Genomic DNA, 72,089 nt, shown 5'->3' on the forward strand with positions numbered 1-72,089 from the left:
AGTGGTGGGCTGTCTTGGATATCATTTGTGTTTTAAAAAAAAGACACCGAGTTTGAGTCTCCTTGGAAAAACAGATGCAAATTAGCCCCTGGAGCCCAGCAGCTGTTATGAAAGCAGAGGACTGGTGGACTCCTTCCCATTGGCTGGGGGGATTTACCCAGATGTCTGGCTTCCACATAAAAGATAGGAACCACTGCAGTCAGTTTCCACTTCCAGTTAAAGGACGACAGCAAAAACAGCAAAAAAAGGAAGATGGCAAGACTATTATTACTTTTTCTCCCAGGTCTTGTGGCCATATGTGCCGTGCGTGGAATATTTATGGACAGACTTGCTTCCAAGAAGCTCTGTGCAGATGATGAGTGCGTGTGTAAGGACATTTTTATGCCTTTTGTTATTTTTCTATTTATATAATTGAAAAAAATCTGCTAATAGTCAAAAATCTGATTGGGCTTTAAGTGAATCTTCTCTAATGTCTATGTTGTTAGCATTGCTTCTCCTGGTCTGTACCTCTATCTTACTACGAAGAATTCTCTTGGTTAAGATCCTGTTGGGTGCAGCTCTCATACCATGGCTATGGCACTCTTCTTCAACTGAACAGGAGCTGTAAACTGAGAGTTATTACTCACTCTGATTTCCTAGTTTTCTGATATGCTTGGCCTTTTTACTGTTAGAAAAGCTAGGAGACTAAAATGTAGTCATTTCGATGTGTTTTTTTTTTTCCTTCCAGATACTATTTCTCTGGCCAGAGCTCAAGAAGATTACAATGCCCCAGACTGTAGGTTCATTAATGTGAAAAAAGGACAGCAGATTTACGTTTACTCGAAGCTGGTAAAAGAAAATGGAGCTGGAGAATTTTGGGCTGGCAGTGTAAGATGAGATCCTTACAAATATGCACACATCTTGACATATGTTGCTCTTAATTTTTTCCCTATGACCTACCTTCAATACATTTTAGTCTTTAAAACTAGCTCTTAAGAACAATGTAGAGGTTGTAAATGCAAGTTGCACAAATTCATATGTATTTGCTTTTCTTGCACGTTGAAAAAACAAAATTTCCTAACAAGACCAAACACAGGTTTATGTGATGTGTTGGCAAGAACTAGGCAATCACGTGGGGACTCGAACATCCCAAAGAGTTTGAAACTTACTCAAATGTTTGAACAGGTTTGCCAAGTAAAGGCATGCGTGTTGGCAGCCAGTCTCCACTTCAATATTTTAAAGGAAACTAACACCCTCTTCAGTTCCAGAGAATCTGCTTTCTTCAGTGAGAACCTGCTGGGGTAGGCCCTCCGGAGGGACGAGGCAGGGCTGATTTCCTGTCTGCATTTGCAGATCCACAGATAGATTCTCAAGTAATGAAGAATTAAATCTTAAATTCACTCCAGTATCTGTGCCCTTGAATTTTTAACGACTGAGAAATGCCAGTTCTTTAAAATACAAGTATCTATTTAGTTTCTTTCTTTTTTTTTTTAATCTACCGACTTTGTCTGTGGGTTCCAAAAAGATTTTGGGTGGCTCACAAGATTGCATAAAATAAATGCTCAGTGAGACTGGGAAGAACAGGCCGCAGAAGAGCAGATACACACTTTCTGTGGGTTGATTTAATTGCTGTGAGTGAACTTCAAATTCGGGTCTGAGGCCCCTGGAGCCCAGAGTAGAAAAGTGAGGCATTGCCATTATGTAATTCTCATTAACAGCACATGTGATGCCAGAGGGTTTCTAGAAGTGGACTCCCATCAGCAATGCCCTGACTGTTACTCTTCTGGGTGCTCAGGTTTATGGAGATGACCACGAGGATGAGATGGGAACCGTGGGCTATTTCCCCAGCAGCTTGGTGGAGGAGCAACACGTGTACCAAGAAGCCACCAAGGAAGTCCCCACCACGGTAAGTGTCTCAGAGCAGGCCAGAGGAGGCCTCAGACTCTGGGGTCATGCAGGTGTCAACAGTGCATCATGTCACTTACAAGATGTATGGAGCAAACCCCTCACCTTGCAGTGGGTGCTTCCCTGAGACTGGGAGCTTTGGGAGAGCATTTACCCCTACTCTAGGGTTGAAAGGTTACTGAACTTTCTCCACTGGCCCCCTTTTGTTTTTAGATCCAAATTATGCTGTTAAAGAGTCCACATCACAAAGAAAAAAACTAAAAAGTGTTAATGGACTCTTAATTGATGTTGCATTTATTTACTAAAACACTTGGGCTGGGAAAAAAATTGGTACCTGTATTTAATTGACTCAAAACATCCTAGAAAAAAAAAAATCTTTAGATACTTTATTTCTGTGGTAGATTCTACTTACGTTTGAAAAAGAAATTATGCTGTTTCCAATGCCCTGGGGTCTTATGAACCCCAGAAGAGAAATAAAAGATCCCCTTTGAGCTACTTTGCAGGGTGGTTGTTTTGAAGAGCTTCTCCTAGAACTAATTGCTGCGTGACATAATGCAAAACATTGCCCAGCCCACACAAACGGGACTCGCCTGTCATCACTTCTGAGCATTGAGCTTGAAGGTGTCCAATAACCACAAATTAAAAGTGTATTTGAGAACCTTCATTTTTAAGTAGTTTTTGACTTAAAGTGATAATTAGATCATATTCTTTGGGGTTCAATCTTATTTAAATTCCAAGTTTCCCTTTGATTACCTATGATTTTTAAATAAAGAAACTACCTTTGTTTTCAGGCCCTGTCGCTCAGTTTAATCTTGTTTGTTTTTTTTCCAGGACATTGACTTCTTCTGTGAGTAAGAAATTAGACAAACCTGCAAATAGAAAGGAAAAACTAAAAAAAAAAAAAAAAAAAAAAAAAAAAAAAAGTCCCTAATTCCTGACTTTTGTTTCAAGGCTGTGTTACCTTACAGGCTGGCTGGGCCTTCAGCGTCAGAGGTGGCAGATGGCAGAGGGGGTTCCACTCAGTTTTCTGCTGGCCTGGTCTTCCCACCACCTGGGCAGGGTGACGTTCAACTCAAGTGGGAGAACTGAAAGCAGAAATTATGTTTCAGCCTAGAGAATCTTCTCTTCCACAGGGCTGCATACAGATGATAGTACATTTGTATGACTTCTAAATCGTTCTTGCCAGCTCTTTAGCTCCTTATACAAACTTGATAGGTCACAGGTCTTCCCTTTGGACATGCTGTTTTGTAATTATTTGTCTCACTGGTCATCATTTGGAGTGTTATAATGTACCCAAAGGGGCTAAATCCTCAAGGAGTACTCTAGGATTGTTGTTACTTTTAATATTTGATGCCTTTGGGTTGTGAAACTAGTGGCAGTAGAGGGGCTGTTTGGACTCATAGATATTTAGAGTATGCCTTTTGTTTTTAAAAAATAAATCACAAATTATTTCAATTGAAATTTATCTTCTAATGACCAATTTACCTCTCCCCAAATTTTAAATATGTGTGTATGTAATAAGGATGGAGCAGCTTATGAAATATTTCTAATGGAATAGTTTCCCCTTCATATGTGCTGTTACTGCAAACATTCGAGCTTCAAGTTCAAAGACTAGGTGTGGGGGGTGGCACAGAAAGTCTATGGGTTGTTTCTCTACTTCTCTTTCAACTTTGAATATCCTCTTCCTGTGCAAATTCCCCCAGTCAAGGATAATGTGTGAAGCAATCTGGTAAGGGGATTGGTGGTCCCAATGGATGTATAAATTTTTCTACATTTAATTGGATATTTGCTTTGATTGTGTATTCCTCGTATAATTCTTTTTATGTAGTCATGAGTCTTTGTTTACATGTAATTAAAATGCCTATGCTCAAAACAATTCCCAATTTCTGACTTAAAAAAATTGTTTTAAGACAGTTTTCACCTCGGGGTGTCAAAAGTCATGGAGAAGCTTGGAAGTGGGGTTAGTCTTCAGTTTTCTGTGGTCTGTTCATCCCACCAGCATGAGGAGGTGGGCATTTAGGACAAGTTGGAGACTGGGACCACCCGGGGTCATTTTCCCAGTGCTGTCTACTGTGGTTTGGGGTGAATATATTTTTGCCAAATTCCTATGGGATTCCACCATGTGAAATGGTACTCCAAAAGAAGCGTCCTCAAACCCAAACCTACCAGTCCACTGTCTCTGTCTTACTGTACTCCATACAATGTTTGAGGAAGCATATAGGGTGGTCAGCACAATTTTAAGGTAAGAGGCATTTGGTCTACCTCTGTTTCATCTGCCTCTCACTTGCTGGCTTCTCTAGTCCAGGTACCCCATTATCCCTCGAGACACCCAGCACCCCCATGGCACTCCCATGGCCAAAGCCCCCATGCATCTGGCCTCATGCTTCCAGCCTTCCTCCCCAGGCACAGGGCTCTGGGCCACAGTCCCTCCTGGAAGCACCTCCTGGAAGTGACCTCAAAAGTCACTGATTGGTTTCCATCTCCTGGGGGCCTAGCTGCATCCACAGAATGAAAGCACCTGCAGGGACTTTTAAACACCGTCTAACCATTCGAAGATAAAGTGCCACCCCTGACCCAGAGGCAGCTTGGGCCTCTCCTGGGAGCTGGTTAGAATGTAAGGGGCACGCTGCAGACTCTCTGAATCACAATCTGCATTTTAACAAGACCCCAGACTCGAGATCCATGTATGCATTGTAGGGCAAGAGAAACCTCCTTCTACCCTCCTTGGATCTCTGGCGGGGCCTCAGAATTAAACTGACACAGACAGATTATCAGGAGAAAAGCATGTGTGTTGAATTTAATATTTTTACATGGAGATGGGAATCTTCAAAGAGAAAATGAAGACACAAAGAAGCCATCAGAGCCACATGGCTATATACCTTTTCAGACAATGAATAATAAGTTGTGTACATGACAAGACAAAGTGGCTCAGACTCAGGACAGTAAATTGTGGCCCAGTGACTAGGAATGTAGAAGAAGACCTGTGAAAGATAAAGGTGATTTCAGCAGGTTTGTTTGTACAGGCCCATCCCAGGGCCAACTCCCAGTGCCCAGTGATAAGAGCATTCTCTTCCCAGCACATGAAGGGCACCTCCCTCATGGGAAATTTTATGGCCTGTTTTAGGGCAGAAAGGGGGAGGTCAGAGAGCCCTTCTGGCATCTGTGCTTTCTCAACCGCATTCAGCTCAAAATGATCAATATGCCACAGTGACATCTTTTGGGGTAGCGTGCTCTGAATCCCTTGGACATGAGAGGTTATGAGAAACACTGATTTTAGTTCTCTCCTCTCATCTGACACATAAATAAATGAAAAAAGCTTGAGTACCTGAGAGTTGATGCAGCTCTCCCAAGGTTAAACAGGCAGGGTTTCAACATTCCTTTTTTTTTTTTTTTTTTAAGGATTTTATTTATTTATTCATGAGAGACACACAGAGAGGCAGAGACACATGCTTAGGGAGAATCAGGCTCCCTGTGAGGAGCCCGATGCGGAACTCGATCCCAGGACCCCAGGATGATGACCTGAGCCAAAGGCAGATGCTCAACCACTCAGCCACCCAGGTGTCCCAGGATTTCAACATTCCTAACCCGGTATCTCCACCCCATGTTGCAGGCACTGGCCCAGTAGTCTGCTTGTCTCTATGTTAGAGGAAAGGCAACCTTGGGGTGGAGAAGTGAGAATCTGGGGGACAATGAGGCCTTCTAGGACCCATTCCCACTTGGAGAATCTTCCTTCCCTCCCTCAAGGAGCAAGGGTATCTTATCCCTCGAAGAGGTTCTCAATCACTGACATTGCTGCTTGGCAACCTCAGGAGCTCAAGAAATCTGAGACTAGGCCCTGGGAGGGCATGGGGAGACAGGGAAAGAGGTAGAGCACTCCAGATGGGTAGGTGGCAGTTTCCTGAAGCAAGGGACATAACACGAGGTTTGTTGTGGCGGCTGCAAGGCTGTTCGGGCCCACTTTGAGGGTCAACTGTTGGTCACGTCCTCTCTAGGACCTCCCCCAACAGACATTAAAGAAAACAAAAAACCCCAAACAACTGGGCCTAGGGATTCCTGAGGGAATTCCAACTTGTAGGTTTCCTCTGTACTCCCAAGCTGAAGGGGTGTGTGTGTGTGTGTGTGTGTGTGTGTCCTGTGGTGTTTACATTTTTCTATATAGTTGTCCTGTTTCCTCTTGGGAGAGAAATAAGGATTTCACTGTCCTTTATGTATATACAATGGAACATTCCTCAGCCACATAAAAGAATGCAATCTTGACATTTGCAACCACACGCATGGAGCATTATGCTGAGTAAGATAAGTCAGGGGAAGGCGAACACCAATATGATTTCACTTATGTGGAATTTACGAAACAAAGAAACAAAGATAAAGGAGACAACCCAAAACACAGGCTCCTTTTTTAAAAGGACTTTTAAAGCCTTTTTCAAAAGATTCTTAACTATAGAGAATCAAACTGGTGGTTGCCAGAGGGGAGGTGGTGGGAGGTGGGGGAAGTAGGTGCTGGGGATTGAGAGGACGCTTACCGTGACGCACCCTGAGTGATGTACACAGCTGTTGAAGCACTATGCTGTACACCTGAAACTAATTTAAAAAAATAGTATTTCCTCATCCCTGACCTCACAGAACATGGGAGACAATATGCACAGTGGCCACAGGTAGTCGAGGCAGGTAGATTTCAGGAGCCAATTTAGTGCGAATCGTGAGAGTTGGCCTCAAGCAGATCTGCTCGATGGGGTTAGCAGAGCAAGATGAGAGAAGCGGTGAGGCCCATCAGAGGTGAGAAGAGTCGGGGCATAGTAGACACCAGCAGGCAGTAAAAAGAAATGTAATCTTGTTTGAGGGAACTGTGTAATTGGTGGCTCAGAGGCGTCCAGGCGACAGAGCCCAGGGCACTCCGGAGCAAGGTAAGGTGGGCTGTTGCTCCTAGGCAGGCCGTGCATGCTTGAGTAAGGTTCTGACCTTGCTGGAGCTTGGTTTTCTTGCCTATCAATGAGGTAAACAGCATCTTTCTTGCTGGGTCTCTGCGAGGCATAAATATAATGTGGGGTGAAAAAAAAAGGGGGCAGCCTGGGTGGCTCAGAAGTTTAGCACAGCCTTCACCCCAGGGTATGATTCTGGAGACCTGGGATCGAGCCCCACGTCCGGCTCCTTGCATGGCGCCTGCTTCTCCCTCTGCCTGTGTCTCTGCCTCTCTCTCTCTCTCTCTCTCTCTCTGTGTGTGTCTCTCATGAATAAATAAATAAAATTTATAAATATATATACATATACAAATATATACATATATAATGTGGGGTGTAAAATAGAACACAGGGGGCTCTGGGAGTGGGACCCCTAAATGGCAGCCAGTAATATCTGACCCGGGGGGTTGGAGGGAGGATGGACTTCCCTCAAGGAGTTGTGCTGTAATCTGCCAGATGCTTCACTGGTAAAAAATTATAATTTCCCATTCAGGCCATCTGGAATTTCTAAATCAAAGATATTTCCAGATTGCATACTTTTTTTGTTGTTTAGTTTATTAAAAAAAAATAAACCTGAAATTACCTGAAATAATCCATTAGCAATTTGGTGACATGGTACAGAGTATATGAGTGTAATTTTGATGAGTGGTCCACAGGCCCTCATTCACCCCGATGTGTGAGGGTCACTCATATCCCACTAGGGACCACCACACCTTATAAGAATCAGTATATTGGGTTCTCTCTATATTTTTTACCTTTGAGACCTACAGCCAGATGGGTATCAGTATGTAGATTAATCATATTTAGGCTCAACAAGGTTGCATTGTCTCATTTGCATAAAGCCAGCCTGGCAAGGATGTCAATAACAACATCTTTTGGGGAAACTATTATTATTTTGGAGGGGAGGAGGGGCGGAGGGAGAGGGAGAGAGAGAATCCTGAGCAGACTCCGTGTGCTGAGGGCACAGCCCCAGGCAGGGCTCCATCTCACAACCCCAAAATTACAACCTAAGCCAAAATCAAGAGTCAGTCACCCAACCAACTAAGCCACTCAGGTGCCACAGAGTATGAGATTTCTTATTGGCTACATCTTTGTTATGATAAACGATCCTACAATAAATACAAGTGATTTTTATAAATATAAGTCGTTTTGGCTATATGTGGTGGTTTCCCTATATTATGTTGAAGCCAAAGGACTGACTGTAATGTGAATTGTTGTAGACTTGAGACCCCTTGGGGCTCTTGCGCGCCATGTGGCATGATGGCTCAGGCTTCTGTCATTTGTGTGGCCATGTTCATGTCACTGAACCTCTTGCCTCCCATTTAAGTCATCTACACATAGGAATAATAATGCCTTTGAGGATAATAATAACTAACTTTGGGGGGTAACTATGGATTAAATTAAATGAGATACAGTATGCAAAATCACTCAGCCCGTACACAGTGGGTGTGTAGTCAATGGTAGTAAAATTCACTTCAAAATGAGAGGATTTTAAAGCGTTTTTGAAAATTTGAAGAACTGTACTTCTTTTGTTTAGTGAATCAAAAGTATATCTTTAGCATCTTTTCTTTCTAGAATACTTTCTTAATTTTCCTTGGCTTTTTGGAAGTTGTATACAAGGCATCCTGCAAATACTGAGCATGAAGATACGAACACACATGCACACATACACACATGCAAAACTTGGCGGATGCTCTATCTAATGTGTGCGATGGCACATCTCCCCTGCCTTCGTTATCAGCGGAGCGTCTCTGGTGCTCTGTCAAAGAGACATTTAAAAAACACCTGGCAAAACAGAGCCCTAGTGCTCTCCAATTTCCAGCTGTTCCCCCCTACACCCTCTTTTATCCTTGGAGAATGTTGCAAATGGCAGCTGGCCATGGGATTCTCTGCCCTATCTGGTGCCCAGCCAATAGTGACTTGACTTGACTCCTGAGTGTTTGTGATTGTGATATGTGCTGGAGATGACTAATAAATAAGTGGCCAGGAGCCCTTTTGAGTAAAACCCTTGCAGTACTGCAGAAACTATGAACATTGACCTAATTATCCAGTCTATAGATTTGGAGGACACCTCATTTTCAGAGTACAAGCTTTTGAATTCCCTTTCTTGGCCACTTCCCCAGAACAAATATCAGCAAATGGCAAGAAAGGACAATTTAAGGCAGGGTTTTGATCATCCCAGGAAAGCACTAGGAACTCCTCCCTGCAAGTCAGGCAGCATATCGCTGCTAACAGCAAGTCTTTTTGTTAAAAGTCATACCTTTTGTTCAAGGAGGAAAGTGGTTGGGAATGCTACTTTTCCTTTCTGCAAACCTGTAAGAGGTAAATCAGAATCCACAGCAGGTATTAAAATCAGAGACCTATCCTTTCCATTCCTGACCTTGAGTTGTGTGTTTCTTTTTTTAGGATTTTATTTATTTATTCACCAGAGACACAGAGAGAGAGGCGGACACATAGGCAGAGGGAGAAGCAGGCTCCATGCAGGGAGCCCGATGTGGGACTCGATCCCAGGACCCCGGGATCACACCCTGAGCCAAAGGCAGACGCTCAACCACTGAGCCACCCAGGTGTCCCCTTGACCATGAGTTTATAAGACTCTTTCCTAACCAGGCCTGGAAAGATTTTTCAGACTTGCCATGGGAAATGGAGTAACTGGGGTGATTGTTGGAATGTCAGGCCTCAAGTTAACTTTGCCAGAAACAACTAAGTTATTGGGGCCCTTGCCTCTTGCCCCAGATGCTTTTGTGAAGACAGTTTGTGTGAAAAATATTGGAGTCACAGCTGACTTAGCTCATTGTCCGCAGCATGACTAAATTCAGCAGCAGTTTTTGTGCAGTCAAGTTTTAGAACACTCTAGTGGATTTCATAAGCTTAGGAGAAAGATAAGTCAAGGTGGCAGTGCCTTTAGCATCACCCACTCCTGACCCTAGATAAATGGGGGCATTTATTGCTTCTTGTGTTTATTGGCTTGAGGAGATGCTTGTGCCCCCATGGATCCGATTTAATACAGGGAGATATTAAGCACTTTCATGTAGTATTTAAAAAAATCTCTGGAGGCAGCGAGTATTTCAGCTCTGAGTGGAGAGAAGAAATAGGAGTGAGCACCAGGAAGAAAATCTCATTTCTTCAACAATCAGCCTCATCTATCTGAAATGATGAGGGGGGAAAAAGTAAGAAAGAAATTACACAAGCTAATACTATTCCATGTTCTATCCTTGAAATACAATTTTGGAGACTTTAAAGGCCTTCTCATGTTACAATGTCTGACTGCATCGCCTGCAAATACCACCGTCTATCAGTAATTTAATTGGGAAAAGAGTATATTGATCCACACGCTTCAGAGAATCCACCTTCTAACCCATCATTAACAAAGACAGAGAATGCTCCCCAAGCTGTGATTTAAATATTTTTCTAAATGGAAATGACTTTTCTGTCACCCGTGAGCAATTGTTTTAATCATTTCTTTGCAAGCTGTGCTCAAGTGAGTGTGTTTGGGAGGTAAAGATGAGATGGTGCTGGTAATACCCACGTTCCCAGCCTCTCATCTCTTCTTATCCTCTGTTCCCCCTTTTCCTATTTGCTTCAGCAGGTGAATTTATCCTGGCTGAATGCTTCAGTTGGGTTGGGAATATTAACCCCTTTGAGCAATTCTATGTCAAGCTTGGGGACTGGGGTAGGGAGGTGTTGGGGGCTGAGTGGTAAGGGTGTGGGAGAGGTAGGGGGAACCCAGGTCAGCTTTGAGATTTCTACAAACCAAAAGCAGAACCCCTGATGTGTAGTCCCTAGCTGGCCATCCACCCACCTGCCTGGACCCCAGTCACAGGGGTTCACAGTTCCCTCCTCTCTCGCCAGCCCCTCTGGTGACAAAATGATTTAAGGCTCTTTTTGTCTGCCCCTAGATCTTTCCCTGAGCCTAGGATCCTAGTAATGATTAATACTGCCACACACGGATTAGCAGAAAAAACTTGAGCCTTGACTCCCAGGGGTTGCATGCAGGCATGCTGGTTCCGCCACCAGCCTCAGCTGGGCCCACCGGGGGCAGCAGGCAAGAGAAGGAACAGTGGGTTGGCAATGCTGGTCTGTCCTGCAGGAGAAGGCCACTCTAGGTGAGATGTGTCCCCCAAGCCCGCTATTACCCAAAGCAGGCAGATAGATGATCACAGGAGAAGAGAATCACTATTTCTTGAGCGCCACCTGTATACCAGTGTCTCCTATGAGGTTCTTTAGAAGCAGACCCTGACCTGAAGACTGGTTTACAGTGATCTATGGGGGAGTGACTATTCAGGGGAAAAGGGAGAAGGTAGCAGGATAGGGAACGAGTTCAACAAGGGTGTAATAACCTCCAGCAGGGTCCTGTGGTGTCCAGCTCCTGCCTAATCCTACTAGGGCCTCAGTGGGCGGCAGGGTACACCTCAGAGGTGGTCTGGACCCATCCAGAAAGCTGAGCTCTCTTTTGGCTCACTGTTTTTGTTTTTAAAGATTTTATTTATTTATTCATGGAGACACAGAGAGAGGCAGAGACATAGGCAGAGGGAGAAGCAGGCTCCCTGCAGGGAGCCTGATGCGGAACTTGATCCCAGGACCCCAGGGGTCACGCCCTGAGCCAAAGGCAGATACTCAACTACTGAGGCACCCAGGCGTCCCATGGTTCACTATTGATTAAGGTCTGTGGTGGGGTTCATCTCATCTTGGCTTTCCTCCTTGATCAGCTTCCACGGGTCCTGAAACTTGATGTGCACGTCAGCGGTCGTGGGGAACTTTGGTGGGATCAGGGTGACACCCAGTGGAGAGCTTGGGATCTGGCACACGGAGAGACGTTTCCAAACTTGAGTCCGCAGCCCCGGATATTAATCAGTAGGTGAATTTTGAATGAGTGACAAATGCTAAGAAGGCCTGAGCAATTATCTTGCTCTCTCTCTCTCTGTTTTTCTTATTAATCTTTTTTTTCTTATGTAATCTCTACTCTCAACATAGAGCTTAAACTCACGACCCCGAGATCAAGAGTCACATGCTCTATGGACTGATCCAGCCAGACACCCTATTTTCTGAATTGTAATGAACCATTAGACAGAGCTGGATCATCCTGACACACATGCACCACACCTTCTGGAGCTGTGCTTGTACAGAGAGAACCTCCATTCTGCAATCAGCTTGTTACAAATGAGCATCAGCAATTCCCTTTCTTCATAATCTGAAACACCGTCTTTTTGCTTCATGCTCTGACTGTGCACGTCCTCGCTCCTGATGTCACATTTCACAAAACGCCCTTTATCAGCTCCAGGAAGGCTCAGGGCGAGTGAAGGGCTGACACGTGATGTGATGGGCACTGAAGGCTATTTTGCATTTCTTCCTACATTCCTTTCAGTCTCCTCTAGGAGATTGCTTAATTGCTTTTCAAACAGCTATCATGTCCTCCTAGCTTTACAGCTTCTTCCAGAAGATGATTACAATGTCCTATTATTTTTCAAGCCAAAATAGTGCTTCCTTACCCCTCAGTAATGTATGCACCGTCAATTTCAATAGCATCGGCTGTCTTTCCCCAACATGAATCTCTTTTTTCCCTTTATTCCCCTCCTTTGCTATTGTCATCCTCTTTAACCTTTCTCGGAAGAGCTTCTGAAGCACACAGATATATTTATGGAGTATCTGTACATTTGTGGATGCAATTGATGGGGAGCAGAATATATCACCCCAAAATATGCCACCTGGCATATCGATTATTTTGAATTAAAGTTGCTTAAGAAGAAGCCATTGTAAGAAGGACACTCTGACCCTCCTCTGTCCCCCTGAAAGCAGGAAATAAATTCCCTGTGTGAAGGATACTCTCCCAGCACCTGGCAGGGAGGAGGCATCCTGATCACCAGAGATAGAGAATTCAGGATGGAGAAGTCTGCATAAACGAACCTGGCTGCCACTTCCCTAACTAGCAACCCCGACCCCAAACCCCTTTGTTTTGTCAAATTTTCGCAAATTATTGCTTCTTCGTCTAAAAGGCAAAAAGCTGCCAGCTTTGGTCACTTCTCTGAGTCTCATGCCTCTATGAGTTCCTGTGTATATGAGACTAAATCTGTTTTTCTCCTGTTAATCTGATTTACGTCAATTCAATTATTAGGCCAGCCAAAGAACCTAGAAGGTAAGAAGGGAAATGTTTCCCTCCCCCACACAATTAAAATTTAAACACTCTCCATTTTGTCTAATGTTGACATTTCTCATTTCTGGAAGCAAGAATTTACTTAAACATTAAAAACCATATGTGTGATGTACTTTTCAGTGCATACTTCAGTCCTGAGAAGAGGAGAAAGATACCGTGCAGCTCTCTCATCTATTAGAACTGTGGGTTTGTTGAAAAGAGACATGTAATTGGAGACCTAAAGCCTAATTGGAAATGTGTTACTTTATCTCATTCCAGAAACGTAAGAGAATGTAGACTTTGGAAAGAAGACTGAATTTAACTCCTGTTTGTTATGGCTCACAAGCTTGAATGGGGCTTCTGTGATAACTATTTTTTGAAGTTGCTGATGAATTTAAGTTTAAAAGAAAGGAAACATTCCTGTCCTTCTCTTCAAAACCTCCTGCCCTCATGTGACATAGTATTGCTTTTTTTTCTTTTTTCTTTTTTATGATTATTTTTCAAAATGGACACTCTGAGCAACGGGAAGGTATACGATGGCTAGAAGACACACTAGGGGTTGGAATTTGGATTTGGGTGCTCCGGATGCCACATCCCCGAGGCTCCTGAGAAGGAGGGTGAAAGAACTGAGTGAGTTGTGAGATGTGAGCTTAATTAACGTTGGGCAAGCATCAGAAGATGCCCCCGACTCCTGACTTGGGGCTTCTGTGGCACAGGCTGCGTGAGAGTGTGGCTCAGACTGGCAGGCCTGCATAAAGTTTCTTGGTTCCTGGCCCTCCGAGTCTGTCACCCAGTCTGTAGCAGGGGATGCAACTAGCCATGGGACAAATAGCTTAGGCCACTCTGGTATAGATGGAGAAGCTACAGTGATGGAGAGGAAGAAGAGCTCGTCTCCCAGACTAGCCAAACGAAACTGAGTTCCAGGTGCCCCCAGTGATGACTTTCTTGATCCAACACCCTCAGTGCCTGTCTTGTCACTCACCTCACTTTCCCACACCCTGACTCTGATCTCTGGAATCATCTCCCCAAGGAATTACTTCTGCTCGTATCCCTGTTTCAGGGCCTGTTTCTGAATCAAGACAAAACATGTGTCCAGAACATGAGAGACTCCTAAGTCTGGGAAACGAACTAGGGGTGATGGAAAGGGAGGTGGACGGAGGGTGGGGGTGACTGCGTGACGGGCACTGAGGGGGGCACATGATGGGATGAGCACTGGGTGTTATGCTATATGTTGGCAAATTGAACTCCAATAAAAAACAAAAACAAATAACAAAAAACAAAAAACATGTGTCCGGTTCTGTCCTTAGCAGGCAGGCCTCACACAGGGGAGCTGGAAGCAGAACAGGACGTGGGCAGGAGGCCTGGCACGCAGAGGGGCAGGAAGTGACGAGGCCGGGCCATAGGCCTAGGCCCAGGGGTACCCAACCGCTAGCAGAGCCTGGCACACTGAGTGTCTGGGAGTCTGACCCAGAAGATTTACAGTTCCTTCCTCGTTGGGGAAGAGATGGTGGGAGGCAGAGTGGTGCAAATTTGGGATTTCCCTCAGTGTCCAGCCGGCCCAGCCCTGAGAGAAAAGCCAGAAGCCAGAAGCGAAAGATTCACTTTGAACCCGCTCGGGTTTGTCCCTGGCTGGGCCCACATCAGTGTGGCAGGTTAAGCTGCCTGTGCTGGGCACTCCCCCGAGCTCCCATCCGGGCAGGGGGACAGAATCCGATTTGTCTCTATTTTATGTTCGAAGCTTCGTGTGCCGTTCCCGGCCACCGCTCGCTCTCAGGTCCGTCAGGCCAGGACTTCACTGTTCAAACAAAGCTGCGCTCCCTTTCGTGCCCCTCCCGGTAGCAACACGACTCAGGGCTGCGGAAATCTTGTAGTGCCGCCTTCCCGGTGTATTTTATTAAAAGGTAAGATTATGCTCGAAGCAAAGGTCAGGCACACATTTGCTTAACGCTTCAGTCCTCAACCGGCTGGGGAGTATTTCCTCTGGAAGCTGAGAAGACGGCCGCCAGGTTAAGACAGGCCTTCACTTAAAGGTCAACCCAAAATATAATGGGAAAGATGAAAACAGTTGGAAATAGGCTGCTTCTTCTTCTTCTTCTTCTTCTTCTTCTTCAAAGATTTTATTTATTGGGGATCCCTGGGTGCTCAGCGGTTTAGCACCTGCCTTTGGCCCAGGGCATGATCCTGGAGTCCCGGGATCAAGTCCCACATCAGGCTCCCAGCATAGAGCCTGCTTCTCCCTCCTCCTGTGTCTCTGCCTCTCTCTCTCTCTCTCTATCATAAATAAATAAATAAATAAATAAATAAATAAATAAATAAATAAATCTTTTTTTTTTTTTTTAAAAAGGATTTTATTTATTTATTCATGAGAGACACAAAGAGGGAGAGAGGCCCAGACACAGGCAGAGGGAGAAGCAGGCTCCGTGCAGGGAGCCCGATGTGGGACTCGATCCCTGGGCTGAAGGCAGGCACCAAACTGCTGAGCCATCCAGGGATTCCCCCCCCCCTTTTTTTTAAAGGGAGACTGGTTCTAAGTAGAGACTTGCTTTTGCTTTCAAAGTTTCAATGATTCACAGTCAGTTTTAGAAACACAGTTGTTCTCTGAAACAAATGGGTAATTGAGGAAGTGCAGGCACAAATTTAAGCAGGAGGAAGTGACCAAGTATTGGGGGTGCCAACACCCCCTTTCCCAACACCACCCAACCAAGTGCTTTGCTTCTTCATGACACCTGCTTTCCAGGTGCTCTGATGTTCTGGATGGTTAGGCCCAGGGTCCCATTTCCCAAAGGGACAGGTGGACTGGGGACTACAGTAGCTACTTTTTTTTTTTTTTTAAAGACAGCGAGAGAGTACGAATGGTGGGGAAAGGGACAGCAGGAAAGGGGGAGAGAGAATGTTAAGCAAGCGCCATGCTGACACGGGGCTTGATCCCATGACCCTGAGATCATGACCTGAGCCGAAATCTAGAGTCAGATACTCACCTGACCAAGCCACCCAGGTGCCCCAAGGTAATTATTCTTGAATCTGTTATGGGCCAGATACTTGACATTGCACAGGTGCCAGCAGTGCAGGGCCCTTTGGCTAGAGGAAGGGATTACAGAGACCAGCAGGTCTCTGGGGAGAATACGCAGGGTTGAGAAACTCCCCAATTTTCCTATAGCCCCACATGTAGGAGATTGCCCATACTTGGATCAGGCTCCAGACCATGCATCCTTATTTCATAATCAAGTGAATGATGAGGTGCGGTTGCTGTGTGGTGCTTTCCCAAGCCTTGGCCATGCCCTCCCATAGCAGCCCCAGTAGCTTTGCTCATCATTCGATCTAATCAAACCCTCTCTGAAACCTGTTGGACTCACCACGTGGTATAAAAATGGCACTCTGATGTACCTAGCTTTGACAGGTGGTTCTGCCTGTCTGAGATTTATGGCAGGTAGTTAGTTAACTTCTTCAAGATTCATTGGTACTAGTTATGTTTTTGGAAATACTGCTTTATTGATTGGTAAATACTTCCTGTAACCCCTCAAGTGTCCCTTCCCTGACATCCTATCTCTCAAGGTCTTCCTCTGGGATCACCAGGATCTCCAACAGTTAGAAGGTTCATTAATGCCTAAAACTGCATTTGCCCTCAGGATTCTGCTCCATCCTGACAGAGAGAGTAATACTGTTTGACAAGCTAGTCTAGCTAGCTCCTAGACACTACTATTGCACTTTTCATGTGAGACAGATAAATCACCCTTTAAGCTGCTGAGAATTTGCTTACTTGCAGCTCAGTGAATTCCCCACTGATAAGTGCGCTATTTCCAGGACCATGCCATGTGTGTGGCCTACACTCAGTTATCCGAGTAACAACTTGGGCATGTGGTCTAAAGGAAGGAGACTAAGAAGCCTGGCTTGATTAGAGGAGAGAATCATAAAGAGGAGAATCTTTGACAAAGTAAGTGCTTCAGGGTAGTCTGAGAAGGATAATTTGAATCTCTTCATTTTGGAAAAGAAGGAGAGAGAGAGAGAGAGAGAGAGAAGAACGATCCATAACATGTACTCACGGGATGAAAGGGTTATTAGAAAGAAAACTTTGGAAACTGCTGAGTGGTAATATTTCTAACCCAAGTTAATAACTTGCTGGAAACCCAAGAGGAAGGCATTTCGTCTTAGCTTTGCCATTAAGCACAAAGCCAAAGCTCTCAGAATGTGATTTATAGCCCTCAGAGCTCTGTGGATTTCATTACAAAGTACTAAATAAAGCCTGGCACCTCTCAAGGTGTCCCATAGCCCAGGATATGGAGAGATAAGGGGTTTTTGCCAAGGTCAGACTGCAGGCAGCAGGGAGCCCATGGATATGACTTGGTTAAAGAAGAAACACAACACACACACACACACACACACAATGTGGGTAGTTGGTAGGAGCACTATGTCTGAATCTCATGCCTGCTGTGGCAGATTATAATTTCCAAAGATGGTCCCATCAACATATTCTTCTTTTATTCTTCTTTTCCCATCAGGAGGTATGTGTGTGGGGTGTCTCTTCCCCACTTTGCACTTGGTGGGTCTGTGACTATGATGGAGGGATAAGTCATATAAGGCGATGCAACTTTCGCTGGCCCTCCCAGGGTCTTTGACCTGGAAATCCTGCCACCAGCCACATGGAAAGGCCACTGTAGATGTTCTGCCCACAAACCTAGCTGATGGTCAGCATTGACCAGCCATCGTCAGTATTATCATCAGCAGACATGGGAATGAGTGAAGCTTCAGAAGATGCCAACTGTGAGCCTTTGAGCTGCTCCGGGGGAGCCATATGATGCAGAGATGAGCTGTCCTTATTGAGAACTTTCCAAACTGCAGGCTCATGGGCAAAAAAATGTTATTTTAAAACACTAAGTTTAGGAGCAGTTTGCTATGCAGCAATTCTTCGGAGTGTAGTGCTAACAAGAGTTGCTCAGATATCACTCGTGACAGAGAATGTATCCAAAGGGACAGAGTCTACCAACATATTAGCAGATCCAAGTGAATATGGGAAGGCGACACTCTGGGTCTTAACAAAGCCTCCGTCAGGCCTGACTTTGTGGGGTTGATTGGCAGAAATACTGCCTGTGGTTCTGGCCCCGACCTTTAAATGGCCCTGGTTTTACTTTCCCTGTTGGTGGCTTTGTTGAGAAACAATTCAAGATAAAAGTCAAGGGATATCTGACAGAGACCACCAATTGATTTCCCAAATCTATTTTCTCCTTCTTCCTTTGGTAGCAAGTTCCTGAATCGTAGCAGTGCACAGATCACTCAGAAAAAAGATTCCTGCTGCAGGCACTTGTGATGTGCTATTGGGCCCATCTGGGCTTGCTGCAGCCGAGGGCACGGGTCCACACACCGGCCTTCGTTAATTGTTTTCTCCTCTCTGCCATATTCATTTTTCTTGGCTTCTTTCTTAATCGAAATATGAATTCACATAACCTAAAATTCACTATATTAACCATTTTAATGTGTATAATTCAGAGGCAGTTAGCACATTCACAATGTTGTGCAATCATGATTATGATCTGATTTTGGAGTATATCACCCAGAAAGAATCCCTGTGAAGCAGTTATTCCCAAACCCACCTGCCCACAGTTTTTGGCAAACACCAGTCTACTTTCTGTCTCTATGGGTTTTCCTATTCTGGACATTTTCTTTTTTTTTTTTTTTTTTTTTTTTTTTGGTTTTGTCAAATGTTTTATTGAGTGTAGACATCTGGAGTACTGTAAAACATGCATTATCTGTAGATTCAAAAAGGAGCAAGCCACATTGTCCTCACTGTCAAATGTGTCAGGCTTGGCATACATGATGGAGATTAATGAAGTATCATGAGAGTAATATGGTTCCTGAAAAGCTTCTACAATTTGGAGTAGGGTCTTAATCACGTGAAAAGCAAAGCTGTTCACATTCAGTGAACTTGCATTTCATTGGAGGTACACAGTATTTTAATTTTAAAACAAAAATAATTCTGTTTTTAGAAGATTCCCATCCCCTAACTTTATTTGTCCCTCAGTTTTCAGAAATTTTAATTTAAAAAAAATCATATCCCTTTTAGGAAGTTGTACATTTATCCGAACAATAGCTAAAATTTATTTCTTCTTCGGTTGCTGGGGTGTATTAAATTTGAAGAAGATAATATCTCCATCTTCAACAATATAATTTCTGCCTTGTTGTCTGTACTTTCCAGCAGCCTTGACTGCATTTTCAGAACCTTCCTCTTTAAAATCTTCGTATTTCATTACCTCAGCCATAATGAATCCTTTTTCAAAATCTGTGTGAATCTTTCCTGCAGCTTGAGGAGCCTTCGTCCCTTTCCTGATGGTCCATGCACGTACTTCATCTGGGCCTGCAGTGAAAAAGTATTCTAGTTGGAGTGCTGCAAACCCAGCCTTAATGATCTTTGGCAAAGCGCTTTGTGTCATGTTCGCTTCCAGATACTTCTGTCTCTCCTCAGCACTCAATTCTTGCAACTCGAGTTCCAAGGCCCCACTAAAAGGAATGACCAAGGCACCTGGGTCATACTTGTCCACCCACTCTTTAATTTTTATCAACCATTTGTTTTTCTTTCTAATGTAGTCTTTTTCAGAAAGATTAACCAAGTAGACCATTGGTTTTGAAGTCAGAAATAAGTGTTTATTCAACACTTCGATCTCTTTGTCGTTCCAATCATGATAGAAGCGAACAGGTTTCTTTTGATCTATAACCCAGGATTTGACTTTGCACATTATATCATATTCAGGTTTTAATTTTTTATCTCCTCCTCTCACAGCCACTTTTTCTAGTTTATCTATAATGGGCCCAATCATTTCCTCATCTTTAAGCTGAAGCTCTTCGTGTATTATTTCTATATCTCGAATAGGATCTACACTTCCTTCAACATGCGTGATATCATCATCTTCAAAAGCACGTGTTAGATGAAAGATTCCGTCACAGGCACTGATATGAGATAAAAAGGCATTTCCCAGGCCTTGACCATTGTGAGCTCCTTTCACAAGACCAGCAATATCCACCACATTTAGAAAGGCAGGAATTTTGCTTGCTGGTTTGTGGTACTGGCAAAGAAAGTCAAACCTTTCATCTGGCACAGGTACTCTGCTCTCATTAGGATCAATTGTGCAGAATGGGAAGTTTTCTGCTGAAGCTTGACTGTTGGTTAATACATTGAAGAAGGTAGATTTCCCAACATTTGGCAATCCAACAATACCAATTTTCAAGGAGGTTCCAAATCTTCCAATGATTGGGGGTGGTTTAATTCCATCACCTCCCTTTTTGGGAGGCATCGTGCTCGGGCCGGGCGATGACACGGGGTCCCAGCGGCCGTGGGAGACGGGTCCTGCCGGCCTGGACATTTTCTTTAAGTGGAATTATATATGTGGCCTTTTGTTGTCTGGATTTTTTACTTAGCACAATATTTTCAGGGTTTGTCCATGTTTTAGCATGTTATAGTATTTTATTTATTTTTTTATGCTGTGTAGTATTCTATTGTACGGAGATAAACTGCATTTTATTTATCTATTGATTAGTGGATGGACATTTAGGTTGTTGCCACTTTTGGGCTATTATGAATAATGCTTATATGAATATTCATGTAAATGTGGACACGTGCTGTCATTTCTCTTGGGCATATACATAGATCTTGTTATAATCATACTATATTTAACTTTTTGACAACAGTTAAAATGTTTTTTTGTAGTGACTGTACCATTTTACTTTCTGACCAGCAATGTATTAGTGTTTCAATTCCTCCACATCCTTTCCAACACCTATTATTATTATTATTTATTATGGCCATCCTAATATATATGAAGCAGTATTTCAACTATTTGTTGAAAATAATATATTTTCCCCACTGGATGATCTTGGCACTCTTATAAATCAATTGGCTATAGATATGGAGTTTATTTCTGGACTCTCAATTTTATTCCATCATTATCTTCATATGCGGTTGAATTCAGTTTGCTAGCATTTTTTTAAGGATTTTTTGCATCTATATTTATAAAGGGTATTGGTTGTAGTTTTCTTTACTTGTGGTGACTTTTTCTATGGTGTCAGTGTAATACAGGCTTCATAGACTGAGTTAAGAAATGTTTCTTCCTGGGTGGCTCAGGGGTTTAGTGCCGCCTTCAGCCCAGGGCGTGATCCTGGAGTCCCAGGATCGAGTCCCACATCAGGCTCCCTGCATGGAGCCTGCTTCTCCCTCTGTCTGCGTCTCTGCCTCTCTCTCTCTCTATGTCTCTCATGAATAAATAAATAAAATCTTTAAAAAAAATGTTTCTTCCTCTTACATTTTTTAGAAGATTGTAAGAATTGAGGTTCATTCTTCTTTAAATAATAGCATTCACCAATGTAGCCATCTGGTCCTGAGCTTTTCTTTGTTGGAAGTTTTGTTTTGTTAAATGATTCAATCACTATACCAATTGTAGATCTATTTGGATTTTAAATGCCTTCTTTGGTTAGTCTTGGAATTTATCCATTTCATTTAGGTGATTTAATTTGTTGGCATAGAATTGTTCATGGTATTCTCTTATAATCTTTATCTCTGTAAGGCTGGTAATAACATTCCCAATTTCTTTTAAGATTTTAGTAGTTTTAACCCCCCCACACCTTTAGTCATATAGCCAGTTTTGTCAGTTCTCTTGCTCTTTTTTAAAGAACCAATGTTTGATTTTACCGATTCACTCTAGTGTTTTTCTGTTCTCTATTTCATTCATCTTCATTCTAATCTTAATTGTTACCTTCCTTCTGCTTTTTTTGAATTTAGTTTACTCTTCCCTTTCTGGTTTTTAAGGTATAATATTAATTTGAGATATCTCTTCTTTCTTGATGTAGGCTTTTATAGCTGTAAATTTCCCTGTAAAAACTGCTTAACTGCATCCCTGATGCTATGTTATGCCTTCATTTTCATTCATCTGAGAGCATTTTCTAATTTCTTTTGTGATTTGTTTTTTGACTCACTGATTACTTAGGAATGTATCATTTAATTCGTCTGTATTTGTCAATTTCTCAGGTTCCTCTCTATTTTTGATTTTTAATTTCAATCCATTGTAATCAAAGAAAATAACTTGTGTGATTTCAATTCTTTTAAATTTACTGAAGCTTGTTTTATGGCCTAATTTGTGGCCTATCCTGGAGAATGTTTCACTGCTTGAGAAGAATTTATTATTCTTATGTTTTGGGGTAGAGGGTTGTCAGGTAGGTTGAGGCTGTTAATAGTGTTGGTTAAGTCTTCTATTTCCTTGTTTATCTTCTGTAGGCAATTCTGTCCGTTATTGAAATGGGGCACGAAGCATCCAACTAGGACTGTTGAATTTCTTATTCCTCCCCTCAATTCTGTCAGTCTTTGGGGCACGTGGGTGGCTCAGTGGTTGAGCATCTGTCTTTGGCTCAGGTCATGATCCTGGGGTCCTGGAATCAAGTCCTGCACTAGCTCCCCTCAGGGAGCCTGCTTCTCCCTCTGCCTATGTCTCTGCCTCTATTTCTGTGTCTCTCATGAATAAATAAATAAAATCTTAAAAAAAATTTGTCACTGTTTGTTTCACCTATTTTGAAGCTCTGTTGTTAGGTGCATATGTATTTGTAATCACTATAACTTCTTTATGAATTTATCCTTATATAGATACGGTAACATATTTTTCTTTTAAAGTCTATTTTATCTTGTATTAGTATAGCCATCACATGTCTCTTATGGCTGTTATTTGCTCATACTTTTTTGCATCCTTTTACCTTCAACCTATTTGTATCTTTGAATTTAAAGCAGATCTCCTGACATCAAAACTAATATAACACTCTATGTTAATTATGCTTCAATTAAAAAAAATACAGTATGTCTCTTGTAGACAACACACGTTAAGTCATGTCTTTTAATCCATTCTGTTAGCCTCTGTTTTCTTTATTGGATTGTTTAATCCATTCACAATCAATATTATTGATACAGTTGGATTTATGTCTGCTATTGTACTTTTTGTTTTCTGTATTACTCTCTTTTTTTTTTTTGTTCTTCTATTTCTCTTTTACTGCTTTCTTTTCATGAAGGAAATACTTTCTAGTGTAGCATACTAATTTCTCCAAGAATTTTTCACTATATGTATTTCAGGAGTATTCTTAGTAATTATTCTATCACTTAACCATATACATTTTAACTTATCAAAATCTAATTTAGTTTTATACTAACTTATGTTAGTATAACACATAGAAATATTTCTCCTAAATAGTTCTGTATCTCCCTGCTTTCTTATGTGCTGTTATTATTACAAGTATTCATCTATAAAATGTTACAAACTTAATGATATGTTGTTAGAATTACTATTTTATACCATATTGTCTCTATTAACGCAGCTGAGAAAAGAAAGGAGTGCTAATATATATTCAGAGGGATTATGTCTCAAGTAACTGTTAATAAATATTTGTTCAATGAATGGATAGTGAACCAAAAACAAAAGAAAATGTATTTCAAGAAGAAATATGTGATCAAATGTGTACGTCAAAGGTGCTATAAGGATGATGAAAGTTGAGAATTGATCACTGGGATTGGTAACATGGAGGCATTAGTGGAATTCTGAGGGTAAAAGCCCAGTTAGAGTGGGTTTGAGGATGTATAGAAGCTGAGGAAGTGGGGAGAAGCAGGCTACTCTTCAGGAGTAGTTTACTATAAAAGTGAACAGAGAAATGAGACTTGCAGGAAAATATGAAGTCAGCAGAAAATGTTTTAAAAGATGAAGGATTGTGCAGCATTTAGTATGCTGAAGGTATAACTCAATAGGGAGGTTTATGAAGAAGGTTAGTATCCAAGTTGAGAACTGCCTGAGGTTGAAGAATGAGCAATTCATCCATTGGATATCAAGATGTTAACAAGGAGATGTTCCTTTTGTCTCTGAATTCAGCAAAAACAGAAACAACCTTAAATCTAAGGATCATTTAACAAAAGCCACCAGACACATCCCCAAAGAACCACCATAAGAGGTGGGTAAGCCAGCGTTATGGGGTGGCCATCATCTCATCCCTTTTTAGGGACTGTTCAAAATGGTAGCTACGGGGCATCACGGGTGGCTCAGTGGTTTAGTGCCGTCTTTGGCCCAGGAAGTGATCCTGGAAACCTGGGATCGAGTCCCACATCGGGCTCCCTGAATGGGGCCTGCTTCTCCCTCTGCCTGTGTCTCTGCCTCTCTCTCTCTCTCTCTCTCTCTCTCTCATGTGTGTGTCTCTCATGAATAAATAAAATCTAAAAAAAAAAAACAAAAACAAAATGGTAGCTACTAGCAACATGCAGCCACTTAAATGTAAATTAATTAAAATCAAGTACAATTCAGCAAGTTCAGCTTTTCAGTGCATTGACTACATTGTGGCATTACATGAAGTTCATTACATGAAGTTGGGCAGCATTGGTCTAGAACAGTTGGTAGAGAGAAAAAATGGCTAGAGTAGGTGGTTCTCAGCCTTTGTGGAGAATGCTGTACATTTCCCTGCTCTGTTAGTTCATTGGATTTTTCCCCCCAGTTGTATGTTTGGATGTGCTCCAGATCTGCTGCTGGGCTGCCTGGAGCAGGAGCAAGGAACTGGAGAGAGATGGTGGGCAGTGGGAAGATAGAAGGCAGCACTCAGGCAGGGGTGGAGAAACATTCTCTTCTAACCATCCTCATCCTCCTAAACATAGGTTAGTGAACACATGGTAGACACGTTGGTATCTGCTGGTTCTCTTTTGGCTTTTAATTCTTTGATTACTTTTTAGCTACATGATGAAATACATAACACATTTTCTTATGAGGCACATTTTAAAGTTTGCCTTAGTCTTCATTGTCATTCATCCTCAACAAAAAATTTAATTTGGGTATGATTTGGGGCATCAGAAATAAAGTTAAGGAGAAGAACATAATCTGCCAGGAGAGAGTTACATTTGCAGCCACCATCTGTCTCTGGCTGCACAAGGTGCACACTAGACCCTCTACCACACTGTGCGTGGATGCACCCAGGCACTTGTTCGCTATTTTGCTAACATGTACTAGCAAGTCTTTAGGAAAAAAAAAGCCATAGCATTTATGCATTGTTTCAAGTTTTCTTCCTTTGTACAGAAGATTTTTTAAAAGTTAATTGTTAAGGATTATATGAAAATCCTATTTTATGTCTTCTAGCACCTTTGACATGACTTTAGCAACACTTAATAATATTTTCATTCCCACAATCCCCTCTGTGCTGTCTTGAAATGGATTCTTATACCTCCTGAATTATTGTGATCTCGAGTAGTGTTTCTGCTGAGGAACTGGGGTGTGAGAATTCATTCCTTTCATTAGTTTATAAAATGTTTGCTACAGTTATTGCTAAAGCCTGAGTTAACGGAGATGCTCCTGTAATAGGCACGCCAGTCAACTAAATAGCGAGGTCTTATTTGAAAATCTTTCAAAAATAAATACTTCTTGAACAAATTCAGAGTATATTTACTGAGAATCTATTACATGCCAGATACTGTTCAGGACCCAGGGGTACAACAGCAAAGAAGAGAGAGCCTTTGTCCTCATGGAGCTTCCCTTCTAAAGATGAGACACAGGTAATAAAGAAATGTTAAATATTTCAAATATTTCCTGATTTCAAGTCAGGAAGCAGTGAGCATTTGAAGAAAAAAAAAGGACAAGGGAATAGTAGAAAATGCCTGTGAGTAGTCAAGAAATAGTCTCTGAAAACTTTCACTGCTATTTGAACAAAAGCATTGGAATCGGCTACACAAGTATCTTCAAGGCAGAAGACAAAGCAAGGGTACACCTGGAGAAGAAATCCTGCTGGCTGTGGCTGGAGGGCAGAAGGTAGAGCATCAGTGGCAAGGAGATGCATAACTATGTGGAACTGGATCATGCCACCTTGTAGACCAGGGTAAGATTTCTGGATTTCATTCTGTGTGAGATGGGATTGGCTTCAAAATTATTCAGTGAGAGGATGGAAAGGGAAAAGTGAGTAGAGGTAAGGATGAAACAAGTATAGTCAGGTGTAGATAATTGAATGAGAGTTCATCATTTCTTTACTATTGTGTATCTTTATAGATTTTCTTTTTAAAAAGATTTTATTTATTTACTTGAGTCAGAGAGCGCACGGGTGTGTGAGTGCATAAGAAGGGGGAAAGGAAGGGTCAGGAAGAGGGAAAAGCAGGCTCCATGCTAAGTGCAGAGCCTGGGGGGGCGGTGCTTGGGGGTCTTGGTCTCACAACCCTGAGCAGAAAACAAATGTCAGCTGCTTAACCAACTTAGCCACTCAGGTGCCCCTCTTTGTACATTTTCTTAAAATACTTTTTAAAGCATTAGAGAAGAAACACATAAATCAAGCCACTCCCACTCAAAATCTTCTATTACATTTGTTTTAAATTAATTAATTTGATAGTTATATAACTATTAATTGTTTCCATCTGCTTCTTTAGTTTACCCTTCCTAGGTTTTTATGTTGGGTGTTTAGTTAATTTGTTTTACTTTTTTCCATTTTTTGGACATATTTAATTTTTTTTTTCTGATAGCTGCTTTAGCTATATTGTATAGATTTTCATGCCATTAGAAATTATTCTTTTTTTTTAAAGATTTTATTTATTTATTCATGAGAGGGGCAGAGACATAGGCAGAAGGAGAAGCAAGCTCCCTGTGGGGAGCCTGAAGTGGGACTTGATCCCGGGGCCCCAGGATCATGACCTGAGCTGATGGCAGATGCTCAACCACAGAGCTACCCAGGAGCCCCAGAAAGTATTATTTTCTTAAAAAAAGATTTTATTTCTTTATTTATTTGACAGAGAGAGAGAGAGAGTGAGCGAGTGAGTGTATAAGTAGGCAGGGCGGCGCGCAGAGGGAGGGAGAAGCAGGCTCCCCACTTTTCAGCTTTGACCCAAGCATTGTGTAGCTTTTCAAAATTTTCAGGTGGAGTGAGGTTTTTTGGCTTGTTATTAATTTCTAGTTTTATTGCATTGTGGTCAGAGATCACTGCTTATATTATTTCTGTATGGGGGAATTTATTAAAGATTCTTTTATGATTCAAGAGATGGTCAAATTTTATGTCTTCCATGACATTTGAAAAGGTATGTTCTCTATTATGGAGTTCAGAGTTCAATATACATCTGTCACTTCTATGTTATTGATGAGATGATATTTAGAACTTCTGGATCCATCTTAAGTTTTATTGGTTCTCCTGCTCAGTCTTCATTAGAGAGAGGTGTGTTTAACATTCCTATTATCCTAGGTTTCTGTGTGTTTTTACTCATATCTCTGATAGTTTCTACTTTATGATACGGGGTGTGTTGGGGTATAGATATTAATAATTCTTATGTATTCTTTCATGATTTGTAGCTTATAGAAATACCTTTCATAGACGTTTTTGGGTCTTAATTTTACTTTATCAGATATCACTCTTAAATCCCCTTCTTTTTTATGTCTCCTTGCTTGGTGTATCTGCTTATCATTTTACTTTGAATCTTTTGGAATCTTTGCATTTTAAGTGTGTGTCTTATTTTTTTTTTAAGATTTATTTATTTTAGAGAAAGAGGGGAGGGGCAGAGGAAGAAGGAAAGAGAGTCTTTTTTTAGCTTATTTTATTTAAATTCAATGGCTAACACATAGTGTATTATTAGTTTCAGAAGTGGAGTTCAGTGATTCATCAGTTGCATAGAACACCCAATGCTCATCAGATCACATGCTCTCCTTAATGCCCATCACCCAGTTACCCCATCCTTCCACCCACTCCTCCTCCAGCAAACCTCAGTTTGTTTTCTAGAGCTGAGTCTCTTATGGTTTGTCTCCCTCTCTGTTTTCATCTTATTTCATTTTTCCCTCTCTTCCCCTATGATCCTATTTTGTTTCTTAAATTCCACATATGAGTGAAACTGTATGATAATTGTCTTTCTCTGGCTTATTTCGCTCAGCATAATACCTTCCAGTTCCATCCATGTCAATGAAAATGGTAAGATTTCATCCTTTTTGATGGCTAATATTCCATTGTGTACATATACCACATCTTCTTTATTCATTCATCTGTTGATGGACATCTGGGCTCTTTCCATAGTTTGGCTATTGTGGACATGGCTGCTATAAATATTGGGGTGCAGGTGCCCCTTCAGATCACAGTGTTTGTATCCTTTAGGCAAATACCTACTAGTGCAATTGCCGGGTCATAGGATAGCTCTATTTTTAACTTCTCGAGGAACCTACATACTGTTTTCTAGAGTGGCTGCACCAGCTTATATTCCCACAGCTGTGTAAGAAACTTCCCCTTTGAAGGAGAGAGAATCTTAAGCAGACTCTGTGCTGAGCACAGAGCTCGACATGGAACTCAGTCTCACCACCCTGAGATCACACCTGAGCAGAAAGAGTTGGATGCTCAATCAACTCTGCCACACTGGCTCCCCAAGTGTGTTTCTTGTATATATTATGCGATTGTTGTTTTTGGTAGTTCATCTGAAATCTCTTTTAATTAGGAGTTAAGCTCATTTGCATTTATGAATATGATTATTATGTTTGGTCTCAGTTATGTTATGAGCTATGTAAGAGGAAAAAGATGGTCAGTTCAAGTATAGCTTCTTCTTCATGGGCTGAAATCTACACAACTTTGTGGTAGTAAGGGAGCTACTTTTGTTGGGGGTGGAGTGGGGAAGGAAAGTGGTTCTAGAGACTGCAGTCCTTGAACAGTGCTGTGGATAATGCAAAGACTGGTGGAGGGGTAGTAGCAGGGTGTGGAGATGAAGGAATGATTATGTGACTAATATCTATTCACCTTTCTTACATAGTAATAGAATTTTTAATTGGAGAAATTAGAAATGTGAGCACTCAGTGAATCATATTTCCCAGCCTCTTTGCAATCAGTTGTAGCCACATGACTAAGTCCTAGACTTAGTAAATTTGATGTGTGAGTATATTTGATGTGTGCAGCTTTTTAGTTTACTTTTAAAATGCAAGAGCCATGCCCTCCATCCTCCATCCCTTTCCCCCATTCTCCTTTCCTATCAGCTAAATGCAGACGAGATACCATAACCCAGAGCACAATATAAAAACTGGAACTTGAGAATGGCCATATTTCTGACATTATTGGGGTGCCCTGACAGCTCTGAATCTCTTATCTGGATGCTTCTTTTTTGTAAAAGAAATAAGCTCCTATGTTGTTAAGCTACTGTATTTTGTGGCCACCTGATTAAGGCAGTCTAAAACAGATGCTCCTACCTGGGAGCACACAGACCTGTGAGTGTTCTCTCCAGTCCTGTGTAAGATAGTGTGGAGGCTGGAGGAGGAGCAGCTTCCTGAGATCAGGATCCCTTCAAATTAATATATCAGAGTTTCTATCTCACCATAGAAGACTGAGCCCTCTCATGTATCTTTCTTCAGTCTGAGATACCCATTATAATATTAGACAGTTATAAAAGAGAATACGAGTCTGGCCAGCAGTTAATCAATGATGTAAATTTCTATATGCTGGATGCAAGGTGGAGGAGAAAACTGAGTGGATAAAATCACAACCAGAATAAATGGAAAGAGGTTGCCTGGAAACCTGGATAGGTTCTATATGCAGAGATGGTGGGCACCAGAGAATGTGAAGGTGGAGAAGCAGGGATAAAATAAGAGGACTAATGAACAATTGCATCACAAAGAGTCCAGCCTTCACTCCCCTCTCTCTCCCTCACCAATTCAGAGTTCGGACATCCCTGTGTTTACCCTTCCTCACCCCAGGCATATAATTAGGTTTCTCTCAAAAGGAATTGAACATTAAGTGTAAAGACACTAGGAGAGCTGGGGCAGGTGTTCATATCTCAGAATAAATATATACCTATTATGGCATCGTGGGGGGGGCACTTAAACATAGTTATTTATTATTTTCACTCCAAGGTTTGGTGGATAATCAATCTCACACGTATTCACTGAGCTACCAGCCAATTTTCCTTTATTTTAAAATATTAACAAAATCCAAACATAAGTAGACATTGGAAGAAAACCTGTGGCATGCAAGAGAATTATGGAAAGTAATAGAGGAGCTCTTAATAGGAGAAGAAAGGTAATTATAAAAACTGAAGAGATGGTAAAACAAACTATTACTGTGAAAGAAATCAGAGACAACATTTCATCCATAGAACAGGAATAGGATGCTATGAAAATGGAACAGAAAAGAATAAATTACTTCTGAAAATTAAACATATGGTTGTTGATATTTTTAGAAAGCATATATTTAGAAGTTTGGAAGAATAGTTCAGAGCATCACTCAGAATACAGAGAATAAAATTTAAAAGGAAAGGTAAGAGTATAGAGGGCCAATCTAGAAGAAACACAACAGAAGAAAGTTTCCCAGAGCTGATCAGAGACACATTCTTTAAGCAGAGGAGTTTCACTGGATAATGAGCAGAATAAAGAATTATAGTCCTAGTCCTAGTCACATTGCTGTGAAATGTCAGAACATACAGGATAGAGGTAAAATCTTGGAGGGAGGGTTACAATAAAAGAATAAAACCTAGACTGTCAGCAGACTTCTCATCTCCAACAATGGATTCTAGAAGAGCATGATGCAAAAACTTTAAAGTTCTGAAAGATATAGATTTCTATTCACAGTTAAAGTAATTATTGAATTTAGTCAAATTAAATTCATTTTCAGATACATATAGTTTTACAAAGTTTTGTGTATCTTTTCTGAGGAAGTTACCTGACTATTTGCTTCAAGGAGATGGTAAATACCAAGACAGAGGAGGATGTGGTACATGTAAATCAGAAATTCATCCTAAAAATGAAAAGAAAATGTATCCCAGGATGATAGTTATTATGGGTCAGCATGAAATTTGTCTAAATTAGAACAGGAAAGTAGAAGGATCTAATAAAACTTTTTCTAGCAATAATGAGTGAGATTTTGACATTTAAACTGCAATGTTCTAGGAATGTTCTTCCTTAGGACATGTAATCATTCTTTCCTTGGGAAGTATAAGATATCTCAAATGCAACGTGTCCCAAACTGAAGTCTGGTATCCACTGTACCCACGCAGAAACCTGCTCAACGGCCAGCTTTTCTCCTCAGTTGTTGGCAACAACCAGCCTTCTAATCTCTAGGCTGAACGTCTTGCAGTTGTCCTTGAGTCTTCCTTCTCACCCTGCATCCAGCCTGCCAGAAATCTCATTGGTTGTTCCTCAGAACATACCCAGAGTTGGAATAGTTCCCATCACCTCTACTAATTCCACCTGGTCTGAATCACCATTATCCGTCACGTGGATCACTTTGATGGCCTCCTGACATGTATGCTTCTACTCTCCTCCTCACATTCTAGTTTCAGTGCTTCAGAGACATCCTGTTACTCCTCTGCTCAGAACCTACCAGTAGCTCTCCATTTCATTCACAGCAAACCCCACAATCCTTATGATGGTTTACAAGCTTTGCTTAATCTGGCATTTGGATACCCATCTCCTACTTCTCTCTCCTTCATTCGCTCAGATCCAACCACCTCAGCTTCCTTAACATCTCAAAAGACAACAAACACATCCCCACCTTAGAGCTTTTGCATCAGCTGTTCCTCTGACATAAATGCATTTACTCCAGGAGTCCATACACTTAACTCCCATATCTCCTTTAAGTTTTTGTGCAGATGTCATCTAAGTGAAGCTTATCCAGATAGTCATATTTAAAATTGCAAATTGTCTTTCATGCCAGCTCTTCCAATCTCTCCTTTTCTGCTCTACTAGCATGTGATATGATTGATTAATTTATCAATTGATTGTTTATTGTTTATTACCTTCTTCCCCTATAGAATGTAAGCTCCATGAGGTCAGGGATTATTAACTATTTGTTCCTTGCCTGATACTTGGTATGCTCAATGATATTTATGAAATGTGTGTATGAACAATTTAAAAGCAGAAGAGTATTGAGAAACTTTAGAAAAATATACAGAAAACTGTAAAAGAAAGTCATGGTCCAAGTATGCAGGAAGCTGAAATTTGCTATAATGTTAAAAAATATTAGGATGTAATAAAATAATTCATTAAATCTTGACAGCTGTGTTCTCCTCTGGCTGAAACAGTTGTAAAATAGGAAAAATAAAGATGGTATGCTACATGGCTGTGTGATGGAATAAAAACATAATAATATAAACACTTGTAGTTACACATTTTTAGAATGAAGTATGCAAAATGAGTGGAAATTAATTAAGGCAAAAAACAGAATGTAAATCTCATCAATCTTGAAAGTGCAAAGCTATAGGTAATGGATTTGGAAATCAGAAAAAGAAAGACAGTGGAAAGAAGTAAAATGGGCCCTCATACTCTCATCTTTTACCAGAGAAAAGTCAAGGCATACTTTTGAAGGTGTATAAAATAAGAAGATGCTCTTTCAGGTATCAGGTGACAAATCTATTCCGTTAACTTTACTCATATGAGTTTTGCCATATCTTAAACAACCTGTATTATTATTTACTTGAATTTTCTGTTATTTGCCATCATTTTTTACTTAAACATATAATTTTAATAGCACTGTTAAACAGGAAAAACCAGTATTTTTGCCATGAATAGGAGTTTTTTTTTAATAATGGCAGTAAGTTGGCTTAGTTTAAAAATAAAATTTAAAATAAAAAATATAATAAAAATAAATCAAGTTAATTTATAAAAATATACACATGATAAGTAATTCCTCTCAGATTAAGCTGGCTGTCTTGAGGATGAGTCAATAATAAAATGCTGAATCAATAATAATGAGTTGACTTGATATCAGCAAAATAGTAGAAAGCTGAGGTAGCTATATTTATTTATTTTTCTTTCAAGATTTTAAATTTCAAATTCATTAACATATAGTGTAGTACTAGTTTCAGGAGTAGAATTAGTGATTCATCACTTACATACAATACCCAGTGCTCATCACAAGTGCCCTCCTTAAAGCTCATCACCCATTTAACTCAGCCCTCCACCCACCTCCCCTCCAGCAATTGTCAGTTTGTTTTCTGTAGTTATGAGTCTCTTATGGTTTGCCTCCCTCTCTAGGTTTTTATCTTTTTTTAAAAAGATTTTATTTATTTATTCATGAGAAACACATAGAGAGGCAGAGACACAGGCAGAGGGAGAAGCAGGCTCCATGGAGGGAGCCCGACGTGGGACACGATCCTGGGTCTCCAGGATCATGCCCCAGGCTGACGGCGGTGCTAAACCGCTGAGCCACTCAGGCTGCCCTCTACTAAACATTTAAAGAAGAATTAATACTAGTTCTTTTTAAACTCTTCTCAAAATTGAAGAAGAGAGGGGGCAGCCTGGGTGGCTCAGCGGTTTAGCACCGCCGTCAGCCTGGGGCATGATCCTGGAGACCCAGGATCGTGTCCCACGTCGGGCTCCCTCCATGGAGCCTGCTTCTCCCTCTGCCTGTGTCTCTGTCTCTCTCTCTCTCCCTCCCTCTCTCTCTCTCTCTCTCTCTATCTCTGTCTCTCATGAATAAATAAATAAAATCTTAAAAAAAAATTGGAGAGGAGGGAATACTCCCAACCTCATTTTAGGAGGCCAACAACACCCTGATACCAAAACCCAGTAAGGATACTATAAGAAAAGAAAACTACAGACTGATATTCCTGATAAGCATAGATACAAAAATTCTTACCAAAATTTTAACAAACCAACTGAACAGCATGTTAAAAAGATCAGACACAATGATAGAGTAGGATTTATCCTTGGGATGCAAAGATGGTTCAACATACCAAATCAATAAATGTGATGTGCCACATTAAGAGAATGAAAGATAAAAATCATGTGATCATCTCAATAGATACAGAAAATGCATCTGACAAAATACAACATCCTTTCACAACACATTCAATAAATTGGGTATATAAGGAGCATAACTCAACATAATAAAAGCCATATAACAAGCCCACAGCTATCTCCCTTAGAGGTAAAAGGCTGAAAGCTTTTTCTCTAAGATCAGAAACAAGACTAGGGTGTCCATGCCCACTCTTATTTACCACTCCCATTCAACATGATACTAGAAGTTCTAGCCAGGGCATCAGACAAGAAAAAAAAGTAAAGGGCATCCAAATTGGACAGGAAGAAGTAAAATTGACTTTGTTTGCAGATGATATGATTATATATGAAGAAAGTACTAAAGACTTCACCAAAACATTAGAACTGATTAACAAATTCAGTAAAGTTGCAAGATACAAAATCAACATTCATAAATCAGCTAACAAACTATCTGAAAAAGAAATAAAGGAAAAACTATCCCGCTCATAGTAGCATCAAAAATAATAAAATAGTTAGAAATAAATTTAACCAAGGAGGTAAAAGAACTGTACACTGGAAACTAGAGGTGTTTGATGAAAGAAATTGAAGAAGACACAAGCAAATGGTAAGATATCCCGTGTTTAAGGGTTGGAAGAATTAATATTGTTAAAATGTCTATGCTATCCGAGGCCGTCTAGAGATTCAATGTACTTCCTATCAAAATTCCAATGGAATTTTTCACAGTAATAGAAAAATCCATCTTAAAATTCATATGGAACCACAGAGGACCCCAGAGAGCCAAAACAATCTTGAGAAGGAAGGAAAAAATGGAGGTTTCACACTTTCTGACTTTAAAACATAGGGGCGCCTGTGTGGCTCAGTTGGTTAAGTGTCTGACTCTTGATTTTTGACTCAAGTCATGATCTTGGGACCTTGGGATCGAGCCCCACATTGATGTCTGCAGTCAGCAAGGAGTCCACTTGAGGATTCTCTCTCTCCCTTTCCCTCTGCCCCTCCCCCTGTTTGTGCTCTCTCTCTCTCTCTAAAAATAGATATTTTTTACAAATGACAAAAATGTAGTAATCAAAACAATATGGTACTGAAATAAGGACAGAAATATAGAACAATGGAACAGAACAGAGAGCCCAGAAATAAAGCCATATACATAGGGCCAAATAATCTTTGACAAGGATTCTGAGACTGTACGATAGGGAAAGGATAGTTTCTTCAACAAATGATGCTGGGAAACCTGGATAGCCACATGCAAAAGAATGCAAAAGAATGTGCATATAGTTAAAAATACTGTACTGTACTCTTAAGTCATTAAGTTAAAAAAGTTATTCTTAGGCAGTAGATAGAAAGATTTCTTCTCTTGTTTTGTTTTGAGATTATCTATATGCAAATACATATAGATATACTTCTCTCTCAGGCTTTTTTACATAAATTATAGCATACTTTATATAACCCTGCTTCACAAATATATATTGGAGACCATTTTATAAAACTAAATAAAAATCCTATTCTTTAAAAAAAAAGTTAGCTGTAGCTTTCTTTCTTTTTTTTTTTTTTTTTAAGATTTTACTTATTTATTCATGAGAGACACGGAGACAGACAGAGGCAGAGACACGGGCAGAGGGAGAAGTAGGCTCCATGCAGGGAGCCTGGCGTGGGACTTGATCCCAGGTCTCCAGGATCAGGCCCTGGGCAGAAGGTGGCGCTAAACCACTGAGCCACCCTGGCTGCCCAGCTGTAGCTTTCTTTAAGTGGAAGTACTATTTTGAGATAAATTCTGTATGTTTGTTTTTTATTTTTAGCTTCAAAGTAAACATGATCAAGAATCTTGACTCACACATGCAAGTAGTGAGAAAGAAGTACATTTATTTATATTCCTGCTCTAATAGGGTTGGAATCTGATAATTAAATCTTAGCCAAAAATGATGGAAACATTGTTGATTTTGTTTTTGTTTTCATAACTCATCTGGAAATATAGTTTGGGGATAATTTACCAAATACCTAGAAATCCTAGAAAAAATATATCAAATATCTTTTTCAATGCATTTATGATTTCCCCAAGAAAGCGTAAGAAAAACGTGCAGGGAACAAGATAAAATAGGGAAACTGAAAACCAAGATGCTTAGTGGGAAGTGAAGCCTCACTGGTATTAGGGTATTAGGGTAACGAAGCAATTATATTTTAATGGCTATGAGAGACTCAGATGATCCCTAGTGTTAGTCTCCTCTTTGGAGACTTTGATCCTAGACTCTCACATGGCCAGGACTTTTGAAGAAGTATACCTTTGGGTAAGGGGGAAAAATCTAGTTTATCTGTCAACAAGACAATAATTTCAAGGTAAAAGGAAGCCAATAGATGAGTTAACCAACATATTACAAATAGTGAAAGAGAAAATTGGTTAATTGGAAAAGAGCCCTGAGAGAATCATCCAGAGCAGCGTAGTACTGCAAAGGTTTTTGCTATTGGAAGTCACTGGGTGGTTAGGAACCCGGTGTCTTAGAATCTCAGCTTGTTGTGGCCCTCATTGTTGTCATCACCACTGTTCGATTGATATTGTCACTATTAACACTAATGTCATTCTTGTGGCCAGAGATATAGCCTGAAACTGGAATGAGGAAGAGAGTTTATTTTCTCCAGCTGCTTCCAGTAACCTGCCACTATTTCTCACTACCAAAAACTCTCTGAAAGCCAGCAGGAAGAGAGTCTAGCAATTGTGGTTGGAAGGATCTGCAATATTCAGCAAAGACAGGTGGGTGGGAGTATGAATGGAGAACAAATAGGCAATTGCTTGATGAGCTCAAAAATCACATCAAACTCCTCCCATGAGGGAAGGTATGCAGTAACGAAGGCTAAACAATCATTATGCTACTACAGTTAGGTGAGTATAAAAAATTGGAAAGAAGGAGGATGCGTGGTTGACATGTGACCTAGGTCTTTCTTCTTAGCTGGAATTCAGTGATTGCTGTCAAAAGATGATGAATCAAGAGGCGCCTGAGTGGCTCGTCAAACTCTTGGTTTCATTTCAGCTCAGGTCATGATCCCAGGGTCATGAGATGGAGCCCGGCATTGGGAATCTGCACTCAGCTGAGTTGTCTACTTGAGATTCATCACCTTCCTCTCCTTCCCGCTCTGCTCCTCTCTCTGCTTGCACTCGCACTCTTTCTCTCTCAAATAACTAACTAACTAACTAACTAAATAAATAAATAAATAAAATCTTTAAAAAAAAGATGAATCAAGAAGGCAACATAATCACTTCATTTAAAGCATGGAGAGAATCACTGTTGGGCCAAGAAGATAAAGAATGAAAGGTTATGGATTCTACGGTGGGAGGAGTGGGAAGTGGTGAGGCAGGAAACCCCTGGTTTGCAGTTTGACCCTTCTCTGCTACTTTCACATGTTAGCCATATTTATGTGTTATTTTGGAAACAAAACTAACCACCAAAAAATCAACTAACACCATAAACATAAAGATATAACAGTCACGGGCAGCCCGGGTGGCTCAGCGGTTTAGTGCTGCCTTCAGCCCAGGGCCTGATCCTGGAGACCCAGGATCGAGTCCCACGTCAGGCTCCCTGCATGGGGCCTGCTTCTCTCTCTGCCTGTGTCTCTGCCTCTCTCTCTGTGTCTCTCATGAATAAATAAAAAAAATCTTAAAAACAAAAATAACAGTCACGGTATAATTACAGGTGTGGGCAAATTGTGTTTGCTGTTAGGGAACACTCTTGAGGCAATTGGCGTGTTGGAAATTCTGTCATGTTTCACCTCAGATTATTGTTATGTTTTATGCCAAAAGCTAGATCATAAAAAAAAATGGATGAGTTTTGTGTATTTATCAGTAGGGTATGATAAAAGAACACACTTAAATATTTGGAGTCTGAATTGCTTTAGGGGATCATTCTACTACTGAGGTTTAGCTTATATTGTTCAAGTTTTCTTACACGGACAGCGAAGGAAGGATAATTGAAGTGCAACTTAATGGATTGTTTTCAGGAAGAGCGGACAGGTGCCACAGGGCCCAGAGGGGGAGTGTCTCAGGAGCAAGCCAGCTGGTTGGCTCTCTCCCTAATTCTCTCTCCCTCCCTCACGTCTCTATTCTTAGCCTGTCTGCTTCACTTTATTTCTCTGCAGACATCTTCTCTCCGACTCTCTGTGTTCATGGCTAATGGTGAACATGTCACAGCTGATACCCTGGGATCAAATCTTCAGTAGGGATTTGTGGCATCTCTGAATTCCAGTTCCAAATTCTTACAAGTGAGACTACATATTGGCCCAGTTTGGTTTCACTGGTAAACTTGAACCCAAATACCTATGACTCTTTGGGTTATGGTGGCGGTTGTGGCTTTGCCTGCTATAAACAGAGTGTAAGTTCAAGAACTGCACACACGTGCCGAAGCACACCACTGCATCTCTGTGTATTACTTTGGTGTCTGCACAGACAATGTTGATGGCCCAGCTCAATCTGGACAACTTTCAATTTGTTTTATTGCAATTTGTTTAGCTTATGGGTGATTTATGGGTTGCGGAGTGCTGGAAAAGCCTGGTGATTTGTGTTTATAGCAAAGAGAGCTGCGTTTGAATATTTAAGCAATGTTAATATGAGGCAGAGGAAGGCATGATTTAAATGGTGTTGGGAAGATAAATTTAGATCTATTGTACTGAAGACAAAACAAATAACCTTTGTTTTAAGAGGGTAAGGGAAAAGATAGAATTTTCAAAAGTGATTAAAAATATCTCTAAGGATCAAGGTTTATTTACATTGCCCTTATTTCAAGGTCAAAGAGATAGAAAAATTTAGAGAGGTTGAGAGACACAAGAGAAAGTCAGTCTTTTTTGAGAAAAATATGACTGCTGAAGACAGTTTTCAAGACAAAAAGAAAAAAATCTATTCATTATATATGTCATGAGTGGTTAATTCTCAGTATAAAGGAAGGAAAGAGAGATTACTAAAAGGCAAAAAGAAATAAATGAAGAGTCTGAGAAGCCTATTTGGAGTAGTTTTAAAGAATAAATAAAGGGAAGGAAAGTCAATATAGATTCATTCCACAAATTCATCTGGAAGAAAAAAAAGTAATTGGTAAAAAATAGCCGGAATATTCTTAAAGAGAAAGAACGGGGAGGGTAATGTGTTCCTCCTAATTTAAAAATAAATTGAACAGCAACAAGAATTAAAGTAGTGTTGCATTGGTCAAAAACCTAACAAACAGATCAATAAAACAATGAGTACTGGAAGAAACTGAAAAAATTTTTTAAATGCTCAAAATAGGATAAAGGAAATATCACAAATCAATGGTGAAATAGTGTAGGGGACAAGTTAGATCCTTGCTTTGTATTATGTACCCGAATAAAATCAGCTGAAAAGAATTAATGGAAACAAAACAAAGAAAAGAAGCATTTTTAAGATAAACTAGGGGAAAAGTAGATGGATTTTAGCTGGATTTGGGTGACTTCCTTAGCTTAAAAGCAAGGGAAGAAATCACAGTTGCTCAGCCTTGCTGTGTCCCTCTCCCCAGGGGAGAGCTGCCCAGCCCCAAAAGGAGAGCTGACTTTGTTTCACCAGTAAAATTATACTCTAGGCAGGTCTGAACTGGTGGGTTGGGGACATAATGGCCTAAAACAGTGCTTCTCACACTGGGATCACTGGACCAGCTGTATCAGAATCTCCTGTGGTTATACTGTGAATGAATGGAGGAGAAAGGAAAAAAAAAAAAAAGAAGAAGAAGAAGAAGAAGAAGAAAGGAAAAGAAAGGGAAGGAAAGGAATTTTAAAAGGATACAAAGAGAAATCTAGATTCTGTCTCAGACATACTGAATTAAAATCTCTGGCAATACAGCTCACGACTCTACCTATCTTAACCCACATTTTAAATACAATGTCAAGTTTTGAGAATATTGGCTAAAAGACGCATCGTTAAGTAGGCTGGAAGGAGGAGCATTTAGCAGATGTGTTAGAATATTCTGTGGTATCTCTACTGTGACATCCCAGGGATGCCCACAGAAAAGTCCTGGCTTCTCATCAGCATCAAGGCACACTCTCTGAGTATGACGCCTCTACCTCTCACATTCCATGCCATTCTGTCTAGGTTACAGCATGCAGTTGGCATGTTTTACTCAAAATTAATGAGTAAAAGTACAAAAGAGCAATCTCTCCATATAGCCTCTAGGAGGATTGCCCATCATTTGGAGAAGATGCAGAGAATTATCTGTCATGTGTTACTACTGACTTTTGTGAACAAATTTTGGTTGACTCTGTCAAGAACAATTAATTGGCTCGTTTAAACTTCATTTCAACTTCCTTCTAAGTTTGAGAGGTTAGAAAGCCAAATACCATGTATTCCCAGGCTTCTTTGCTGCTGGAGTTAATGGATGAGAATTCAGTTGTACCAGTTAGGTCGACTCACGCGGTATTTGATCATAGGGGTGTGGTGAAGGCCATCTCCCTGCAGACTCTGTTGGTAAGCCAGGAGATCCTGCAGCTTCTTTCCAGTATACTTTCCCCAGTTTCTCAGCAATATAGACACCAGTAGCTTCTTGATGTGGTGAGAGCTCCATGTGTGGTCTCCGAGGAGGTAGTTCTACAATGTTCCAGTGACCCCAGAAGCCCATCCTAGAACTTGCCCTGTTAGACTACTTTGTAAGCACCTAATGACCTTGTAGTAAACCTCTTATTGTTTAAAATACAGAGTGGATTCTGTTCTTACACCAAACTAATGGATACGCCAGCAATCAAGAGTCTGAAGAGTTCGGGGGCACCTGGGTGACTCCCTCAGTTAAGCATCTGACTCTTGATTTCAGCTTAGGTCATGATCTTAGAATTGTAGGCTACAGCCCCATGTCAGGCTCCATGCTGGGTGTGGGCCCTGCTTAAGATTCTTTCTCACTCTTTCCCTCTGTCCTTAACTCCCTTTCTCCCTTCTCTCTTAAAAAAAAAAGGGGGGGGGGGAGAGTTCATCACTAAAACGTCCTGTTCGGGTTTAATATGCCAGTTTCACTGAAGAAGAGTGTCCTCGAAGAAGCAGTGCAGATTATCCATTTTATTATTTGCTCTTAAATATACATCTTTTAAATTTTCTGCATGATGAAATGGACACGGAGTACTTTTGCTGTGCACCAAACTTGTTTGTCTAGAGGGAAAGCACTTGTAAGATTGTTTGGGTTGTGAGCTAGTCACTTTTCCACGAAGCATCATTTTTCTTTAAATAGCAACTGACAGGTTAAGTAAGGTTATTCGGATCTGGGTACTGGGTAGACATCTTCTCAAAAACAAACAAAATGAATCTGCCATTTCAAGGATAACTACTTGGCACTTGTTACCGATGATAAAATTTGAGCTTTCAAGCAAAAATTAAAATTTGGAGACACTTGTATGCATTACAGGGAGCAAAGACTTTTCTCACAAAGCTGGTGGTGAAATTTCCAAATGCATTTTGTTTCCTGTCATATCAGGTAATGCAATATGTTGAAACTTGGGAGAGCTACATAACTCAGCAGCCAATCTTTACCCATGGCCTCCAGATGTTACAAAATCATGCCTGGATAAAACTTCGTTCAAAGCGCAGGAGAGACGCACAGATTTTACTGTGACGGAGAAGGAAAAATTCACTGATATTTTTACAGATTTTGCAGAGCAACTAAACTTTGAGAAATCACTTGACCAGTTTTGATGTAGTATCAAATAAGAATACCCACAATTACTTGAAAAGTCTATATGCCTGTGTGAGGCTGGATTTTCTTCCTGGACTTCAAGCAAAACAACATACTGAGATTAACTGTAGACACAGATGTAAGACTCCAGGTGTCTTTCACTAAGCTGCACATTAGGGATGCCACGATTTAGAACGCCTCAATTCCCCTCACTGCTCTTTCTATTTTGAAAAGAATGTGACCTTTCATAAAAATATGTTACTAACAGTAACATGGGGGGGCTTTACTATTGCTATTTTACTGCCTACATAAAAAATAAAAATTTTGGTTTCAATCTGTAGGACTCTACATATTGACAGACATGACCCACTTGCACAAAAGTTCTTCACTTCGGAGTGTAGCGGGGCCTGGGAACCGAAGAACAGCACCAGGTCAACACCACACTTCACCAGGAGATGGCGCTGCTAACGCACATTGCGACCTCGCGGGCCCTGCTGAAATCCGAGGCTTCGGTTTCTGCAGCACCCACAAGGGACTTGCACCATCCTTTTAAATCTTTTTTTTTTCTAATATTTATTTATTTATTTATTTATTTATTTATTTATTTATTTATTTATGATAGTCACAGAGAGAGAGAGAGAGAGGCAGAGACACAGGCAGAGGGAGAAGCAGGCTCCATGCACCAGGAGCCCGACGTGGGATTCGATCCGGTGTCTCCAGCACCCTGGAGCGCTAAACCGCTGCGCCACCCAGGGATCCCTGCACCATCCTTTTAATGAGGCCAGAATTTTGTCTGAGCCGATGGAGGAGAAGGAGACAACCGGGAGAGGAAGGCCATCTCTAAGTCTTAATAAAGCCCTAGAAAAACTTGTGATCACACACAGAGGGAGGGAAAGAAGATACAAGAGGCGGGTCCCCAAGCTACAGAGAAGGAAGGATTCCGGGCTCGCTGCATCGCGGCCTAGGGCAGTGCTGGCCCATCTGTACCCACGTCAGGCCGGAGGGCATCACTGGGGGCCCAGCTGTTCAAGGACATCAGACTTCTCCGGGAAGGAAACCTTCTCTCTGCTCTGGCTGCTCTTTATAGGATGAGGACAATTCTTTTCTGTGACCTTCAAGTTACTGTGAGAACGGATCCGACTCCTGACCCACCACACGTCCTCCATCGTCCACAAACTCGAATTCTCTTACCAAAGTCACAGAGGCTGTTCTGTGTGTCATACTTCATAGTCTGTAGCTATGATAAGCATAGGAACGCCAGTTCCCTGGTATCATGAGCAATTAAATAATAGTCTATATCCATGCAGTTTATAACCTGGGAAATTGGTTCTGAGAAACCATGTCATTTCAAAGATGCAGGGCCCACCACCTGGGATAGTATTATGATGATTGCAGGCTCAACTCCAAAAGGTCTCCATTCCTCACGATCCAGCCTCGTGCAAAAGTGTTGATATTTCTTCTATGGGTAGCAAGTCAGTGCATGCAGAGATAATCTGTCCTTTCGAACTTGCTGTTGCTAGGAAATGTGAAATGTGGGAATGTTACTGCACTAAGCGTCAGGCTCTGCATCGGGCATGCAGTCTGCTTAAGATTCTCTCTCTCCCTCTGCTCCTGCATGCCCCCCCCCCCAAATGTGCATGTTCATGGGGGGGGGGGCACATTCTCTTTCTCTCTCTCTATCTCTCAAAAAAAATTGGGATCCTGTCAAGCAGACCCCATGTCAGGAGTTTTCATGAAAGTGGTTTTTGGAGAGGTGACAGTTAAGGAGGAAAAGCAAGAAAGAGAGCAGTAGGTCAGCTAGAGCACTTAACAGAAGAAGACGCTGGAATACTGGTGCACAAGTCCTTCCCCCTGGGTAAATAACTAGAAGTAGCATGCTGGGTCATATCATAGATTTATGTTCACCTTTTTAAGAAACTGCTAAACTTTCCAAAGCATTGGTAACCTTTTTATTTGCATAGCTGTGGTATGTGAAGGATCCAGTTCTTCCAGGAACTGTGTGTTGAAAATTACAAAGCATTGCTTAGAGAAATTAAAGGAGACCTGATGAAAGGAGAGGTAGACCACGTTCAGGGTCAGAAGGCTCAATAGTATAAGATGTTAATTCGCCCCCAATTGATATACAGATTTAATGTGATACCGATCAAAATCTCAGTAGGCATTTTCAGCGGGGGTGGGTGTAAGAACCCAGAAGCTGATTCTGAAATTCCTATGGAAATGAAAAAGCCCCAGGACAGACAAAATAACTTTGAGAAAGAGCAACAACAAAAGAACGACAAAGTTGAAGGTTTAATACTGCCTGATTCCAAGAATTATTATACATCTTGGCAACGTCTGCAATATTCTGATGCCCAAGTCACGCTGCAGATGGATGGAATCTCCGTCTCTAAGGCTGGGGCCCAGCAGCAGGTTTTGAAAGTCCCCAGTGAATTCCTCTGTGTAGACCAGCCTGAAAACGGTTTTAGTAGATTCGTAAGTGGACATGCTTCATTCAGCCGCTAGAGGGCGCCCTAGGCTCATGGCTGCCGGAGGAACTGGCCCCTCAAGAGGCTGTCGCCCCAACCTTCTGAAGCCCATTCACATAATCAGATGATGTGAGGGGAAGTCAGATAATCACACAATCAGGTAACGTGACGGGAAAGCATAAAGAATGTAAGACTGTCACTGTTGCTGGTAGTACTTTTTTTTTTTTTTTTTTTTTTTTTAATACATTAAGGATTTCCCAAGCATGGGGATTGGGAACGACCCTTACTGGGTTTTGATTCTGTGTTGATGGCATCCTGGTGTAAAAAGGAGCACCCCTTACTTACAGATTCTAAAAGGACCTCGGGTCTAATAGGACTTTAGTCCTGGCCTGGCATTCGGAACTTTACATCACATGGCTCTAGCTTAACTTTTCAAGCTCTTGAAAGCTGTTCCATATCCCTGTCCTGCTGCCCCTGAGCCTTGAGTTCCCCAGACAGGGACTGCCAGATTTGCCCTCTCCAGGATGCCCTCGGGTTCTCTCCAGCCTTCAGGGACCCCTCTGGCTCAGGGCCCCGGAAACACTTCCTGTCCTGATTGATTAAATTTATGCTCCTTGAGTCCTGAGACCCCACCTTTGATTCAACAACCATTGGTAGTGCTTGCACGTGGGTGGTTGATGGACAGTTGCTTGATGAAAAATTTTATTATGATTTATTAAAGTGAGCTTCCTGAGAAAAGGGCTGTATTTTACCATTTTCCCCCTGGCGCTGAGCATCCTGCCTGGGACAGTGCAGGCTCTCAATGCATGATGAGGCCTGGGCGCCCATGTTCAACACTTCTTGCTTTACAGGGACTTGTTTTCTCCTCCCCCTCCTCCTCAGACTCTTCTAAAGAGGCACCGGGGTGTAATCTGGCTCGGAGCAGATCCTTCCATCTTCTCCTCCCCTCCCTCTCTTCTCTTCTCTGATATATGGGCTCCTGTGACATAATAGGAAATATCGATTTAGTCTCTGCCCCCAGTTCCTGGCCGACTCCCCATTGAGCAGGAAGCCCAATGTGGGGCTCAATCCCAGGACCGTGAGATCCTGACCTGAGCCAAAGGCAGACACTTAACCAACTGAATGCTTAAACCAGGTGCTCTGTTTAGTATATGTTTAATAATAAACCAGTGAGTGTAGTGTTTCTCTGAGTTCTGTGAGCCATTCTAGCAAATTATTAAGCCTGGGAGGGGCTATGGAACCTCTGACCTATGGCCCGTTGGTCAGAAGTACAGGTGTCTGAAGCAGGGGGGCATCTTCTGGGACTGATCCCTTAACCTGTAGGGTCCGCTCTAACTCCAGGTAGTCAGTGTCAGACATGAACTAAATTGTAGGACATCCAGTGGATGAGAGATTGGAGAATTAGAAAATTGGTCGCTGGGATGAGGAAAACCCTACTGGCATTTAGTACCAGAAACATTACTAGTAGAAAAATGGTTTTCCTTTAGCTTCTTTACTAACATTAAATAACAAGGTTGAAGTACTAATGAACATTCATAATATTTGAGGTATCTGCTGCACTTCTAACGCAGTCTGCACTTCACTGTGATGTTACTGGTGGCAAAATCACGAGCATTGCCAATACTACTCTGGTTTATCAACATTCTCATCCATGATTGAACAAAATGTTAAGTTGCAGTAGAGTTTAGTAAAAAGAAATATGTCATTTCCCCCATATATGCTCATGAATCCTCTCAATTCTAGCCAGAAACTTCTGGCAGCAGGAGACATCTGTGCTCCCCTTGGTTAAGAACCTCTCTTGTAGAACAACATATTACATGTATATTTTTCTTTAATGATCAAAGGGATGTTCTGTCCTCCTTTCTTTTTCTTTTTATTAAAAGAAATTCAAATCTTCCGAAAACTTTCTAAGCTGCTGTGTTTGAGTGCGAGGTCATGTGGCAACCTGAGACCAGTACCGGTAGTCCTCAGATCAAAGCATGCATGAGAGTCCTGCAGAGGGCTTGTGAAACCCAGATGACAGGGCTTTGCTCCTAGAGCTTCTGATTCAGGTGGGGCCCAAGAGTCTGCATTTTCTTTTCTTTTCTTTTTTAAGATTTTATTTATTTGAGAGACAGCGAGTGAGCACAAGTGGGTAGAGGGGCAGAGGGAGAGGAAGAAATAGACTGCCTGCTGAGCAGGGAGCCCAATGAGGGCTCCATCCCAGGACCCTGAGATCATGACCTGAGCCAAAAGCAAATGCTTAACCAACTGAGCCACCCAGGCGCCCCTAGAGTCTGCATTTTCCAGCCAGTTCCCAGGCAATGCTAATTTTGCTGCTGTGGGAGGCCTCTTTGAGAACCGCTCCCCTACACAGCTTGACATTCTGACATTCTGATGGTTTGAATTGAGTAAGTGACCGTCTTGGAAGGAAGAATTTGACACAGTCAAGGTGAAGTGGGAAGACTTGCTCCTGTGTGAGGCAAGGGGGTTGTGGGGGAGAAGCATGGGGTGTGGACTAGAGACACAGAGCTGGTGTGACTGGTGTGGTGGATGTCCAGCCCCACACCCCAAGTCCCACCTCAGCTGGCCAGCAGCAACCATTTTTCAAGCCTGGGGACTGTCAACTGTACCTGCAGAGTCTGCTCCAATGAATACAGGGGAAGTGACACTCTTGGTGGCAGACATCTATCCATGGGGCTCTGGGGACTTATTCCTTGGTGTGGTCCACGTGCTTCTACAGAGACAGCCAGTGGGTGGCCCTGCTTCCCACACCAGTAATCCACTCATCAAACCTCCCTTTGATGGCTATTTCCACCTTCTCTGCTCATCCTCTTCTCTCCCTCCCTCCTGCTTCCTAGAGTCACCTTCCAAATACAACTACCCATTCCCCAGTGCTTTGCGTCAGGGTCTGCTTCTGGGGAAACCTGTTCTAAGATGTGCATTCAAATCCTAGCCTCCACTTACACCCTGTGTGACCCTGGCAGTGGAATTAAGTCTCTTGAGCCCATTTCTTTGTCACCACCCCGGGGCAGAGGACCCACTGTACACAGTCACTTCCCACTTATTGGCAAGATGGATCAAGACAGTGTTCAAGGAGGGGTGTGGGCCACTGCCTGGCACAGGGGACAGGTGATCTCAGGGGATGTTAGTGTCCTGCTTCCTTTTTTTTTTTAAAGATTTTATGGGCAGCCTGGGTGGCTCAGTGGTTTAGCGCCACCTTCAGCCCAGGGCCTGATCCTAGAGACCTGGGATAGAGTCCTATGTTGGGGTCCCTGCCTAGAGCCTGCTTCTCCCTCTGCCTGTGTCTCTGCCTCTCTCTCTCTCTCTCTCTCTCTCTCTCTCTGTGTCTCTCATGAATAAAATCTTTTAAAAAATAAATTAAAAAATAAATTAAAAAATAAAGATTTTATTTATTTATTCATGAGACACACACAGAGAGAGAGAGAGAGGCAGAGACACAGGCAGAAGGAGAAGCAGATTCCCTGCAGGGAGCCTGATGCGAGACTCGATCTCAGGACCCCGGGATCATGCCCTGAGCTGGAGGCAGATGCTCAACCGCTGAGCCACCCAGGGGCCTCAGTGTCCTGCTTCCTTGAGGCCAGCTGCATTCTGGGAGAACGAGGGCAGAGTGCAGAGAGCAGAATGAATTGTCAGATCCCTGAAAACTGCAGGCAAGGGGGTTCGCCTCAGCACAGCGATGGGGTGTGAGGGTGCGGGCTGTGTCTCTCTTCCCTGAAAACACGGCTCTCCCTCTCCCAGAGCAGGGCTGCCAAGGAAAAACCTCAGTGGTGGCCTTGGACGCTTCAAGTTGTCCTGCTTCTGTCCTGGGATTTAAAATCCTCATCTGCAGCACCTTCTCCCACAAAATATATCTGATTTGAGCTGTTGAGTTGTGAGTCGAGAATATTACCTTATTGATTATCTGACAACACTCCTCTTGCCCTTCCTCCTCCCTCTCATTTCAGGGAGAGGGTAGATCTTTATTTTGAGCCTCTTGTAGCCGAAATATCAAAGACGGAGCTGGCATTCGCTGATTTGTTGGACTGCGGGTCTCTTAATTTATCGATGGTTTGGTTACCCTGCTGTGGACTAGGAGGGGGAGAAAGGGAAACATCCCTAAGGGGGTTTGCTCAGCCAGCTTCCTGGACCCTGCGGCCGTCTCCGGCCCCGCTGACAGCAGTGTAGAATCAGGACCGGCAGGAGATGCCGATGGGGGACAAGAGCAGGACAGGCCATCTCCTCGTCCACCGCCTTGTGGGAGTTTCCTGTAGGCTCTGGCCGTGGGGCTCTGGCCAGAAGTCCATTTGCTGCAGGTGCATACGACTGAAGATCAAGAACAGTGAGACACGGGTACGACGAAGAGAGCATAAGATGCAAGGAAAACCAAAACAAATGCAAATCTCAAGGGGCTAGTCAGTTTCTTGTAATTAAAAATAATATTAAAAGTCAGTTTGGGGCAGCCCCAGTGGCGCAGCGGTTTAGCGCCGCCTGCAGCCCAGGGCGTGATCCTGGAGACCCGGGATCGAGTCCCACGTCAGGCTCCCTGCATGGAGCCTGCTTCTCCCTCTGCCTATGTCTCTGCTTCTCTCTCTCTGTCTCTATGAATAAATAAATAAAATCTTAAAAAAAAAAAAAAGTCAGTTTGTATGAGTCCAAATGCAGAGGACAGTGTTCTTCTTCAGGAAAATTTTATATGAAATTGTGGGCTTGGACCTGTGGACACCGACGCAGACTTTACCTGGCATTCCTTCCCCTGGGTCCCAGCCAAAGAGCCAGCGCCCAGCGCTGCTGTTGGTCTTCCTGGCTCCTGGCAGAGCAAGGGGATGAGACAGTGAGTCGTGCAGATCAGGGCCCCTTGTAAACAGACAAGTCAAATTTGAGACACCGGCAATGAAAAGTGAAGGAGCTCCCCTTGGGATTGCTCATGGCAGCCTGTTTCCTCAACTACAGGAGACTCCAAGGCAACTTATGTTCAGCATTTATATCTGGTACATCGTGAGCTTTTTGCACAGTAACCTTGAAAATATCTTTTCTTAGGTAAATTGTTTTAACCTTCAGATTTCATTGTATGACATCTTGGTTGTGTGTGTGTGGGGGGGGTGAGTGCAAAAAGAAGTGTCAGATATGAAACACGAGCATGTGCGCACACACACAGAGCCTTAAATATACAGCTCAGAAATTTGCATTTCATTCAGTTGGCTAAAGGAGTCACTAAAGTTCGTGAACAGAATATTGGTAGGTCAGTCTTTCAAGAAATTTGCTGTGGTAATGGATGGATTAATTATCTAAGAATTGGCAGGAGTGGGGGTTGGTGATGGCAAGCAGAAGGAATAGTTTGGAAGCTCTGGAAAACTGTCTGGATAAGAAATAGGGAGCGGTTAGCCAGGAATCCCTAGCACTAGTAACAGACATGAAAGAACATGACGGAGAGGCACGGAAGGAGCAGGGTGGTTCTGACATGACCCTTGCCCTTTGGAGGGACAAGGATGAAGGAGACGCGGAGATGCCAGAAACATGATGAGTCTGTCTATCCATCCCTGAGTCAGGAACTCATTAAAAGATTAGCACAGTTATTTGTCATCTTAGGAAGGACTCTGGAAGGAATTCTGTTGTGCCCCCCAGCCTCTGCTGAGTTCCGTTCTTTCTCTTCACCTATGCATTCCCACATGCAATAGGACTTCTTCCTTGTAGGTAGTTGGTGTGAAGGATCTGATTTTATACAAAAGTATTTGATATGATAAATAAAAAGGGAGACCTTTTAATTTTGAATATATTCTGCTTAAGATGGAGTTTGACTTTGCTTTACAAGATCAGCTGAACTCACTCAGAGAGAGAAGGCCTCTCATCTCTAGGATGGGAAGGTGTTTTGGACCACATAGAAGACTTTGATTCTAGCATTCAAGCTCTCTGGGGATGGCAGGACTTACAGGTGAGAAGAGGATGTCGGTATGGGTGTCTTTGAAGGCTGAGCATAAAACGCTGTGGCCTTGGGCTATGGAAGGAAGGATTCCCAGGCGTCCAGCCTCTGGTCAGTGGAGTGGACCCTTGCGAGGGACAACCTTGTGATTTTCATGAGGCAGATTCCTTTCCAATGTTCTTGATGTCATGTAAAAAAGCTCTGGGTTCTTTATCATCCAAAAGAGGAATGGGGGAGCCCCAATGAGGATTGATGTTGGATATCTTACAGGCCTTGGTAGTTAAAAGCTGGGAACCAGGCTGAATATGTTTTAAGTAAATAAACAGGGTGATTCATCTACCTAAATATTATGATCTACAAATACATGGTACAATGATTAAAATGCAGGGCTATGCACTTTGTTTGGACCAGTGTTTTAGAGGTATTTTCTATAGCTGATTTAATTGGATTTACATTGCTGTGAAAACCCTCAGCTTCATGGGCTTGCGGACACTAGAGTGGAAATTCACTACTGTTGGTAATGTAAGTAGCCTAGGACATGTATGTTGTGGAAAGCTTTTTTTTTTTTTTTTGGCCCTTGTAAAGAGTGTATGAGCTTCCAGAATAAGTTCTTTCTGAGCCTCGCCTTGATTGAAATGCATAGGTTGTTTGTAAATGTTTGAGAGGCTGTCCTCCCCATCATAAGCCTGTGCCCACAGGCTTCATTTGAACTTCACTTAGCTGTGTGAGGTTTGCTGCTGAAGAGAAAAGCTACTTTGAGATCAGAAATAAAGAGAATTGTTTTAATATTTTATTTTATTTTATTTTATTTTTACTGGAAGAGTAAAGCTTACACCCTTTAATTCTTAAGATGTAGTAAGATGTAGGGATCCCTGGGTGGCTCAGCGGTTAAGCATCTGCCTTTGGCCCAGGCCGTGATCCTGGAGTCCCGGGAACGAGTCCCACATCAGGCTTCCTACATGGAGCCTGCTTCTCCCTCTGTTGTGTCTCTGCCTCTCTCTCTCTGTGTGTCTCTCATGAATAAATAAATAAATAAATAAATAAATAAATAAATAAATAAAATCTTTAAAAACAAATATCTAGCCTTGTCTTGTGGAATTCTGGGTTAATTCTTTAAGAAAATATATACACACACATACATATGTATATGTACAAGTATTTAATATATATATATGAGGATATATATGTATATGTATATATACACACACACATATACTCAGACCTCTTACTCATCTAAATGGTAAAATGATTTGCTTAGGGTCTTTATACCAGGATTTCTGAATAAAACTCCTGAGATTCTGTACCCAGTCTTGGAATTTGTTGTGTAGAAGAGAGACTAGACAATTCTTTATTGGTCCAGAGACATCTTAGATGAATGAGTGGAAGTTGTTCTAGGAAGCACACTTAAACCTGCTATGTATGAGAACTGTCTTAAAAAGATGATATAGGGCAGCCCGGGTGGCTTAGCGGTTTAGTGCCACCTTCAGCCCAGGGCCTGATCCTGGAGACCTGGGATCGAGTCCCTCATAGGGCTCCCTGCATGGAACCTGCTTCTCCCTCTGCCTGTGTCTCTGCCTCTCTCTCTCTCTCTCTTTGTGTCTCTCGTGAATAAATAAATAAAATCTTTAAAAAAAGATAATGTACCTGTGTATTTGTAATACAGTCTATATTAAAAAAAAAATCCCACTTTCCAGAGCAGTCTTTGTGGTATGATACCATCCTTACCAAAAGGAAAGTACGCACATATGCCCAGTAAAAAAGTTTGCTAAAACTGAGTTTAAAGATGATAATGTGTTTTTCTTCTTTTGAGTTATCTGGCTTTTAGTACTTACCCACAAGTCTGCATTTCTTGTGTCAAAAAATAAGAATGTGGAAAAAGGAACAGGACTTGATAATAGAGTCATCCAAAAGTGGGGGAGGTTATAAGGCAACCACCCATCGCCAGAGGTGATGAGCAGAAGTGAGAAGTTAATGGACAGAAATTTCATTGAAGGAGAGCCTTCCACTCAGTTGTCAATGCGAGAAGATGGCCTCTAATTCCCAGGTCAGCTTTGAGGTTCTAGAACCTGTAATTCCTCTGAGACGGACTATCTTTTCCAAAGCTATTTATAAATGCTCTCACAATCATGGCTCCTGGTCACTGACAGTGAAGAGGGTGCTAGGGTATTTTTAAGCAGTGTTTAATCTAAAATATCCTTGATACGTATTTTTTCTTATGTGAGCAAAGTGAATAAGGTACCATTTTATGTAGGAGCTGGGCTGGTTGCATGGTAACTGTCAGCCCCCAGACAGACCTGCCTCCTTCTGGCAGCCCCGTTTCATCATCCCCGATGTAAGCCAAATTAGCAGCCTCTTAATGGCAGATTGCTAACTTCACTTTCCATGAAGGAAAAAAAAAAAAAAAAGACAAATAAGGGAAAACCCAGATTTTTCTAACAGAATCTAATCTATATATATATATATATATATATATATTTTTTTTTTTTTTTGTAATCCGAAGAGATTTTAAGTGGCAGTGATCTTCCTATCCAGACAGGCTTTAAAGGAAAGAGAAGACCCCACAAACAGTGCTTGTCCACGGGGGAGCCACTAGAACAAAGCATGAACTTCAGTTCAGCCAACCCAGCTGGAGCAAGCACCTTTCTATAGAAATGAGAAAAACTATTTGCAGATCAAAGCAGCGCTGAGGGATCTCTCCAAGAGATTTTAACCACTTCGTGGGTCACATTTCTGTCTTGCCTTACGAAATGAAAGGAGCTCTGTGCACAGAAACACCAGCTCCTAAGCCCCATGCATAAAAGAAAAGGCAAAATACAGAACACATTTTCTTTACATTCCTCCTGTTTTTCCTCTGAGAGATTTGTTAGGCTGATGGGACCTGCAGGCTTGGCTCCCTACCTACAGCTCCCTCGGATATTCAGCACTTCTCTGCCTGTTCTGAGTAATCTATCAAAAATAATGAGGAAGTTGGCAGTTGCTGCTGTGCAGAATGGAGCCGGCAGAAAGGGCATCTCTCCTTAAGTAACCCCACACTTATTCTGGAAAAAATTCGTGCAAAAAAAATGAGGTTCAACAAATGAAATGTCTTCTTTGCCATTTTCCTTGTCTTCAACAAGGGGGGGAGCCTGCACAGCTTTTATTACTTAGAACGTGTTTGGTCAGCCTCTTGTGTCTAGTCTTGTCATTGGGCTTTCCAACTGCACAGGTGGTGAGGACTCAGCGTCCACAGTAATTTTAACTATGCTTATAGATTGCTCCAAACCGGGCTCCCAATGTAAGCCCTTGGTATATCTGTCTTTGGCAGGTGATTGGTTTTCCATTTTCCCCTCCATACACAAGGTATTGCCTGCATGGCATTACAATGCAAAGGAAGGCACCTTTTTAAAAAGTGAAGTATGGTGGGCACACTGTGCTACATTAGTCTCAGGTGTACGCCATGGCGACTGGGCAAACCTATACATTGTGCCACGCTCACCACAAGGGTAGCCACCATCTGTCACCATACAATGCTGTTTCTGTGCCATTGACTATATCCCCTATGCTGTGTCTGAAAGACACACAGCCTCGTGACTTATTCATTCTGTAACTAGAAGCCTGTACCTCCCACTTCCCTTCACCCCACTGGTGGTTAGCCAGAAGAGGGGGTGGGTGGGTGGGGGATGGGCGAAAAGGACACTTAAAAAAACCCCAAAGAAATATGTTACCACCTTACCATATCAATTATTTTTATATTGTTATGTTCCCTTTTGGTCCTTATGTATGTTACATATGGTGCATATGTATTTTTCAGTAGAATATAATCTGTCGACAGTTTTTCTATCTTCAGTTAACTTTGTGCCATAAATACCTTCTCCCATTTATAGTGGTTATTTGTAACTTTTCTGTGACATAATATCACGGGTGTGAAGTACCTCCCCCCCCCCCCCCCCCCGCCATGATTTTCCTAACCCTTCTCCTGTTACTGAACTTTGGGTCATTTTATATTCGTACCATTACAGATATCATATAAAAACAGGCTCTCTTGGGGTGTCTGGGTGACTCATTGGTTAAGTGTCTGCCTTTCACTCAGGTCATGATCTCAGGGTCCAGAGATTGGGTCCTACATCAGGCTACGTGCTCAGTAAGGAATCTCCTTCTCCTTCTCCCTCTGCTCCTCTCTCTGCTCATGCTCTCTGTCTCTGTCTCTATCTCCCTCTCTCAGATAAAGAAGTAAAATCTTTAATAACAAAACAAAAACAGGATCTCTTTATATTTTAATAAGGACACAAACTCTTATTTGACTCCCTAATAAGTTGCTAAAGATATCACTAACTGTGTTATTTCTTATAGTTCTTTATACATGATTAGAAGAATGCCATTAGCCCATTATGCTTAAGGCATATGCTTTCTACTGCTTTCTGGGAAGCTAGACTTGAAACACAGCACCATGAATGCCTCTCATGTCTGAAAATGAAGTTCATTAAAAAAAGCATTCTAAGAAAGTCCAAAAAGACCTTGATTAACTAGAACATTTGAGTGGAGAGTGTTCAAGTTAACTGAATTTCCTGATATTTGCTACTGCTGTTATTATTAGCATATATTTATATAGAGGTTAGAGGTTAAAACACAATTTTCCTGATATAATTTTTTATGTCATGTAACTTGGGTTGGTAAAACCTTGTTTCTTCTTTATGTTGGTCCTCGGCATTGTGTGTGAAGTGTTTATGTCTTTTTGTGTCGTGGCATTGCCACAAGTTGTTTCTCATATAGTGAGTGCAATTCTGTCTCAGAGAGGGCGCTCTGCAGACTCACCTGGTGTCATTCTGAACACCATGGTGGTGTAACATTGTCCATGCAATTGGGGTAGAGTGGCTCCAATATGGTGAAACTTGAGAATTATCCCTGGGATCCAAGACATTCCTTTGTATGGATGATTGTAATTAACAAAATTGCAGATATGAATATTTGGATCTGTTTGGTCTTTCTCATCACAGTAGTTTGCCACAAAAATTCCAGATAATTGAGGACTATCATTTAAGATCTATAGAACTCCAGAATTGGCAGTGACTGTGACGATCATCTAGGTGAGGAATTTGAAGTCCAGAAGAACCATGAATTTCCTTCAAGGATTAGGACTTGATTTAAAACCTTGGAGTTGTGATTCATTATCCAGTCCTCTTTCTTCTACTTCATGGTTATATTTAGAGTTTTATTGCCTATACTCTTAGATCTTTTTTTGAAACAGCCAGGAGCAGTTGATGGAGCATCACTTAAAATATTCACTGTCAACTCACTTAGCAGAACTGCATTAAGTAATAAAGCAAGGACATTTGACTTACTGTCATTCTTTTGTTCATTTGGTGACTTTGTATTGCATCTCTACATTGTGTTAGGATATGTGCTAGGTTCTCAGAACACAGGGACAAAGGCATAATTGTGAGGCAATCTGGTAGGGTTCAAACCAGGGCTTGAATCCTGGTTCTGCCATTTATTTATCATAAAATTAGGGAAATTACTTGGCCCCTCTAACTACATAGAGAGTAACAGAAGACAGTATAGAAGTCTGGTTTAGGGATGCCTGGGTTACTCAGCAGTTTGGCACCTGCCTTCTGCCCAGGGCATGATCCTGGAGTACCGGGATCGAGTCCCACATCAGGCTCCCTGCATGGAGCCTGCTTCTCCCTCTGCCTGTGTCTCTGCTTCTCTCTCTGTGTCTCTCATGAGTAAATAAATAAAATCTTAAAAAAAAGAAGTCTGTTTTTTTCCCCTCTGGCACTCCATACACCTTGCCATATGTATTAAGAAATGAGTCTCTGGAGGGGGTGGATTCCGATCTGCCTTGTTTCACCTTGAGAACACAGTGATGTTTGGGTAACTCCAAAGGGAAGAATGGGTAGTGTGAAGACAGAGGACCACCCCAGAGCTTGGAGGATTCAGAAACAGACTTGAGTCTCTCTGTTGGATAATGTTGGCTCTAAGGGGGAGAATTGCTTCTGATACCAATGAGGCTATCCCTGGCGGTCATTTCCTGTCCATGGAGAACTCTACAGGTCCATTGAGCTGGGTGTCTTCTTGACTATCACCCAAAGACATTACCTCTTACAGAGCCCTTGGAATTTTGAAAGGAGTCTGCCTCAGTACCCACCCATTGTAGTAGTCAGAAGTGCAGATGTGTTACTGATTTTCTTCTGTTACTCCCTACATAGGTACATAGGTCAAGTAATTTTTGAGGTTTTTCCTGGGTTAATAGGAGTAAGAAGAGCTTAAAATCCTTGGAGATCTGTCATAATTTTTCCTTCTATAGATTTGAGAAAAACCTGCCTCACCTCTTAGTATGCAGTATTGATTAGTCAGGTGAAGTTTAGAGCTCCCAGGAATGTAGATCTTTGGGATAGGAGGAACTCCTTTACCTCAACTTTCAAATTGAGTGACCAGTCAGGGTGGACCCGAATGACTGGCTAAAACTCATAGAAATAAAGACTAAAGCAATATAGGGCTTATGGGCTAGGCCTAACACTGATCCTATAGGAATGCATGGGTGGTTTTCCTGGTTTCTGAAAGTGACGTGCATAGTCCTCTTGGGAGCAAGGTTTGAAATTTGCAAGATGATATAAACTATAATTTTGTGACTGTGTGCGTGAGAGAGTATAACTGAGAAGCTCTGTCTCAAGATTTTTTTTGCTACATTCTATGTTAAGATATAACTGGCAAATTTGATCGCAGAGTAACAGAACAGTAATGAAGATCATGAAATGTAACCTTTGGTAGGGTATTCCTTTTCAAGGACACCTTGCTACCCATATCTTGAGCATTGGTTTCACCATGTATCTGGTAGTCAAGGCTCAAAACTGAGAGATGGGGCAACTGGGTGGCTCAGTGGTTGAGCCACTTGGCAGAGAGAGAAAACATGCAGTATGGGACTTTCCCAAAAATTAGTGTGGACTGTCTTTCCCCAACAGACTAGGGACAAAAATGCCCCTCAAATCCTGATGCTCAGTCTTTCAGAGTTTGAGACATAATAGTGTAGGGATAAAGTACTGAACGTTAGAGTCTGAGAAATATGGATTCAGTACCTAGTCTTGTCACTTATATGTTAGCTGCAGTGAGTTATTGAACCTTCTGGAAACTCAGGACTGTCGTGAAGTATAATGTCTCTCTTGTGGTCCTAAGGTGAAGATGAATCTGTGTAAGGGCATAGCACTCTTAATTTTGTTGTTGCTATTATTTCTATTCCCTTCACTTCAGGTGTAGCAAGAGTTATGGATAATGCACTGGAAGGTGTCTTAACTCCCAAGGATGTGCTTTTGTCTACAAATAAAAAATTACCTAAAATCTGAGAAAGTGAAAAGAAAAACTCATTTAACTCACTTGAGTGGATGTAGGAGTGAGGAGCTGTTCCCCCCCTTTATTCAAGTGTGCTAAATGCCAACTAATGGAAGGTTTTATTGTATTTGTGTGCAAAGTTACATGAGTCATGAGTCAGGAGACAACAGGTAAATGAGTGATCATGAGACAGGCAAAACACCTCTGAATATTCCTTCCTCATTTTTTATTAAATGAGTCACAGAAAGGAAATATGAAACTGACTCTTCAGAGGCCACTTTGTTAAATTAAAAATCCAACCTAAAGCTTCATAACAAGGGAAAAAAAGTACCATATGTTACTCTCCCAAAAGGGAGCTCAGTGACACAGTTGGGGCTAATGTTCACCATTTTCAAAAGCAAGAAAAATTGAGCTACAATCTCTCTTTATTCTCAGGTCATAAAGAATGGATTGGGCTTGGAAAGGGAGCTTTCTGAAGTTCACCCGGCATCAGGGAGATACAAATCAAAACCACAATGAGAAACCACCTCACACCAGTCAGAATGGCTAAAATTAACAACACAGAAACGACAGAATGTTGGTGAGGATGCGGAAAAAGGGGAACTGTCTTACACTGTTGGTGGGAATGAAAACTGGTACAGCCACTCTGAAGAGCAGTATGGAGGTTCCTCAAAAAGTTGAAAATAGAGATACCCTATGACCCAGCAATTGCACTTCTAGGTATTTATCCAAAAGAGACAAAAATAGTCATTCGAAGGGGCACATACACCCTAAGGTTTATAGAAAAAATGTTCATAATAGCTGAACTATGGAAAGATCCGAGATGTCTATCAACAGAAGAATGGATAAAGAAGATTCAGTATATATATAATGGGATATTACTCAGCCATCAAAAAGAATGAAATCTTGCCATTTGCAGTGATGTGGATGGAACTAAGAGGGTATTATGTTAAGCAAAATAACTCAGTCATAGAAAGACAAATACCTTATGGTTTCACTCATGTGTAATTTAAGAAACAAAACAGATGAACATAGGAGAAGGGAAGGAAAATTAAAGTAAGATAAAAACAGACAGGGAGGGAAACCATAAGAGACTTTCAAGTCTAGGAAATGAACAGGGAGGTGACTAGGGCGATGGGGTAACTGGGGATGGGATAACTGGGGATGGGATTAAGGAGGGCACTTGATATGATGAGCACTGGGTGTTACATGCAACTGATGAATCAATTAACTCTACCCCTGAGGGACGTCTGGGTGGCTCAGCCATTGAGCCTCTGCCTTTGGCTCAGGGCAGGATCCCGGGATCCTGGGATCAAGTCCCACATCAGGTTCCCTGCTGGGAGCCTGCTTCTCCTTCTGCCTGTGTCTCTGCTTCTCTCTCTCTCTCTGTGTGTCTCTCATGAATAAATAAATAAAAATCTTTAAAAAACTCTACCCTCTACCCCTGAAACTAATAATACACTATTTATATTAACTAAATTGAATTTAAAGAAAAAAATTTTAAAAAAGCTTTCTGAAGTTGATTCACTCTAAATGAATGCAGTAGTGCTATGCAGCCCCATATGCCAACACCAGCATAAGACCAGATTCATGGATTAGATGGTTCTGATTCTTTCTTTCTTTTTAAAAGATTTTATCTATTAATGAGAGACACACATATAGAGAGAGTGAGGGAGAAGCAGGCTCCCTGTGGTGAGTCTGATGCAGGACTCCATCCTAGGACCCCGGGATCATGACCTGAGCCAAAGAAAGATGCTCAACCACTGAGCCACCCAGGCATCCCTGATTATTTATTTCTATATAAGAAGGAATTCCCCAATCTTAATGGTTTGGAACAATTAACTATCAAGTCTCACAATTTGTCAGAGCAGAACTTTGGGTTTGTCTGGGTGATTCTTCTGTTCCATGTGGCATTGACTGAAGTCACCTGCTGGTACTCATCTACCAAAAGGGCTTGTCTAGAGAGTCCAAGATGGTTTCATTATTACATCTAGCATCATGGCTAGGTTGGCTGGAAGTCTGAGATTCACTGGGAATCTGGAATGGAGCACCTACCCATGGCATATCCCTAAAGACAATCTTGGGGTGCTCGGATTTCTTCCATGGTGGTTTGGTTTCCAGAGTGAGTACTCTAATAGCATGAGTGGTAGCTGAAAGCATTCATAAGCGGAAGCTGAGCTCACAGGTTTCAGAACATCATCCCCCCACATTCTATTGGTTAAGCAAGTCACTAAGGGCAGCCCAGATTCAAAGGGAGGAGAAAGAGACTATTTCTTCTTCTTTTTTTCTTAAGTAGTCTCCACACTCAGCGCTTGAACTCACGACCTTGAGATCAAAACCTGAACTGAGATCAAGAGTCGGTAGCTTAACCGACTGAGCCACCCAAGTGCCACAAGAGACTTGATTTCTTAATGGGAAGAATAACAAAGAATTTGTGACCATCTTTATTTTATTATACAGACTTACAGCTGGGTTATGAGTGCTAAGAACACTTTGAACTCAAGTTTCACTTTATATACTATTCTTTAGCTCTGGAATAGCACATGTTCGTGCACTCCGATGGCCTCTTACTGCAATCATTTATAACTCTCTGCCTAAGAGTTTTCTCAGCCCACCCAAGGATCAGGCTGGTACACCCAGGTACCTAATGCTAGTCTACATGGCTCTCAACAAATGATGGATTGGAGGAGAGTAAATACCCCAGCTCCTTGCCCCTCAGTAGAGACACCCCTGAGGTGTGTTATACAACATTGAGAGGTCCCTGGCTTGATTGAGACACAGTTGTCCATGGCAATAATGTGCTTATCAACCAACCCACCTCATGTTTTCCTTCTTTCTTCTCTCTGCTTCACCTTCTGCCCCCCTACCAGTGCTTCCTGAGATCCTTTTCCAAATAAATTGCTTTTACTGCTTTTACTTGTAAGGGAATGCTACTCTGGACTGGTAATAATTTTAGAGCATGAAATTAGAATATCTGGTTCTAGATTGTCTGCAACTTGGGGTCTCTTAAGGATCCAATTACATAATTCAAAATTTAAGGGGTTGTTGACCTAATGATGATTAAACTGAGCCTTGCTTTTTTTTTTTTTTTTTTCAAATGACTTGCTCAAGGTAGACAATAGGTGTGGTGGTGTCAGGACTAGAATTCTGGATCTTCCGGCTTCTGGTCACTGTCCTTGCCTCTGCAGAATGCTGTGGTTTACTGAGCTCCTTACCTGAGCTCTTAAGCCTGTCCATGTGCACACAACCACAGCAGATGATGTGATGAAGATGGGTTTGTGTATACACACACACACACACACACACACACACACACATGAGTGCACACACACACACAAATACACACATGCATTTCCCTGTAAAGTAGCCCACTCAGTTCACTGATCAAGGCTTGAGTACAGTCTAAAAGCCATAAAACAAAAGATTATTCATCTCACATACGTACATTCATCTATTTTTTTTTAATTAGATGATTTGTCAACTTGCCTTATTCTCAAAAGAACAATGAGAACTCTTTTATCTATTGCGAGTGGCATAGCTACAGTATTCGGACCTGGAGCAAATAATTTTTAAACATCTCCCCCACATCTATACAACATGATTATTTTGAATAATAACCTTTGTTATATTAATAATAATAATAATGTAAGTAATGATATATAATTAATAATAATAATGAAAATGCTTATTCTTTTAATTTAGTCCTGATGTATTATGCCTAAATTTAGTCTTTAGCTTTTAAAACAACTAACAATTAAAAGAAGAAAATGAGGGGCACCTGGGTGGCTCAATCCATTAAGCATCTGACTCTTGATTTTGGCTCAGGTCATGATTTCAGGGCTGTGAGATCCAACCAGGCGTCCAGCTCTGTGCTGGGCATGGAGCCTTTTAAGAGTCCCTCTCTTCCTTTTCTTCTGCCCCTCCCCTCCTCTTAAATAAATAAGTAATGAAGAAAATGAAGTTTAACTTTACAAACTCTTCACAGCCAATGAAACATTGCACACAGAAACTAAAACTCACCCTTATCAGACAGAACGATTACACTTTGCAGTTTGTGCACAATTTCACGGTTTTAAATTTCAAACACAGAAACTCCAAGTAGTCCTATTAAGTAACAGAAGTGAAATAACTCAAATTTAGTTTCGTGTCTTCACCATCCATGTGCTGTCTTTGTTTTCATGTCTTATTCTTCTGCTTCAGAGCAGGCATGTGTAATGCTGCAGGGCCGGGTTTAGGATCTGTGCTCAAAGCTGGCAGCCAGAGGAAGCTCCTTCTTGAGCCTTGGTGTGGTGGAGCACTTACATGAGGTCTGCTAAAGGTTTCATTGTACTTCTTTGAATTAACTTCCAAGTAGAATATCATATTTATTAAAGGAGCAGTAACAACAACAACAACAAAAGTGTTCTGTTTGAAGTTTGCAAGAATATGACCAAAACCCAACAATAACTGCAGCTTAGGTTGTTTGGAACTTAGACCAAGAAAGATGTTTTTTTGGGGAAGTGTATTACTTGGCTGATATTGTGTAGCATTGCTGGCACAAGGGGCCACGTGGCAATGAATGAAAGCAGATGGGTTCTCAGTCAATGTCAGGATTCTGTTCAAAGTCTCTACAGGTAATGCACCCTGTTGTCTGAACTTGAGGTACATCACACCCAGTATCTTGCTCTGGATCGGCCACTGCTTGCAGCTATTGTCTTTTATCGGGGAAGGGACAGGGGCTCAGGCTGTAGTCTGAATTTCAGCAGAGGGGGGCATCAAATTTGGGAGCATGTTGTATGTATGTGCATTCTCAGAGCGCTATGAGCAAAGAGCTTAGACAGGCAAGGGGAAGATGAGCCTATTTCTATCAAATCCTGACACTTGAAGAAAATGCTATAATTTGATACAATCAAAGGGTCTTACATTCCACTGAAGTTTTTGGAGGAAATTGTGGCATACTTGCTGGAGATTGAGTGTAATTTTGGAAAGATAAATGGGTGGTGGAAGTATTGATGAGTCCAGGCCCAGGGAGGCCTTATCTCTGTGGGATGGGGGCTGCTTTGCTGGTGTGAAACAGGGTTGGGCCAATTCACAGAAAGGAAATGTTAAGTCCATGTTTCTTAATCAGTCTACATGTTTATAAGAATTTTGTGAAAACATGAGGATTGGTTACTTTACTGGTACTTCCTGCATCTCTTCCTCAAGTTCAAACTCTGTGATCCCACATCACTTCTCTCTGTCAAGTCCCAGGCTTCTCAGCTCCCTAGTCCAGAGGACCACTTGTCCAGCCCTCGGAGCCCCTAAGAAAGTGGGGAGCAGGAACAGTGCCTGGGGATCTAGATGAAGTTCTATACACAGGCCCTTTCCCTTGAGATTTCTTTTTCCTCCACAACATAATACCTCAAAATCCACATTAAGTCAGTTGAGTCATTCTTGAAATTTACTGATTTAATATAAAATTTTTATTCAGGTACAGAAACTCATCATGCTGTGCTCATATATCACAGACACTGTTTAGAATCCCTGGCACATGGTGTTGAATATGAGTAGTGTTAGTGAACACACCTGTTCAACTAGCTTCCAGGTCAAGAAACAGAAATGCTAATAGTCACCCCCAGAAAACACCACGTCCCCTTTCCTAGCTACTATCCATGTCCCAAGGACCACCAGTCTCTGGACTTCTAACCCCACAGATTGGTTTTTGAGTTTTACCCAGGTGGAGTCACACAGCGAGTACTCGTTGGCATCTGGCTTTCTTCACTCAACATTCTGTATAATTGACTGTTCAAATTATAGGTTTGCATAGCAGCTTGTTCATTTCATTGTTGTGTGGTGTTCCATTGTTTAATAGATCACAGTTTATTTTCAATTCCATTTTTCAAATGTTGGGTAGATTTCTGGCTTCAGCTCTTAGGAACACATCTTTTGGTGGAAACACAGGCATTTCTGTGGGTTAGGTGTACACTGAGGGGCAGAATCTTCTTTGGAAAGATTCCTTCCCTTCAATAAGACCTCTGTTCAGCTCTGCCCCTTCAGCTACATCTCCACCAAGCCACTGCAAGATTCCGTGGCTCCAGTAGATCCCTACCCCAACCCATCTGTTTACACTTTTCTTCACAGTTACTATCCTAAAAACTGATATTGTGTGCATGCCGCCACTCTTCTAACCCCCAGATATCTGGTGCACCCCATTGTCTTCAAAACAGAGACCAGTGTGGAAGGTCTACCATCTGGCTCTGCCTGATCCTCCTCTCTCCTACCAACTCCTTGTCTTTTGCACATTCGGTTTATGAGTCATATTATCTTATTTGCAGTTTCTATGTCACACCTGTCCCATTTTAGGAGTGTTTTCCTCAGCCCAAAATACCTGCTCCCCATTTTCCAGTTCTCAAAGTTTTAGTTAAATGTAGGTAGCATAAGACAGTATTTGCTGCAGAATTTTCAGAGTGGATACTTTGTATCTAACGGGCATTGCCAACTCCTGATTGACTCAGGCCCTATCTGCTTTTCTTCCATCTCCCATATTTTGGTCAAAGGCATCTTCCATTTGCTCAGTCTATAGCTCAGAAGGCACCTTCATGTCCTCTTTACCATTTACACTCCATATCCAATTCTGGAACAAGTTGTGATGTATGTTCTCTGCAGAGCATCTTCCCAGATCTGACTCTCTCTCCCCTCCCCTTGTCAGTCTTGTACCAACTGCAGCATCTCCAGCCTGGGCTGTGCTGACCCCTTCCTAGCTTCCTGAATAGTTCCCTCTTTCCTCCCTATACACAATCTGCTAGAGCAAGATCTGAGCCTGGATGATCTTTTAAAAATGAATCCAGGGAACCCTGGGTGGCGCAGCGGTTTGGCGCCTGCCTTTGGCCCAGGGCGCGATCCTGGAGACCCGGGATCGAATCCCACGTCAGGCTCCCAGTGCATGGAGCCTGCTTCTCCCTCGGCCTGTGTCTCTGCCTCTCTCTCTCTCTCTGTGTGACTATCATAAATAAATAAAAATTAAAAAAAAATAAAAATAAAAATGAATCCATTCACATCATTCTATGATCCTTACAACTCTCAAGTGTTTTCCATTTTATTTGGAATAAAACCTAATTTGCTGCCTGCCACCCAGAAATCTGCACAACCTGGTACCCCTTATTATTCGGTCCTCCCCCCCAATGTTATATCCTCTGAGATGCCATCTGAGCCCCCACAACTCACTCTATCCCTTTGCCTGCTTTACTGTCTAGAGAAATCCACTGGCAGAAACCAAACTGCTTCCTTATTGTTTCTCCTTTCACTGGAATGTAAGTCCTAGGGGTAGTGTTTCCTCTTGGTCATCATTGTACCCCAGGAAACATAATAGTGCCTGGCCCAAAGTAGGCATTGAATGAATATTTTTCAAATGAATGAGTAGGTGAACAAATGAATATAGGAGTGAATGCAGAAGAAAGTCATTCCTTTACTCACGTCTAGACTCAGGATAGAGGCTCTTATTTTCCAGCCATCTTCCACGATGCCTCTATGAGATTGACATCCTCCTTCCTCTGGAATAATTTACATCAATAGTTAATATTTTGTTTATTTCATTCTGCCTTATAAAAATATTTGCTCGTTCGTCAGAGTCCCCTGTGGGTTCTAGGCCCGAGTGCAGGGCTTCTCTAACCTGGTGCTCCAATATCCTGCACAGCCCTGCAGTTGGGTTTCCAAGCTGCATGTCTCAAGAAGGCTCTAATCCATGCTAAAGGGTTTTACCCATTTAAAGAGAATTTGTGTACTTGTGAAAGAACCTTGCAAAGATGAGCATTGTTCTTTTTTTTTTTTCAGCAAAATAATTTTATTTTCTAACACATGTTAAACATATGCATCCAATATGCACTCATCTTGCACATTTATTCACAAATGACTTCCAAATTACAACTGCTTTGATATTGAAGAGTGTACTAACAGTTATCTTAGTTGAGATATGAAGAATGCTTTTAGATATATAACATCCTGAATATATTGGTCACAGTAGAATTTTGCTTTAGTTAGATTAGTTCTATGAATTTAAAGTCTTGAAAAGCAACTACTTTTGCATCTAATACTCCAGATGAATAGGATGCAGGAATATCAAGCTTGTATTCCACAGAATATTCCTTAGTTTTTCTGGTGATGGAACCACTTATCCACTTTTTTTTTTCTTACACCATACACAAAGATAAACTCAAAATGGATGAAAGATCTAAATGTGAGACAAGATTCCATCAAAATCCTAGAGGAGAACACAGGCAACACCCTTTGTGAACTTGACCACAGCAACTTCTTGCAAGATACATCTATGAAGGCAAGGGAAACAAAAGCAAAAATGAATTATTGGGACTTCATCAAGATAAAAACTTTTGCATAGCAAAAGAAACAGTCAACAAAACTAAAAGACAATCTACAGAATGGGAGAAAGTATTTGCAAATGACATATCAGATAAAGGGCTAGTTTCCAAGATCTATAAAGAACTTATTAAACTCAACAGCAAAGAAACAAACAATCCAATCATGAAATGGGCAAAAGACATGAAGAGAAATCTCACAGAGGAAGACATAGACACGGCCAACAAGCATATGAGAAAATGCTCCACATCACTTGCCATCAGGGAAATACAAATCAAAACCACAATGAGATACCACCTCACACCAGTGAGAATGGGGAACATTAACAAAGCAGGAAACAACCAATGTTGGAGACGATGTGGAGAAAGGGGAACCCTCCTGCACTGTTGGTGGGAATGTGAACTGGTGCAGCCACTCTGGAAACTGTGTGGGGGTTCCTCAAAGAGTTAAAAATAGATCTGCCCTATGACCCAGCAATTGCACTGCTGGGGATTTACCCCAAAGATACAGATGCAGTGAAATGCTGGGGCACCTGCACCCCAATGTTTATAGCAGCAATGTCCACAATAGCCAAACTGTGAAAGGAGCCTCAGTGTCCATCGAAAGATGAATGGATATAGAAGCTGTGGTCTATGTACACAATGGGATACCACTCAGCCATTAGAAATGACAAATACCCACTATTTGCTTCAACGTGGATGGAACTGGAAGGTACTATGCTGAGTGAAGTTAAGTCAATCGGAGAAGGACAAACATTATATGGTCTCATTCATTTGGAGAATATAAAAAATAATGAAGGGAAATAAAGGGGAAAGGAGAGAAAATGAGTGGGAAATATCAGTGAGGGTGACAGAACATGAGACACTCCTAACTTTGGGAAAGGAACAAGGGGTAGTGGAAAGGGAGGTGGGCGGGGGATTGGGGTGATTGGGTGACGGGCACTGAGGGGGGCAACTTGACAGGATGAGCACTGGGTGATATGCTATATGTTGGCAAATTGAACTCCAATAAAAAAATTAAGTTAAATTAAAAAACGAAACAAAACAAAGGCAGATTCTTAATCACTGAGCCACCCAGGCACCCCTAGCACTTATTTTTTAATAACCAAAGGGAGTAATAGAGATACAGGGACTTTTTTTACTCTTTACAGATATTTTCATAAGATATTTTACAATGAGAAATAAAGATGCTTTACCCATAAAAGAGGAAAGATAACTAACTTCTCAAAAGCACATTTTAATTATTTTAGCAAGCAAGTAGGGTTTCTTTCTTTTTCCCCTTTATTATTCAGCCACCTTGTCAATAGGACAGATAATTAGGTCATCAGAATAACAAAAGGAATCTGAGATAAAATCCTATTAAATTGCAAATTCTTACACTCCTGCAACTGTCCAAAGCAGCAGAACTGATGTTTCAGGTGAATTTCTTTGAAGTCTCATGCTGTTTTAGAGAGTAGCCTTATCTATAAAGTAATTCGGCAGATTTGCCAAAACTTTTGTCATATCGTATTTCAATTCATTTTATCATCTCCCTGAAGCCCAGTTAGTGCATTTATGCTGAAGTTTTAAAAGAGTGACATTAGCTTGTTACAAGAATAATATTGAAAAAATAAACATTTTGGGGGGGAAATTTTATTCTAAAATCCAGACATTTAGAATGAAAGGGATCTATGTGTGACAAAAGGCCACATCTAGGAATTAAAAGCAAGTGTTTCCGGTGGTGTCTCTCCATTCAGATGGTGGCCCCCAAATGTGGTGGAAGCTGGATGTCACGGGTGATAAAAGGATCAACCCAAGGCAGAACAAAGGGGATAGAAGTTGATTGAATATACCAACAGGGAGCAGCAGGCAGGACAGAGACTGTCTTCAGGGCGGCAGTAGGTGGGGGCTGTATTTAAAAAGAGAAGGTGAGGAAGTATGGAGGATTAGAATTTTCCCTTTTTCGGTAACAGTGCCTGGTTCTAAGTAGCGCATTGGTTAGTTAGGGCCTATGGATATTTTGAGGTGGGTCCAGTCTGTTTTCAGCCAGGGGACTGGGGTCCCTTTGGACCCTTCTGCCTTGATCAAGTTTCCATTGCTCAAATCTGTTGTCTAAAACAGCCTCCACATTTCCTTTGGTGACAAACACAATTTGTTCTAGTCTTGCCTCACCATTTACTAACCACATAACTAGGCTGAATTACTTAGCTTTGCTTAGGGTTCTTGGTTATAAGTGGCAACTGACTCTGGCTTACTGAGGCACAGAGGGACCTAGTTAGAAGGATAGCGGAAGGGAAGGCTGGAAACTCAGGCAGAAAACAGGCAAAAACAAAGAAACAAGGTAGCCAGAACCACAATGGAGGTCCCACTCCAGAAACATCTACTGAGGGGCTGCCATCATGATGCCGGGACACTGGTTGCTACCACAGCACTAGACACTCCTATAGTTGCCTTGGACAAGGGTGTATGAGCACTGGCAGGGAGACCTCTTAGTGCTGGAGAGCCCTGGGCTCTGCCCTTACTCTTCTTAAACCGTCTGTATTCAGTCCCTTTGTCATCTTACCTGGTCTCGGAGGTTCAAATGTCATCTCTCGATACTCTCCCAAATTTATATTGCCACCTCTTCCCTGACTCCAGATCATATTCAGTTGCCTACTCAGCATCTCCAGTGGACATCCAAGAGAAAACTCAGGGAAACTTGTCCAAAATTGAATGGCTCTTCCTCTGCTCCTCCAGCTTACACCTGGTTGTCATCATTTCAGTTCTTTCACTTCTTTCTTCTTTTCCTTATATCTCACATTCAATCCATTAGAAAGTCCTCTGGTTCCATATTTAAAATGTACCTGGAACATGACCTCTTCTTTTCTCCTTTACTGCTCCCACTGTGATCTGAGTACAATCACCCCTCATCCGGGTCCCTCTAGCTCCCCCATCCCATCTTCCTGCCTCTGTCCTTGACCCCATCTGCCTCCACCACACTCTGTGTGTTAAAATGCCACATGGGTTTTGTGTGAACAAAATTTCCATTTAACACGACTAAATAGTTGTTTGATAAGTGTATCTTTAATGTTATAAAAAACTCCTCTTCTGCCCCACAAAAAGAGGGGAGAGCTTTCGTGAACAGGAACTAAGATAATATACAAGGGCTTAGCACAGTACCTCAAAAATAGTAAGAGCTCAATAAAAGCAAGTTGTACTAACAACTGTAATAATAGGAAAGAAAAAACTGCTAAGCTGTTTTTCAAAGTGGCTTTACCATCTTTCATTCCCACCAGCAATGTATGATAGTTCCAATTCTCCACTTTCTCTTTAGTCTTATTTTCAGATTTTGTCTTTTTTTTTTTCCATTCAAATAAGTCTTTGGTGGCATCTCATTGTGTTTTGAAGTTGTATTTCCCAAATCACTAATCATCTTGACCATCTTTTTATATGCTTATTTGCCATTGTATATCTTCTTTGATCAAGTTCCTATATTAAATCTTTTGCCCATTTAAAATTGATTTTTTTTATTATTCCTGAAGCTTGAGAGTTCTTTATATAGTCTAGAATAAGTTCTTTATCAGATCTGTCATCTAGTCATCTACAAATATTCTCTACTCTTTTTGTTTTCTTAGCAGTGTCTGTCACAGGGCAGAAGTTTTAAATTTTGACGAAGTCTAATAATGTATCAATTGGCTCTTTTATGTATCATGTCCTTTTGTGTTATACCTGATAAATCATTGACTAACTCGAGGTCACAAAGATTTTTCATAGAAGTTTTATGGCTTTTGATTTTACATTTAAGTTGATGATCCATTTTGAACTATATACATTTTATAGCAGCTTTATTAATAGTTGCTATAGCTGGAAACAACCCAATATCCTTTCACTGAGGAATGGAGAAACAGATTGTGGTATATCCAGACACTGCACGTAAAAACAGAGCCGTCTATTAATACATAGCATGGCATGGAGGAATCCAAAATGTATTATGCAAAGTTAAAGAAGTCAGGCTCACAAGGCCACATGCTGTATGATTCCATTTATTTTACACTATTTCATTTATTATATACTTAATATATTTTATATTCTAGGAAAGACAGAACTATAAAGACAGAAAACAAATCAGTGATTGCCACAGACTGGAAACAAATAGGGGAGAGGAGCTGACTGCAGAGGGATGATGGACTTTTAGGGAGGGAATTGAACTCTTCTATACTTTGATTGTGGTGATGTTACATGACCATATATGTTTATCAAAACTCACAGAATTGTACCCCAAGAAAGTGAGCTTTATTCTGTGTAAATTATACCTTAAAAATAACTGAAATAATTTTTTTTTGATAGTCAAGATCATCATTGTCATCATCATCCTCATCAGACCATTCCCTCCTTGTCTCAAAATCCTTCCACTTAGAATGAAAACCTAAATCCTAATATGGATGTGTTTTTACTAATCTCATGCTCACTTATCACTCCTCCACCCATGCTGACTTCTTCAGGACATTTGCACTGACTGCTGTCAATCTGGATTTCTTTCTTCTGGATCCCAGGATGTGCAATACTATGTACAGAGGCATAGAATCCAAATCACAGAGATACTGAGGGATATTTGTAAAAGTCAAGGGAAATCCAGCACCTTCTGCTGGACACCCCACAAACTACTAATTTAAGGTACTTCGGTTCGGTGTTAGATCATGTAACATTGCTTTTGATGACATCACATGTTGTGGAAAAAAAAGTATAATCATGGATGTTAACAAGCAAGCATTGAGTAAAAGTCAGCATAAAACAGACAATGAAAGTATCCCTGTCCAATCCAATCCCAAGTATCCAGAAGTTGTTTTATGCCCAACAGGACATCTGGAAGTAATCCCAGGAGAAAGTAATGTGGATATTTAAGAATGGGATACAAATTTTATTTTATTTTTTTATATTTATGATAGCTACGTAAGCACACCAAGTTCCTTCTATAGAAAGGATCCCCCTGTCACTACTTACTCTGTCTTTAAGACAGAGTAAGTAAGTAAGTAAAAGTAAGTAAGTAAGTAAGTAAGTAAGACAGTAAGGGAGGTCAACCCCCCACCCCCACCACTTGAATTCAGACAACAGATTTTCCTGAACTTAGGGAGAGGGCAGGGACACTGGATAGCCAAAATAAAAGGACAGAGGCTCATATTATGGCACAAACTCTCCATGCATCAGTTTACTCATAGATTAAGTGAAACAATCAATAACATCTACCCTTTCAAGGGCATTTGAGAGTGAACTGATCTAATGCCTAGAAGCAGTTAGCAAAGTATCATATACTAAAAGTACTCAAGGTCCTCTGAATGAGTATTCTGTCTTTAGGACCAAAATAGCCCATCTGAAATATATAGAAGTTGTGGATTGATGAATTCATCATGAGAAGTTTGGAAAACACAAAAGACTCCACATCTCAAATTCACTTCACCTTCAGAATTTTACTTTTCATAAGGTCCTCAGTAAATGGTGGTACTTGTTTTTAAAAGGTCTTATAAATTTCAAAGAAAAAGTACAATTTAATATTTTTTAGTCTTCTGCAAGTTGAATTTAGGAGTTTATTGAGTCCCTATTTGATTCAAATGAAGCATAAGACTATCTCTTTTTCTGAACATTTTATAATCCTAAAAGGATAATAATTCATACAGAAAGTAGAATCTGATTGAGCACTCACACATGACCATAATATTAGCAGTGGACAGTGTGTGGCAGGAGTGGAAAAAAGTTTTTAATGACAAACTCATTCTCTAGATGGTTCCTGGATACAATAAGGTGGCATTTGGGGCTCTTGGTTTTTAAGATGGAAGATAATTTATGACACAGAGATATGTATATTTGAAAGGAGAAGCTGAGAATGTCAACAGCTCACTTGTTTCTCTTTGTATACATCTTGCTTACTGCTAGACTGACTTCTCCATTTTTTTAACAGTGCCATCACTCTCCTGGTACATTGGGCACAGATTGCCATGGCACCTCAGATTCAGGAATTGTTTAATTTTATTTCTGTACCTTGAGAGTTAGTATTTGTCTCTTTTTCTTTGCTCTCCAAAAGATTTTTTTTGGTAATATTTAAAATTGTGATGTAATTGTCCCTTGTACTCTATATAATATTCTAGTTACTTCTGTTCCTATATTACCCCATGTGTCTTGAAGGCAATACTACTCATATACATTATTAACCCCCTCTGAAATGGATGGCAACTGTCTCATCCATTTTTAAGGATTTCTTTAATGAGAGAGAGAAAATGAGTGGGGGGAGCGGCAGAGGGAGAAGCAGGTTCCCCACTGAGGAGGGAGCCTGACTCAGGACTCCATCCCAGGACCCTGGAATCATGACCTGAGCCGAAGGCAGATGCCTGACCGACTGAGCCATCCAGCACCCCTTGTCCATTTTTGATACTCATTAAGAATTTATTGGCTACATAGGAAGAATTCATTATAGCCTCTCTTGTTAGCTGATTTCCCTCCTTGGTGCTATTTCCAGAATTTGAACCTCTACCTACTTTGCTGTTTTCTTCGACCCTAATCCATAGCCTTGCTAACAAGATTCCCAGCTGCTTTAAAAAATGCTTTGAGTAAATGCCAGAAGGTACAAGTGGCATTTACTCAGAAAATATTTTTAGAGCAGCTGATGTTGTTTACAGTTAGAGTGATAATCGAAGGCATCATTTTCAATTCAGAAGCAAGTAAACAAAAGGGTCTTCTCAGCTTGAGATGTGTTGTCTTTATAAAACATTTGTTTAGCCTGGAGGGGAACAGCGACATTAAGTTATTCTCACCCCGTAGCCACCACATTTCTACTTAGAAGAAAACCAAGTAAT

General features: G+C 41.4%; 1 protein-coding gene and 1 pseudogene across 2 annotated transcripts; one reads left to right on the top strand and one right to left on the bottom strand.

Annotated features, from left to right (window-relative positions):
- Window positions 1–204: 204 nt before the first annotated feature.
- Window positions 205–3,760, top strand: OTOR (otoraplin). 2 transcript variants are annotated; one of them, XM_072735202.1, is made up of 5 exons: window positions 205–367; window positions 728–867; window positions 1,775–1,885; window positions 2,716–2,731; window positions 2,853–3,760. In XM_072735202.1, exons 1-5 carry the CDS (start codon window positions 253–255, stop codon window positions 2,996–2,998), a joined length of 528 nt encoding a protein of 175 aa, XP_072591303.1. In that variant the 5' UTR covers window positions 205–252; the 3' UTR covers window positions 2,999–3,760. The 2 variants fall into 2 exon arrangements, with proteins under 2 accessions (XP_072591303.1, XP_025858077.1); XM_026002292.2 differs by having other exon boundaries at window positions 2,716–3,760.
- A 14,868-nt stretch (window positions 3,761–18,628) lies between these two features.
- LOC112922678 (obg-like ATPase 1 pseudogene) lies at window positions 18,629–20,308 on the bottom strand (annotated as a pseudogene).
- Between the last annotated feature and the right edge of the window lie 51,781 nt (window positions 20,309–72,089).

This window comes from Vulpes vulpes, chromosome 14 (genome assembly GCF_048418805.1).
Source record: "Vulpes vulpes isolate BD-2025 chromosome 14, VulVul3, whole genome shotgun sequence".
In the NCBI taxonomy this organism is placed as follows: Eukaryota; Metazoa; Chordata; class Mammalia; order Carnivora; family Canidae; genus Vulpes; species Vulpes vulpes.

Coding starts and splice junctions, on each gene's coding strand:
- OTOR (XM_072735202.1), top strand. CDS start 253: ATGGCAAGACTATTATTACTTTTTCTCCCAGGTCTTGTGGCCATATGT. Junction 368..727: donor TGCAGATGATGAGTGCGTGT/GTAAGGACATTT, acceptor TTTTCCTTCCAG/ATACTATTTCTCTGGCCAGA. Junction 868..1,774: donor GAGAATTTTGGGCTGGCAGT/GTAAGATGAGAT, acceptor CTGGGTGCTCAG/GTTTATGGAGATGACCACGA.